The sequence below is a fragment of the Hyaena hyaena genome, unplaced genomic scaffold (genome assembly GCF_003009895.1).
Source record: "Hyaena hyaena isolate Hyena2069 unplaced genomic scaffold, ASM300989v1 scaffold_1694, whole genome shotgun sequence".
Classification (NCBI taxonomy): domain Eukaryota; kingdom Metazoa; phylum Chordata; class Mammalia; order Carnivora; family Hyaenidae; genus Hyaena; species Hyaena hyaena.
Window position 1 is genome coordinate 9,910 of NW_024082330.1, and position 72,089 is coordinate 81,998.

The following is a 72,089-nucleotide window of genomic DNA, read 5'->3' on the forward strand; positions in this document are numbered from 1 at the left end:
CTGATGAGTAAGCTAATTCATGATATACATTTTTTTCAGTTTTAGAATTTACCTGTTAACTTTTCATCATAGAAGACAAGGAACCAGTTCTCGTGGGACCTAACTACACACAAATGCAAACTTCCCATCTCCCTATCAACTCAAGATAGCTGTGGCATGATTTTGTCTACATTAACATTCCATGTTCACTTTTTATGATTATATTAATATTACTCACCACAGAGTTATATGGTATATTATAGTTGCTGTTTTCATTTTTTTTCTTTCTTGCCCAGCATATTGTTTCCCTAGTGTTAGTTTTCTCTTAGTGTTAGGCTGGTTGGTTAGTCTTCTAGTTTTTTATGTATTCAGTCATGAATTAAGCCCTTTACCTCCTCTCTCCCAGTTCTGTAAATCTCTTCTTTTTTTTTTAATGTATTTAAGGGTTATTTATTTTATTTAATTAATTTATTTAATAGTTTACTGTCAAGTTGGTTTCCATATAACATCCAGTGCTCATCCCCACAAGTGCCCTCCTTCATGCCTATCACCCCCTTCCCCTCCCCCGCACACTCATCAGTCCTCAATTAAGCATGTCAGATGTGTGTGTGTGTGTGTGTGTGTGTGTGTGTGTGTGTGTGTGTTTATTTTTTACAATAGCACTCCTGGAGCCTTTTGACCTGCTGTCTGGGCTGATGGCTCTTTAAGCCCAGTGCATGGCTGTTATTCTGGGATTTTTCTTCACTGGCATCCTGGGGATCCCTTTACTTTTCTCAGAGTGGATACCCAGGTTTCCTCTCTCTCCATACACTGCTTTGTTTTGGTAGAGCACCCTCTCAAATAGCTTCCTCATAAGGATGCATGAGAGGTAAACTTGTTGAGACATTATATGACTGAAAATGTTTGTATTCCTCTCTCACAACTGAGAGGTAATACGGCTAGACAATTTTTGGTTAATAATCATTTTTTTGCTCAAAGATATAAAGGAATTACAGGGAGCCTGTGTGGCTCAGTCAGTTAAGCAACTGACTTTGGCTCAGGTCATGATCTCACGTTGAGTTTGAGCTCCACATCGAGCTCTCTGCTGTCAGCACAGACCCTGCTACACAACCTCTGTCTCCCTTTCTCTCTGCCTGTCCCCTGCTTACCCTCTCTCTCAAAAATAAATAAACATTTAAAAAAATATATAAAGGAATTGTTCCATTGTCTTATAAATTCCAGTATTACTATTATGAGCATGGAAGCCATTCTAATCCTTGAAACTTGTGCTATAACTTTCTTTTTACATATTTGGTAATGTTTAAAATCACTCGCAAGCTAATATTCTGAAATTCGACAGTTATGCATTTTGGTATGTCTTTAAAAAGTAATTAGGGGCGCCTGGGTGGCTTAGTCGGTTAAGCGTCTGACTTTCGCTTAGGTCATGATCTCGTGGTTCATGGGTTCGAGCCCCGCGTCGGGCTCTGTGCTGACTGCCAGCTCAGAGCCTGGAGCCTGTTTCAGTCTGTGACTCCCTCTCTCTCTGACCCTCCCCTGCTCACGCTGTCTCTCTCTCTCTCTTCTAGAAATAAATAAAACATTAAAAAAAAATTAAAAAAAAATAAAAAGTAATTAATTTTGTTTTTCTATTATAAGTCAAGGACATCACTTTATTTCTTAAGGATGAGGAGCTCTTAGTCTCTGGATTGTTTTTATTATTTAAAAAAGTTTTTTTTAACGTTTATTTTTATTTTTGAGAGACAGAGAGTGACAGAGCATGAGCAGGTGAGGGACAGGTGGAGAGGGAGGGGGAGACACAGAATCTGAAGCAGGCTTCAGGCTCTGAGCTGTCAGCACAGAGTCTGATGCCGGGCTCAAACTCTCAATCTGTGAGTTCATGACCTGAGCCAAAGTCAGATGCTCAATGGACTGAGGCACCCTGATGCCTGTCCCTGAAATGTTTTAAAATAAAATTTACTGAGGTATAATATACAAACAGTAAATTGCATAATTTAAAATAAACCATTCTATGAGTTTGACAGACATACTGAAAACACTGCAAAAATCAAGGTAAAGAACATTTCTATTACCAATAATTATTTCCTTGAATCCTTTATAGTCCAACCCCTCCTCTACCCAGGCAAGTGTTACACTGATTTCTGTCATTATGAATTAATTTGCATTAAATCTAGATTGATAGCAGGTATAGGTCCTCTGAATTCGTCTTTGTAAAAAATTGACATTCTAGTAATATTTTCCATCTCGTTAATGTGATATGGCTCTCTACTTAAGTCTTTAACTTCTCTCAGCAATGTTTTATGGTTTTCAATATGTAGTTATTGACTGCATTTTATTAATTTAGTATTTTATTAAATTAACTTTAAGTATTTATGCTTTTGGATGCCATTGGAAATAGAATTATACTTCTTATTTCATTTTCCAATTGTTTATTGCTAGTACTTAGAAATGCTACTCTATTTTTGTATATTGATTTTACGTAGGCCTTGCTAAATTTACTTAATGGTTCTAGGAGATTTTTTATGGATTTTTTTGATTTTCTAGTACGCAATCATGTTGTCTGTAAATAGTTTTGCTTCTTCCTGTCTATTCTGTTTGCTTTTCTTTTCTTTTCTTTTTTTTTTCTTTTCTTTCTTTCTGTCTTACTGCATCAGCTGGGGCCCACAGAGGAGTTTGAATAATAGTTGTGAGACTGGACATACTTGCCTTGTTCCTGATGTTAGGAGAAAGATATTCAGTTTTTAATCATTAAATACGGTGATGTCTGTGGGTTCTTCATAGATGTTCTTGACCTGGTTGAAGTGTTTCCTTTCCTTTTATTTTCCTAGTGTTCTGAGACTTGGTAATCATGAATAAATGCTGGTTTTTTTCAAATGCTTTTGCTTCACCTATCAATATATTATATGGGTGTTCTTTATTTTGTTAATATGGTGAATTATATTAACTGATTTGGGGATGTTAAACTAACTTTGCATTTCTGGAATAAACCCCACTTGGTCATGACATATAATCCTTTTTATATGTTACTGGAATTGATTTGCAAATGATTTAATTTGCATACATGTATAATATTTGTATATATGAGGGATATGGGTCTATAGTTATTTCTTAGAATGTCTTAGGTTTTAGGATCAGAGTAATATTATCCTTAAAAAACAAGTTTAGGAAATATTCCTCTTCTTCTGTTTTCAGAAAAAGTTTGATTTAGATTGGTATTATTTCTACCTTATGTGTTTGATAGAATTCAACAGTGAAGCCATTTGATCCTGGATTTTCTTTGTGGAAGCGTTTCCTTAATTATGAATGCAAATTTTATAGTACATATAGGACTACTCATATTATTTCTTCTTGTGTCAGTTTTAACATTTGTCTTCATCTAAGATTGTTGTCCATTTTGTTTAAAGTTATCAAATTTATTATTATAAAATTGTTCATATTATTCCCTTACTATCTTTTGAAATATCTTTCATTTCTATTTAAGTGGACTTTCTTTCAACTCCCAATTTGGTAATTTATGTTTTCTCTTTCTTCTTGATAAACCTAGGTAGAGGGTTAGTAATTTTACTGGTCATTACAAAGATTTACCTTCTGATGTCATTGAATTTTTCTACTGTTCATTTTCAGTTTCATTTTTTACCATTCTAATCTTTACTTTGTGTAATTTGCTCTTTTTCTAGGTTCCTTAAGAGAATGCATAGATCAGTGACCTTTCTCTTTCTTTTCTTTCCCTTTCTTTTTATTTTTTCTTTTCTTTCTGTCTTTCTTTTCTTCTTTCTTCTTTTTGTAATGTAGAAGAAATAGTTAATAATATTCAGATCTTCCACATCTTTACTTATCATTTTTCTTATTTGGATATTCTCTCAGTTACTGAAAGAATTGAAAAAATCTCCAACAATGATTCTGGATATGCATTTTTTTTCCCTTTAGCTGTGACATTTATTCTTCATATACTTTGAGTTTCTGTAATTAGTCACACACATACTTATAATTTATGTAGCTTCTGGTTTTATTGACACTTTTATTATGATATATCTCTCTTTGTGTCTAGAAATATCCCTTGTCATATCTGGAAATATTTCATGATATCTACTTTTGAAAAGGTACATATGTTTATATAATTCATATATTAGTGAGGTTTCTAACATTTGGCTTCTATTGCTTATACTTTAGAGATCTGAGGAAAGTATGCACATAGACACAAGGGTAGGAGCAAGAATGACAGAACTGTCTCAAGACCACGTATGTTTTGATGAGGCTGTGGCACCAGCAAGGAGGGGCAGTGAAGGTTAACATTCGGCTCTTCAGTCTGTGTTTTAGCTCTTGACTACAGCATAATGACTTTATAGAACAGTCTTTGTAGATTTATGGTTCTGGGTTTAACTCCTGTTCATACATTTTTCTTAACTGTGTGACCTTGGGCAAGTTACTTAACCCCAGTTTCTTCATATGTATACATATAATAGTATATGTTTTTAGAAGGATAAAATTATGTATGTACTACACATACACACATTATACCTATACATATATACAGAATGTTTAGTGAAGTATGGACTTAATAAATATCTACTGTCATCATGTTATATTATACAATATATTTGTATTTTATGACATGTATTATTATATTTTTTGTCATATAGTCTCAATTTTCTTTCTGGCCTCAACTTTCCAGAGATTTCGTTATTGTCTTTTCTTTCCCATTTGACTCAATTCTCCCTGTCTCTACTCCCTTACTCTATTTTCTCATTTTCCAAGTTTTTGGCCACTATCCATGCCAAAATTGGATTTAATAAACTCAAGAACTATAAACTATACATGAAGGCAGTTGCTGCTTGCTATCTTTCTCCATTTGAGGCTCACCATTAATCTTTGCAATTTGGTTACGACTTCAATTTCTGCTCTGAAAATATTGCACTCAGAGTTTCCAAGTTATTTGCCACATGGGTAGAAATAACTGAAGGTTATATACCTAGTTCAGAAACCCACTCCTAGTTCTTTCACACACTTGTGATGAAGGTATACTAATACTGTTTGCAGAAGAAAAGTCCTATATGTATTATAAGTATTCTCAGCAAAAATTGTCAGTAGAGCTAAAAAAAGGGGGGGGGTAAGCTTGGTATTGAAAACTCAGTAGTTCAACTCCTCTTTCTTCCATGCTGAGAAACATCCCTTTCAAAAGAATTCCCAACTAGACAGTGTTTGATGTTCATGACCCTGAAGCATGATTAAGAAGAAAGATCAATGATTAGGAAGAAGGATTATGGGTTTTGAAGTCTGATAGCTCAGACGCTTACACTTTTGGTTATTTCTTAGCTTTTCTGAGCATGCCTTCTGGTTTGTAAATTGCATGGGGTATTATCTACCCTCCATAGTTTCCTCTTCAAGGAAGCCTTTCCAAAACCCATATCCATGTTCATTTCCCTTTCGCACATATTTCGTTCATCTGTTAGCTTTCCTTTGAAGGAACTGTCAGTTTCACTTTTCTTTTAGTATATATCTATTAAGTATGTAATTATGTATTAACGTCGGCCTCCTACGGTGAACTGTAAGCTCCATGAGGCCAGGGACCAGTGTTCACCGTACCGCTACACTCCCAGGCTAAACCTATAACCGCGCACCGAGTCTAGCCTAGTGCCTGGCACACAGCGGCCGTCCGCGAACAAATGAACTGCAAAGGTGCAGAGTGCCTTCGTCGCTGGGGCGAGAAAGGAGCCGCCCCCGCCTGCAGGTCCCGCCCTGGAGCTGGGGTAGCTACCCTGAGAGAGGGACCGGCACCGCCCCAAGCCCTGCCCCGCCAACCCTAGCCGCCCCTTCTGGCAGCGCCTCTCCGCATGACGCCGTTTGAAGGCGGGACTTCCGGCCGCCGAAGTTTAACATTCTGGGCGGGAGCCGGAAGCCCAGCGCCGGAGCGGGCCGCGCAGTGGCCCCCGGTGTACCGCGGCTGAGAGGTGAGGTTCCGTAGGGCCCGGGGTCAGCGGGGGTCTCCCCGCCGCGTCCCTGCACACTCCCGAACCCTGCCCGCCCTCCTGCCACGCCGGGGGCGGGGCGGAGGTCCCAGGGCTGCGCACTCCCGGGCCGGGCCGGTGCTCCGGACAGTTGTCGGGCAGGGGCGCGGCAGCGGGTTTGGCGCGGAAGTGTCTGGGAGTCACGGGCCGGGGTTGTGCACTTCAGTCCGCGACCGTCCCTGGCCTGGCCTGAGGTGTGGCCCGGGCAGCTGGGGTAGGTTGGTGGCCGCTCTCAAGGGTATGCTGCCCCCGGAAAGTTTGCCGCTTCAGCAGGCCATCTCCCCGCTTTTGTCAATCTCTCCAGTACGACCCCAATGCATTTTATAAGGTAACCCCAGTTGAGCAAGTTCTCCTGCAAGCAGGATGCACTTGGGGTGAATGAAAGTTGAAGAACTTTTACTTGTCTAAGCTAAGTGTTGTAGTGGATTTTTTTTTCTTCTTCATGTAGCCGCTGTCCCTAAATCCGGGGTTGGCTGCCCTTTACCGCCTTGTGTCTTGACAGCTCGCTTTGATGGGTCACTCTTTGGGAGTCTGATGTAATGCCTCTCCCTTAGAGTTAAGTGCTCAGTTCCCAGAAGACCTAGGTGGGTGGGCAGATGGTCCCCTTCCCCGTTGCACTTGAAGAGAAGGAAACAGACATTAAAAGTGACTCTGCCAAAGTCACTGTCACCTAACTTTGGGACAGATCCTTTGAACCCACTTCTTCAGAACCCTGGCTTATGTAATCTTTCCACACTACATCACTTGGGCTCAATAGGAATAGTGTAAGATTATAGTAAAGGCATTTTCCAGTTGTGTTTCCTGGGTTTAAGAGATTGCCTTTCCAGCACTTAATTGTACCTTGAGTAGGGAACCAACATATGTTACCACATGTCAAGGCGCTAAATCCAAACACTGTGTGTCTACATTCCAACAGATGGCTAAGGGATTTTAGTAGCGCTGTATTTATCTGATGAATGAAGCATAATGAACCACAGAAGTGACTTTTCTAGTTAACAAAAGGTTTAGTCTTTTTATAAACACATTAAAATTTTGTTAATATTTTATCTATTTCTGAGATAGGGAGAGAGAGAGAGAGAGACAGACAGCGTGAGCAGGGGAGGGTCAGAGAGAGAGGGAGACACAGAACCTGAAGTAGGCTCCAGGCTCTGAGCTGGCCATCAGCACAGACCCTGATGAGGGGCTCAAACCCATGAACCGTGAGATCATGACCTGAGCTGAAGTCTGACGCCCAACCTACCGAGCCACCCAGGCGCCCCTATGAACACATTAAAAAAATTTTTTTTGGTCTCTTGAGAACCAAAGGGCCCTGTAATTTATTATACCTTTCACTTGGCCTCTGGAATAGGATATACTGGACATAGACGTGATGCTTTGTTGGGAGCCTGTCTGTGACATCACTAATACAGTGCTGATCTCTTACACTGTCCACGCGAAGGTGTAGAGGGTATATTTCTAGCCCCCCCCCCCCTTTCCCTGTTCTTCATGTATTTTTGAGGATATTTTTCCTGACTTGTTATGCATTACTACTTGCTTTTAAAGTATCTTCCTAAAGCAGCTCCCTTACCTTCTGTCTTTTAGACTGCCTTGGTTTGTGAAATCACTGTGTCCGAGTTATGTATGAATTACATACTGTGAATAAATAATATGAGTGGGGGCATTGTAGACCAAGTATTGATTTAGGGACTTAGACATCTTTTTTGGCTGTATTTGCTAATTTTGGAGTTATTTGGAAAAACTGAAGTCTGGATTTTGACATGCAGGGATGCTACAGTTTATTACACATTTTAAATAGATTTAGGGATTTTCTTTTTGAGAGAGAGATGGAGAAAGAGTGCACATGGGCACACACAAAGGAAGGACAAAAAGGGAGAGAGAATCTTTAATAAGTTTAGTCTTTAAAGAGAATTAAAATTTTTTAAAAAAAAGTATTTATTTCTGAGAGAGACAGAGCAGAGGAGGTGCAGAGAGAGAGAGAGAGAGAGAGGGAGACAGAATCTGAGGCAGGCTCCAGGCTCTGAGCTGTCAGCACAGAACTCGACATAGGGCTCGAAGTCACAAACTGATCATCACCTGAGCTGAAGTCAGATGCTTAACCAACTGAGCCACCAGGCACCCCTGGAGAGAGAGAATCTTAAGTAGATTCCATGCCTAGCACAGATCCCACCTTGGGATCCGGTGTCAAGACTATGAGATTATGACCTGAGGCAAAATCAAGAGTAGGGCACTTAACTTATTGAGCCACCCAGGCACCTCAATTTAGGAAGTTATATCCAGCAGTTATTTATTGAGTCCGTATTGTGTGCCAGGAACATTTCAGGACTGATCGTAAACAAGACAAAATCCCTTTTCAGCGTCTTTGTTCAAGTCGGGAGAGGCAGACATTATTGTGAGAACAAATACGAGTTGCAAATAGCAGAAAATGCCATGGGAAAAAATGAAACTGCATAATGGGCAACTGGTATGGGGCTGCTTCAGCCATGGTGGCCAGGGAAGGCCTTTCTGAGGAGACATTTGAGCTCAGACTACAGTGAGGTGAAGGAGATGACCATGGGAAATCTGGGGAAAGAGAATTCCAGGGAGAGGGGGCAGCAAATGGAAAGACCCAGGCAAGAAAAAAGGCCAGGGAGTTTGGTAGCCCTAGGGAAAAGTGGTAGGAGTGTTACACCAGGGTCAGGTCATATAAGGCATATCAAGGAGGTTGAATTTCCTTATAATTGCTATGGAGAACCATTGCAAGGCTCAACAGAGAGAATGTCATTTTAGAAGGATCGTTCCAGCTACTTGGTGAGCACCCAGTCTGGAACAAAAGTGGACAGGTAGAGCCACTGGGTTTAGAGTAGATCTTCTTCTTTTTAACTTTTTTTTTTTTTTTTACCTGACCTTCATTGTTTTTTAAATATATTGTTTTAAAACTATTTGTAGAGTGCAGTCATGCAGGAAAACCTCAGATTCGCTTCATCTGGAGATGATGTTAAAATATGGGATGCTCCATCTATGACATTGGTGGATAAATTCAACCCACACACATCACCACACGGAATCAGCTCAGTGTGTTGGAGCAGCAATAGTATCCTTTAAAAAAAATAACAAAAATACTTTTTGTTAGACTAAATAACCAGTCTCAATGAAACTTTTGCATGTGATCAATAAAAAAATATATTTTGCATAGCTATGAAAGCTAGATAGATACAGTGAAATAGGAGTTTAATATTGCATCATATGATTGTGTGTGTGTGTGTGTGTGTGTGTGTGTGTATATGTATGCACTACTAGATCCAGACCATAGAATTAGTTTTCTTATCAATAATCTGTCATTGAACCCAAATGGAATAAGGTAGGTAATGGTGGGAAAACTTCTGAAAGGTTTGGAGTGAGTTTTTGCATCTACATTTGGATACTTCTGGATCTAGTCTGCAAATTAAAGACAGAACTCAAAGACAGAAGCAAAATTAAATTTAAAATAAAAATTAAAACTTTCCAACATCCCCATCTTACTGATAATGCTCTTATATTTCTCTTCTGTCTATGTTGAAAATAGCCTGCTTTCTCAGAGAATCTGTCTAGATTGGATTTTCCTAAGCTTTTCTGCATTTCTGATTTACTCCCTCCCTGTCTTAGTAAGCTTCTAAGTGTGGATTAAATAAATGAGGGAATGAAGCTTAGAAGTCAAAATTTCTCAACCTTGCACTTTTGACATTTTGGGCAAGATAATTCTTTGTTTTGGGGGCTGTTGTATGCATTATGGGGTATTTAGAAGCCTTCCTGGCCTTTACCCACCAGATGCCAGTAGCCCTCAGTAGAACCTGAGGGCTGTAAATGAAGTGCTATGAACATGTTCTGTAAACTTGGTATGCTAGAAATTATTATTCTTTTGTGCGACTTATACATATAGACTATTTCTTAAACAATGAACTATATTTTAACATATGTCTGATCTTATCAGTATCAGAGTATTATTAATATTCTATTTCCTGATGAAAGTAAAAATATTAAAATTTTAAAGTATGACTGATTTATGAACAAAGCAAGTTTTCATGTCCAACCTAATTATTCTTGCAAATATATAACAAAAATGATGAATTTTTTTTACTGAATTAAATTTACCTCTATCATTTCTTGATTTTGTATTTAAGTAGGAAAATAAATTACTTTGGTGCTCTGTTAATGAAACTCATGGCAAAGGTAGTATATTTTTGAAGGATTCTCCAGATGTGTAATGGGGAGGAGGAATATTTTATTTTTTAAAATTTTTTTATTAAATTTTTTTTAACATTTATTATTGAGAGACAGAGAGCATGAGCAGGGCAAAGAGAGGGGGAGACACAGAATCTGAAGCAGCTCCAGGCTCTGAGCTGTCAGCACAAACCCCAACATGGGGCTTGAACTCCTAAACCACAATATCATGACCTAAGTCAAAGTCAGATACTTAACTGACTGAGCAACCCAGGCACCCCATGGGGGAGGAATGTTTTAAAGAGAGTGACAAATGTGTGAGGCTGCTTCTATTAGTAGGTTTTTATTATGTGTGGAGCTTAATTTCCCTGTTATTTACTGTATAAGAGAAAAGTAGCAGTTTTTGGTAAGATTTAGTATTTTGAATTTATTTTTATTCCAAGGAGTTTTATTAGGTGTTGGCATCTGCTGATAAACCAGTTAATGTTCCCAATAAAACGGATATGATTGTGAGCTAATGTGGTATGACTTTGGAACCTGGTCTGTATAGTTTTCTTATAACAGGTAGATACGTACAGGAAACTTTTGTATATAGTTTTATTTCTAATGAGGCTTTGATCTTGTCCCTGGAGGTAAGTTACTGAAGAACAGATACTTCTCAGGCTCAGCTACTTGGGGTCCACTTAGCATGGATTCCAGGACCAGGATTAAGGATGAGGTGCCAGGGAAGTTAGTTTTTCAGCCCTCTTAGGTAATGTTCCTCACTTTCTCCTGACTTCAAAAGCTACAAAAGAAATAAAAGGAGTAAGCAGATTAACTATTCTTTTCTTTTTTTCTTTTTCTTTTTTTTTTGAAGTCCATAAAGTGTTTAATTTATTTCAAATCGGAACAACAAAAAATATTTTCCACCTTAGATTATGTTCATATGTTTACCAACATAGTTATAAAACATAATTTGAAATACATTCTATGGAGGAAGGAACCAATAAAAGCAAAAGTACCCAGGGATCATGAAAATCCCAGTGCAGCCTTGGCTCCTCATTCATTCAACCACTGAAAATTAATTAAGCTCCTAGTATTTTTCAGGCACTGAGCAAACAGATACGGTTTCTTCCGTCAGAAACTTTAGTTGCAGAGGGCGCCTGGGTGACTCAGTTGGTTAAGTGTCTGACTTTGGCTCAGGTCATGATCTTGCGAGTAGATTACCCTTTCATATTATTTGTTCAGTCCTTTCTTTTCTGTATTCTAAGGAGAAAAAGTAACAGTAAATAGAGGATGAAGCCAAGGAAAGGGAAATGATTTTTTTCTCAGTGCTGTAATATCTACGTAAGAATGATTTTTTAAAAAATTGTGCATCATAATAAAAATCACAATCCGTGGTCTATTTGTGAAATATATGAATGGTATGCAAACCATCCTAAAATAATGCAGTTAAGACTTTGCTTGTTAAAAGCAGATATTTAAACTTCTGATATTTTAACTTGTTATGACTCTCCAGATTAGATTCTTGTTCTTGAATATATTGCATTTAATCATTGTAGTTTAAAAATGCTTAATTTACATAGTTTTGTGTTTATTGATTGTTCTGCTTATAATTTCTGTAAAATGGGGAAATATAATTTTAAATTAAGTTAAATTGATTTAAAATTTAATTTTAAATTATTTAATTATTTTAAAATTTAACTCTTCTATGGCATACATAGTTGCTACTTAACCACATTTATTTATATTTGCTCTAATTACTGTTATATTTATTAATATATTTAAGATTGAAACATTCTATCATAAAAATTCCAGTTCTAAGAATATATCAGGGTTTATATTTTTAATGGACGAAAAGAAGACTAATGTGGATGTTTGCTTCCTAGATTAAATTGGTACCAAGCACTGTGTTAATAATAAATAACTATCTTGAACGATGTGTATAGATGAAAAGGCTGATTGATATTTGCTGATGTTGCTTTTATCATGATCTCATTCTTGAAGGATAAAATTAGACCTTCTGGCCTATTCTTTAAAATGGAATAGTATTTCACTTGGGTAAAATAGCTTTCAAGTAATAGCAAAGCCAGAAAGGACAGCTCTTCCCTGCGGTAGTGATAAAGAGAATTAGTCTTAGTAATTAGTAACCTGAGCCATTTTTGAAAGCTGGTGTATAAGCTATATTCACTTGCTTGTCTTAGATTAGTGCACTTGCTCTTATTGTAATAATTTTTGCAATAATAGTCTAGTGCTAGAGATGCTCGTGGATTGTTTGATACTCCATAACTCTTCATTTAGATAACTTTCTAGTGACAGCCTCTTCCACTGGTGACAAAATTGTTGTTTCAAGTTGCAAATGTAAACCTGTTCCACTTTTAGAGCTTGGTGAAGGGGTAAGTGATTTTTTTTTTTGTAAAAAAACCTTTTATTAAAAATGTTAATTCTACTTGGGTGGTAACTGCTTCTTACAGTGCTTGCAACTAAATGTAAAGATGTTTAAAAGTATTATTCTTAACCTAAGCTCAAAATTATACAGTAATACTTGAAGAGGAGATAGGTACTGAAACATCTTTAGGTAAAATAATAGTGGATCCAAGGGGAGCAGTCAAGACTTAGATTTTTTTTCAAGCAGTCACTCGCTTTTTCCATCTCACTATGGGAGATTCCTTGGTATTGCTGCCTTTTTGAAGCCCAGCTCCTGGCTGGGTCACCAGGTGGATTTGACCATAAGAATCCAATGATGTATACCTGTCTTAACTGACGTTGAGCTCAGGACCGTCAGCTAAAGTCGCCTATGTGAAGTAGTTTCCGCTATAGGTTCTGTCCTTCTGGGACTGAGGTGCCTCCCTGAGTCTCCCCAAGCTCTCCTAGAACAGAATGGCTTTGTCAAACTGAGCGTTGGTCCCAGTGCATTTAAGTGAAGTTCTCACTGCATGTTGTTTCTTGTTTTATAGATTAATCCCTCTGATCCAGGATAATGATGGCATCTTCATTGTTAGTCACACATATTCCTTGAAAACTTTTTTTTTAATAGGTTTAAATAAAAAGGTGCCTAATTTAAGTTTCAAAATTTTCATAGCAAGCCACAAACCATTATGAATTGTCATAATTTTTCACACTGGAATAAGTAAGGTAGCCCACTTACAAAGAACACAGGAGAACAATGGAATATGAGCTCATCTAATTTAAAAAAGACTTTAGGTTTCTATCTATTCTTTTTCTGGGATTGACCTAAGCATCAAATTGAGCCCACAGATATCGGAGGCTGGGGCATAGAATGTCTGCTAAGGGTAGATATGAAATTTGAGACACATTGCCTATTCAAACTCAATCAAGTAAAATTGAGGCAGAGAACATCCCTGGTCAATAAAAGGCAAACTGGTCTCTTCAAGAGCAGGCAGAACATCTTAGTCATATTTGGATCTTTAGATACTATCAAAGGTGTAAACAAGCATTTGTTGAATCAAATGTCAACACCAAAACAATTTCAGATTCCTCTTCCACCACAGTATATATTGTGCTTCTTCTATGCATTATGCCTTAGAACAGTTTGGCAACTGTGTTGTTGTAGTTGTTGTTATTGTTAAAGTATGAAAATAACAGATGATATTCACAAATCTAACACAGTTGTAAGGATTTTTGTGAATAATCCATATCAGTTGCTATAGTTAGTTCTCTTTCCTACAGTTAAGAAATGACATCAGAATACAGGTGGATGGAAGGTGAGGTTATTTCTTATAATTTGAATTTGCTTTAATTTAATTTGTTTATAAGAATATTTTGCAAACATTAGTTCCTTAATTCTTATTAGTAATTTCTTAAAACATATTAGTGTGCTGATAACCTGCTTTGTAGGACCCAAGTCCTGTTACTTACGTGCCATTTGAGATATTAGACCATTACTACTTGGGAAAATAAGATTCTGTTCTACTTACTTTAACATAAATTTTAGAGCAGAACTTTAAATTTATATTTATTTTCTTTGACTTTATTTTATCTCATTAGAGTAGGCAAATTGGTATTAATAGTATTATAATGAATATGATAGGCTACTATATAACCTAGACATTTGACCAGCTTTTATTTTAGATTTCAAAAACTTCTTCCGTTGCTTGTGTCTTAGGGTACAGGATTCCTATAATAAGTATACAATTTTCATTAATTATTTAAGTTCATTAGCTACATTAATAATATATCAACATAAAAAAAGATCTTCTATCATCAGGGTAAGCCAGTTAAAAACATAGGTTTTGTTCTGAGTCCTTAAGAGTTTGAATTGTTTTTGATGATTAAAATCCTAATATATTGATCTTTGGTGGACACCATTCTTATCTATTTTCTTTAACGGTTATTTGGAAAGCTCTTAGCAACTGTTCTGTTTTGCAGTGATAACCAGATTCTAAATCTTACTAGTCTGTTTAGACCAAAGTCAGTTCCTAGAATGGTGTCTGTAAAGGAATTGATAGCAACTATACAGAAACACTGATGTAAGGTGCTTCTGATATATTTATATGTGTTAGTAATTTTGACTCTTGGTCAGAAATTTCAGAGCTAGAAGAACCCCTGGGGGAGCGGAAAGGTGGGTGTCTGCACCCTTTTAAGAATCCAGTGCTCTCAAAGGGGATTAAAAGTACACTTGATTGTGATGAGTGCTAAGTAATGGGTAGCATTGTTCAATTACTATACTGTACACCTGGAACGAATAGAACACTGTTAATTATACTGGAATTAAAATTTAAAACAAAGAAATGCTCTATTGAGCATGGGGTGTTTTTCAGATGCATGGATTCTCAAGGTAAGAATGATAGATCTTGTCCTCATTTCTCACTTCTCAGATGAAGAAACATAGGCTTAGAAAGGTGAGATGACTTGCCTAAACCTACATAGCTTGACTTTTAATTTTTAATAAAAAAATAATCTCCCTTGGAATTCATTTCTTTAATTTCTTTCCCCAAGGGATGCAACCAGAGGTGAGAACAATTAATGTTACTGCGTAGTATATCTGAAGGTTAAATAGGAAAAATAACATGCAACATTGTTTTATTGATAGCATAGTTACTGATGGCACTACCAGATAGATGATGCCCATAGATATTCATAGTGAGAGAAACTTGATAACCTCTGTATTTTTAGCTGTTTTTGCCATCAGTATTTATTGGGCATGGAAATGGGCTTTGTGCTAATGGAACTGACATTCTGGGGGGAGACGGACCATGAACTACCCAACAATACCCAGACAGTGGTAAGTTGTGTTAAGAAATTGTGTTAAGAAATTGAGATAGCAAGTAACATTAAGAGACCAAGGGAGGTCCTGAAGAGGTGGCATTAAAGTTCCTATCTATTGACCAGAAGAAGTCATTCAGCCAAGGTTTGGGAAACTTAGCTTTCTACCTAAGAATAGTTGTGTAGAAGCGTTGAAGCCAATACAGGACTGTTATGTTTAAGTAATAGAAGAAGGCGTGTGTGGCTGGAGAATTAGTGGGTGAGGAGGGAAATGGTGAGATGAGGTAGGAAAGGATCAGAGGAATAGGGCTTTGAAAGCCAGGTTAATTAGTTTGGAATTTATTCCAGGGCTGATTGGAAGCCATCCAAAATTTTTAAATGGGAGAGTCATGATCTGATTTGCAGTTTTTAAAGGTCATCCTACCTGTGGAGCATAGAATGTAGGGGCCTAGGGTTGGAAGTGGGGCACCGGTTAGGAGGATGCTGCTGTTCTCTGGGGTTCAGATTAGTGTGCTGGCGGCAGCGGTAGATAAAGAGTGAGTCCCTTTGGGGTTTATGTCTACTTCCTGTAGATGACAGGGAAGGAGTAAAGGAACCAAGGGTGGTTGCGGACTTTTGTCTTGAGAAACTTAGTGGATGGTGTCTTTACATATGTGAGGAAGAGTGTAGAGTCAGGTTCTAATGACCTGATGTTTGAGACTTGGGCTCCTTAGTGGAGAGTTTGTTGTGAAACTTTGGGCACATATCTTGACCTCTTTATAAACTTTCCCCATCTGTAAAATGAGAAGTCTAGATGTTCTTTAAAGTTTCTTCTAAGTTTAGTTTTTTTTTTGAGTTGTGAGTTGATCCTAATTCAATATACTCTGTGGAAGTGCAAGAGTAGATTTTACTGAGGGGAAATAGTAAAGGCAAGTAAGCCCTGATGGGAGGCCAGGACCTGCTGATGTTTTCTAAACTTCCTTTGTCCCCTCTGTTCTGTGGAAGAGAACACGAGTCCAGTTGATTTTCTTGAAGCCCTTTTGAACTCCTTGCAAGCTGTTGGATGCATGTAGATGATGAGAGGTGAATCTTTAGGAGAAATCTTAGCTTATTTATTACATTGTATTCAACACGTGTTTATCATATTTAATTTAAAAATGTTTATAAAGTGTTTACTAAGTATTGGATGGGAATTGAAAGTCAGCTCTGGGCTCTGCTAAATTAAGGTAACTGTTTTTTTTTTCTTTAATAGCAAAAGCAGACATGTGTCAGTTTAAATTCCACATCTATGTATTTGGTAAGCGGAGGCCTAAATAACACTGTTAATATTTGGGATTTAAAATCAAAAAGAGTTCATCGATCTCTTAAGGTAAGCAACTTGTTTTTTAAAAATCCTTATAGTAATGAGAATCTTATGATGTGTAAAGTAGTTACCAAACTTCTAATTTTGAACTTTTATGATAAAAATAAGATGCTTCAGAATTGAAGTGAGATTTGTTAGGGAACATAAAGATGCTATTTTGTCTACTTTTATCTCCATATGTCATCAGTGCATATTATTGGTGTTTAAAACTTTTCCTTTAGTTTTCACTTAGTCTACTCTTTTTTGAGTGAACCACTTCCTTCATTTTTTCTTAAGTACGAGTTGTTGTCATCAGAGATCTTTTTTTTAAGTCTGAAAAAAATGAGAGTGGTTTTGGGATGGCAGTAATTGGTCTGGTAATCAAAGCTGGGATTTGGCTTCTTAGTTCTCTTCTGTATATGATTGCTGCTGTTTGTATTACTTTTGTTTTATGGGTTTTCATCTTGGTAATGGAATATTTTCTAAGATAATTTACTATTTATAATTAATGTTTCTTTAAATGGTTAGCTTTTTGCAGTTTCACAAAATAAAAATATCACATGAAAGCTTCTGTGTTATGATTTTTTTGGAATTCTGCTTTTCACTGTTGTGTATTTCTAATATTTGGAAACTCATCTTTTTTTTGTTTAAAAATTTTTTTTAATGTTTATTTACTTTTGAGAGAGAGACAGAGCATGAGCAGAGTAGGGGCAGAGAGAGGAAGACACAGAATGAAGCAGGCTCTAGGCTGTGTCTGAGCTGTCAGCATAGAGCCCGATGTAGGGCTCGAACTCATGGACCATGAGATCATAACTTGAACTGAAGTTAGAATGCTTAACTGACTGAGCCACTCAGGCACCCCTTGGAAACTCATCTTTAAAGTTATTTTTCATTTTTATGTGTTTTTTAAAAACTAATATGAACATTAATATGTATACACACACATGCACACACACACACATTCAACATGAGACTTTGATGACTTGTAGCCAATATTATTTTATCTGTGCCATTATCTTCTCTCTAATTAGGTTATTATATAATATCAACCTCAGATTATTTTGAAGCAAATACTGGACATCATTATCATTTGTTAATGTCAAATGTCATTGAGTTAATTCTTACTAGGGAAGTTATATATAGAAACATGATTTTCTCTTAGAATAATTGAAATATAATCCTGTAATTGCTACTGAAAATATTACCTTTGGAAGTTCATTATTTTAGATATTAGCTAAACTTTGAAGAGAATTAAGGATAATTCAAAAGTTGCCAAAATGAGAATAGTTAACTTTTATTGAGTTCTTTGATATGCTAGCCACTTTGCTTAATATATGTTTATTCTTATGTCTCAAGAATTCTGCAGAACAGGTAGTGCTGTTCCTGGGTACCTGGGGAGGAGCTCAGGCTCAGAGAAGTTAAAGAACTTAATGTCAAACAGCTAGTAATGACAAAGATGAGATGCAAACTCCGATATTATCCATCGTTTAATGTAAATTATGAAAGAATTGAATTAAAACTATTTAGAGGGGGTATACCTACTATGAGCAAAGAATATTTTACAGAATTGAGAAGAGATTAGAGAAGTCTGTGGCTAGTTTTGTCACATATTCTCACTCATTTTAGGAGCATCACTTACACCTCTAACTCCCGCTACATAAAAATCTACTTGTTTTTCCTTCCTCAGTTTTCTCAATTACTCCAGATGGTTTTATCTCTTCTCATTATTTGCAACTCTTAGAATACTTCATTTTTTTATTCATTCAGCTAACAAGTGTTTGACTGATTGTGATAGTAGGAAATCTAATCTTTTACCTTGGGCTCTCTTCTCTGTGGTGCTCTCCCTGGTAACACAATTTTTAGCACTTGGTAGGTGCTTACTAAAGATTTACAGAATGACTTCTATTCCACAGTTAAAATAGGGACGACCCCTGCCTCTTTATAAAGTCATAGAAATTATATTGGGCCCTGTGTTCTTAATTTTCCAAGTGGGAACAAGGCACTAAATATCCACTCTCTTTTTTTCTTATCAAGCATTTTTTTCCTTTGGATAGCAATTTTTTCTTTGATTTAGGAAAGGAATAAAATGTGAAGCATCTCTAGACATGCTTGGGGGACCATTTGAAAAAATTGGTTTATAAGTGGAATATTATAACTACTATTCTTGATATTACATTAATCTAATTATTAGATACAAAAGTTTGTTTATGTTATTAATATAAATGGCAAACTCTTAAAAATTATACTTATGACTTTTCTGTGTGCCTACTAGATATCTTTAATTTGATTTTGGAAAATATAGTGTTTGTGAACTCAGTTTGTTAAAAACCAGTTTTATTTCCTCAAAGTGGAGTCCCCTTTGGATTTTAGAGATGGCCTAGTATACCAAAAAGAAAATAGGCTTTGGGGTTTGACCTGGAATTGAATCCTGGGTCTGCCACTTAGTAGTTATGTGAGCTTGCACAGATTTCCTAACCTTTCTTGCCTCATGTAGGTAACTCATCCATAAAATAAGAAAAGTGACCTTGCCTCTTAGGATTCTTCTAAGGATTAATAATAATGCATAAAGTTCCCAACATTAGTAGGTATTCAGCACATGGAAACAGCTGCTATTGTCTGTCAACCATACCTTGCTCTCCTTCTGTTTTTGCGGTTTTGCATTTTGCGTGTCTGGTTTCTTCACCTTTCCCTGCTTAGGGTTTGTTTTTTCTTTAAGGTGGAACTCAAGCTTTATGTCTTCCACAAAGCTTTCTCTGTCAACTCAGGTCACCGTGATGCCTTTTTCTCTTTCCTAGGACGCTTTGCCTCTACTACTCATTTAGCATTCCTTCTGCCATTTTCATGTTCATTTAAATGTCCTGTCTTCTTGTCTTCTTGATTGAACAGTGATTCTCTCAAGGCTAGAGGCTCTCATAATAGTCAACTTGCTGTAAATGTTACTTGTCAGTGGAAGGGAGACATAATGCTATCTAGAAAATTACCTTCCCTTTTGTCTCCTATTTCATAGTACGTGATCATTATTACAGTTACAAAAGCTAAGTCTCTGTTCCTTGAGAAGACTTGATGTTGATCAGATAGTTTCCTACTTATTTGAGGTTTTTTTAGGTTATTTGAGGAAAATGATGAAGCAAATGTTAGATTCACAAATGCATACTATTTTATTAAAAAAAATGAAATTTACAAGAACATGAAGATGTGCAGTGTGAAGGTTATGTGGCCGTGTACTTAACTTTTATTTCTTTTTTTCAGGATCATAAAGATGAAGTAACTTGTGTTACATATAATTGGAATGATTGCTACATTGCTTCTGGATCTCTCAGTGGTGAAATTATTTTGCACAGTGTAACCACTAATTTATCTAGTACTCCTTTTGGCCATGGTAGTAACCAGGTACAGTATGGGTTTACTCAAAACAGAGTTGAAAAGATAGATTTTGAATTATATTACATAAGACAATGAATTTTCAATTATTTTTTTTCTATGTTTTATTTATTTTTGAGAGAGAGAGAGCGAGAGAGCATGAGCAGGGCAGGGGCAGAGAGAGAGGGGGACAGAGGATCCAAAGCTGGCTCTGCGCTGACAAATGTGAACCCAATGCAAGGGCTCGAACTCACAAACTGTGAGATCGTGACCTTAGCCAAAGTTTGATGCTTAACTGTCTGAGCCACCCACATCCCCTGAATTTTAAGTTTTTAAAATTATTTTAAATTTACATTTAACTTGCTTGAAAAACTTTAGCTGTTTTTTAATGATGTTTAAAAATGTTCAAATAACAAGGTAATTCATACTAGATTATGTTGCTTATGTGTTTTTCAGTTATGCCATTGAATAGTCACACGCTCCTAGAATACAACTACATATATCAAAATACAAATAGTTGTTGGTAGTTAAATCTGAAACATGGATATTTATCTTTCTACAACATCACAGTTATAGAAGTTTGCATATTTCAAACTGTATTAACTGTAAGACCAATACTTGTGTTCATAAATACTATTTGGTGGACATGGATAATTGAGTGTGTTTAGATACAAGGTAAATTGAGCTTTGATTTTTGTGTTAAGTATTTGATAGTTAAAGTGCCAAAACTTATTTAGGTATTTCAAGTTAGTACAAGAGTATTTAGGGAAACTTTATGAAGGAAAATTAGTCAATTAAAATATTTTTCTTTATAAAAATTAGTCTGTAAAATTCATAAAAGAATATAGTTACTCAAAAAATCTAACTCTTGGCTAACCTTCCATGAAATTCTCCACAGAAATTTTTGTGAGGTGCAATCTCTTTTAATACTTACTTTTTATTGTAATCACTTTGGCCCTAACTATTATTAGATAAAATATAGGAGCTCTTAACTTTTAAAATGCATATTTTGAACTCATTATTTAAATAATGAATATATATATGTTTAAAAAATATATTTTTAAATAATATATATATTTAAATATATATTTAGCATTTAAAGAAAAGTTAATGGATATTAAAAATACAGAAAAAAGTTTTTTCTCAAGTTTCTTATGTATTGGGGAATAAAAGAGATAAATATATAAATGATATTATAGGTGATAAAAAAACAATCTTATGGTGATTCAGAACAGTGAGAGAAAATTATCTGGGAATAAAAGAGAGGAAATTGAAGGAGAGAGGATTTCAGCTGGGTCTAATGCTTAAGTGATTTTTATTTTGTTTTTACTACACTATAAATTGACTGCTAATTACTTGATTCTAATTTATGTTAAGATTAGCTCTGTACACTCTCATGTTATAGTTGGAACCATGTCTTGCTTCTTTGTCCTCAACCATCATCCAACTTTGTACTTCATATGGGAAAAGTCGTCAATAAATAAGTGAATGGATTTACAGATAACAAAGATTTTAATAAGCTAATATAGAACTTTAGGAGAAGAATATTTTAGGAATATAAGGAGAAAGTCACATGAACAAAAGGACTAAGGAAGGCATGTAGTTCTTAATAGGGCCAATGTGAGAAGATATCAGAAAGGTAAGTATAGAATAGTGTTGATGTGGAACTTTGAATGCCAGACCAAAGATTCGGCTTTTATTTTGGAAGGCATTTAAGTTGCTAATCAGGGTTTTTGATTAGTTGCATGTCAGAATCCTAGAAACCTTGAACTGAAAGAAAGCCTTAAGAGGTAATTTCACTTTCTGTTTTTTATGGATGCGGATAAGTGATTTGCCACATAGAATGTATTAATATTATCATAAAAGCCGGAAGTAATATTTTGTTTTTGTGATTCTCATTTTGGTTATTTATATTTTGATGATGGAGACAAAAACCTAAGCCCGTAGACATTGGAACTAGTGTGAAAAACATCTTAGTAAATGTCTTGCTTCTTAAGGAAATTAATTTTCTTTCTTTCTCTCCTTTTTTTTGATTTTTAAAAAATTTGTTTAATGTTTCTTATTTATTTCTGAGAGAGAGGGAGACACAGAATCTGAAGCAGGCTCCAGGCTCTGAGCTAGCTGTCAGTACAGCCAGCCCAACATGGGGGGCTCGAACCCACAAACCGTGAGATCATGACCTGAGCCAAAGTCAGATGCTTAACCAACTGAGCCACCCAGGCACCCCCGATTTTTAATGTATTAGAAGCACGACACATTTAGATATATAAATTCTGGGTTGACTTTTTAGTAACATAAAAGGTCAGATACCTACCATGTATATTCTTATATTTCAGTTTGTATTGTATCTTAATAGACCAGTTTTTTTTTTTTTATTAGAACCAGAGATGAAGGAATAGTCCTGAAAACATTAGGTTTAGTTATTGCTCTTGGCTTTATTATGTGTGAATTATTTAAGTTTCTAAAATTGAGATATAACTTATATAGTAAGTGCATACATCTTAAGGATTCAGCTTGATGAATGTTTATATATACATACACCTGTGTACACCTACCAGGATCAAGGATAGAACATTTCTGGCACATCAGAGGACCCCCTCTTGACCCTTTCCAGGTACTATGTCATATTTCTTAAAAGAATTGGATTTGTATGGTTTCTTTTAGTCTTAAAAATGTTTGCTGTGTTGAATGGAATAGTACTTTATACTGTTTTACTGCTGTGTGGTTTTCCATTATGTGGATGTGCTGCAGTTTGTTGATGGACATGTCAGTTTTTTTCAGTTTTTAGCTATTACAGTAAAGCTGCTGTGAATATTATTGTATGTGTCCTTTTTTTTTTTTCCCCTTGGACATATGTTTTCATTTCTCTTGAGTAAATACTCATAAATGGGCTTGTTAAGTCTTAGTGTAGGCATCATGTTTTACTTTATTAAAAAATGCCAAAGGATTTTCTAAAGTGCTTGTGCCATTTTACACTTCTACCAGCACTGTTTGTGAGATTCAGTTGCTCCACATTTTTGCTAATACCAAGTATTGTTTCTTATTAATGTTAGCAATTTTGATGGTTGTGTGATGGTATCTCATTGTGGTTTTAATTTGCATTTCTTTGTGTTGAGTAAGTTGAGTGTAATTTCATAAGCCTTTTTTTGTGAAGTCACTGTTCAAGTCTGTTCCTTCTTTTTGTATTTTGTTACTTCTGTTTTTTTCTGATAGATTTATAGTTTATTATATATTCTGGATGGAGCAATTTTATAGATAAGCATGTTGCATATATCTTCTCTTAGCCTACAGCTGGCCTTTTAACACTAATGCCTTTGTAAAAAATGGAGGGGCGCCTAGGTGGCTCAGTTGGTTAAGCATCCAACCTTTGATTTCGACTCAGGTCATGATCTCATAGTTCGTGGGCGTTAGCCCCACATTGGGCTTCGTGCTGACAGTGTGTAGTCTGCTTGGGATTCTCTCTCTCCTTCTTTCTCTGCCCTTCCCCTACTTGTCCACACTCGCTCTCCTGCTCGCTCTCTCTAAATAAATAAATGAACTTAAAATTTTTTTTTAAATGAGTAGAATTCTTAAATTTAATGAAATGTACTCTAGTATATCACTTTCTTTTTATGGATGCTGCTTTTTGTGTCTTCTTGAAAACATCTTGCTTGCCCCAAGGTCTTAAAGTAGTGTCCTTTGTTTTCTTTTAGAGAAACCTTTATTGTGTTACTTTTCCAATTTGTATCTATTATCGCCCATTTCAAATTAATTTTTGTGTATGGTGTGAGATACAGGATTTCGCTTTCCATACAGATAGGTAATTATATAAATTGTATAAAAAATAATACATACAGCATTATGTGTGGCAAAGCCTGTTCTGTAGCTCTGCGGTGAGTGTCAGTGGTCAGAGGGTTTAGAGAGCATCCAAGCAGAGGTTATCACCTTCATAGAATCCTTACTACAGTTTATTGTGTTTCAGGCACTGTGATTATTGTGATTATATTCCATTTTCTAATTTAATCTTTGCTATTCACTTGTGAAATATATGTACTCTCATTTTACAAATGAGATTTTTAGACTTTTAGTATTTTGAAGATCTACTCTTCAAGAGTGGTAGCCTGTTTTCTTTGGAATCTCTAGCTCAGGAACAGCTGAATATATAAAGATTTGAGAATCCAAAGCTTCTGGAAGCTTTACAGTATTCTCTTTTCACTTTACAGATACTTTAAAATTCTAGGTGATAGATAGGTCGCTGCATTGTTGATTTTCAAAGGATTTTCACTGATTAGTTGCATAGCAAAACTGAATTTAAATTATCTTGTTGAGGAAAACAGTAATGCTTTATTTAGGCTTATCTGTTGTGCAAGGTCACCTGAGATTTTCATGTACCTACTGCCTCTTGCTAGCTACAGGTTGGCACCTTTATTAGATTTTTTGGTATAGTTCTGTATCTCAGGTCCCACATTTATTTGGAGAGCTAGCTGTGTGAACCCTGGGAAGTTACTGAATTCTCAAGCCTCCTTTTCTTTATCTATGCGGTGAAAATGAGAATATACTTTCAGTAGAGTTGTGTTTTTATTTGTTTGTTTATTTTAAGGGCTAAATGAGATGCTCAATGTGTTTAGCATAGTTCCTAATGTTTGGGTAAAGATCAGTGAACTTCAGTGTGAGCTTTTAATGAATAATCATATTAAATCATTAAAATAACTTTTGTGAGTTAGTTTCCCAAATGGGTGTGAATATCTTTAGGTTTAATGGATTCCCTCAAAACACCTGCTAATTTGCCAGTTGTAACTTGCCCTCAGTAATCATGTTTTATGTTTTGGACTGACTTAGAAAAAGGAGAGCTTTAAAGAAAGTGAAGAAATTGAACTGGAGTAATTTATTTTTTCCCCCTTCCCCGGAACAAATGTTTTTGTATTTTTGTATACTATATTACTTCATTTTCCTCAGTGCCTTTAAACTGAGTGTGTGAGCTAGGCAATACCCATCAGTCCCTGTGTATGTAACTGCAGTTCTGGTTTTCTTGGTGAAGAAAGTTAGAGTTTTCATGAGTCTGCATACTTATGTTTCCCTTATACAGGCATCATAATTGGAATCTTTGGAGTGATTTTTTCCCCCTACAACTGATTTTGTTATGGCATGCTTTATCTATTAGTGACTAGAAGAATAGCTTGCTACTTGAGCATTCATTTAAAAGTTTTTTATTAGAGTTCTCAGAATTCATTTAAGATTGCAAATATATTAAATATTCATCTCTTAAATTTAAACAATGTTCATAAAAATTTTAAGTCTGTCAGAAAATTGATATAATTCAACTCATATACTGTTACCCAGTCCAATTTCTGTGTTGGCCAGTACTATGTATAGGCAGAGTCTAGGTTATTGAGAAAAATAGTTGATAGAGCACATCTGGTGATTAAACTTTAAAATTTTTGTTTCTGTGAACATCAAGAATTTGAAATCTCTAAAGATTATCAAATTGATTTCTTAGCAAAAGTGACAACCATTGAGTGTCACTGAATCTGCATTACACTGAATTTCATATCGGAAATGAGATTGCCTATATTTATATCTTAACTTTGAAGTGTCTGAGCCAAATCGAAGCTCTTAGTTTTCTGTGGGCCGCGGTGTGTGGACAGGGGAAGAGGAGCCTTCCTGCCTCTGCAGCACTGCCAGGCTCACGACTGCTCAGGTGCAGTCGTATGTTGCCCTTCGGCAGGTTCAGAGGCTCAGGCTCTACAGTAGGTTAACCTGTGTTGCCTTTCCCAAACGGCAGTACTTTTCAAAGTAGTTACAAAATGGATCTATTTTATTGATTCTTTAGATTCAAAGATGATTTTTTCCCCTAAACATAATTTATTGTCAAGTTAGCTAACAACATACAGTGTACACAATTTGGTTTCTGGAGTAGATTCCCATGATTCATCGCTTACATTAAGCACCCAAGTGCTCATCCCAAAAGTGATCTTTAAATGCAACTGGCTTTTCATGAGATTTTAAATATAATGTATTTCAGTATATGTTAAATTTTATTCAGTGTGATTTTTAATATTTTAGATATAGATTTTTTAAGTTTTTTTGCAAGCCTGTTTGAATATAGTCTGGTAAATGAAAATAATTATTAATTATACTCAAAAGCAATAATTATTTTTGTCAAGAATGAGTTTAATTTTAATTTGGTTAACTTGTTTGTTTATATTTATACCTGAATTTAACCACTCAGAGTTTGCCTGACCACAGAGCTTTCTATCTAGAATAGCGGTCTCCTTGATGTTCTGTAGGAGCATTGATATGCAAAGTTTGCATGACAATATGTCCTCAAAGTATTAGTATTTGTATATTTTTGTCTAGCCCATATAGTATATTCTTTGAGCAGTTTTATAATTGTCATGTTGGCATAAAATAAACTTCTGACCCGTATCTTTAATATAGATACTTTTAAAGTCTATTTTTTCCTTCTATATTTCTCTTCCAAATTTTTCTTGATGGGAAGAAGGTTTTCTTGCAGTGTTACTGTGTATAGCTCTATCTTCCTTCCATAGTTAGAATCATTCTGTTGATCCAATCTTGTTTTCTGTCTTTTTTTTCAGTAGTGTTCTATCCCAAATATATTTATTTTACAAGTCTTCATAACCATAATTTTCAATGGCTCCATAATACTCCATGTTCAAATGCCACAGTTTATCTAAACATTCCCATATTTTAGATATTTTCCAAAATTTTATAATCACTACGAGCAGTATATATTTATTATTTCCATAAGTATGTGTTTTCTGTTTTTGACTTTTTCTCTGAGATAACAAATTCTCTTTCAGTGTAACTTAGTAGCAGGCTCACATTTCTTTTCCTTGAGGAATTTGAGTTTGTTACTCCCATCAATTTTGGTCTCAAATGCCTGATGAAAATTTAAGTTTTTTTTTTTTCCCTTAAAAGTCACTTGTTCTTTTTCCCTAGATGTCCAAATCATTTTTCTTTTTTTTAAAGTCCAGTAATTTTACAGGCGCCTAGGTGGCTCAGTTGGTTAAGCCTCTGACTCCAGCTCAGGTCATGATCTCATGATTTGTGGGTTCGAGTCCTATGTTGGGCTGCTGTCTGCTGTCAGCACTGAGCCGGCTTCCTGTCCTCTGTCCCCCTCTCCCCCACCCCCACCCCCGCCCTTTCCCCACATGCTCTCTCTTTCAAAAATAAATAAGCATTAAAAAAAATAAAGTCCACTAATTTTATTAGACTATATCTTGGTGTTGATCGTTCTGTATTGCTATTCATAGGGACGTGGTGTGCTCATTTAATGTTTCAGATCTTTCAGGAAAGTTTTCTTGAATTATAGCTTTTAGTAATTTGTCGTTTTCATTACATTTGTTTTTTCTTTGTTAGATCTTCTTCAGTGGTTTATTACTTTCAAATCATTTTAACTTTTTCTTTGTTTTTAATTTTTAAAAACTCCTTTTTGTCTGTCTTATAAGGTGTTATCTATTGTGTTTAATTATTCTTATATTCCTTTTAAATTAGCCTTCATTTTTGAAGAGACTTTAAAAATTTTCAATTCTTTCCCAAGTTTTAACATCTCATTTCTAAGTTTTCTAATTCTGATTTATATTGTTGTTGTTGTTGTTTTATCTCTTGTATAATTTTATTTTCCCTTTGGTCATTTCTTGAGATTGCCTCTCTTCTCATTCTCTTTGTTCTCATAATAACTTTGTATGGGCTTTATCTGTAAAGTTAGTTTCCCCAAACTTATGGGGTTCAGGGTATCTTTTCTAGCTTTATGGAGCTCCCTCTTGTTTGCAATTTTTTTTTCTTCTTTTTAACGGCGACTTGTTTTCTGAGGTTGCCTGGCTTTGTTTCACTCACTCACTTGTGTGTGAACTTTTGCTCTCCTTCAGTCCTGTTGACTGCATCCTAGTCAGGTTTGCTTCCACTCCTAATAGTGTCTCCTTGATGTGGTGCCCTGACCTGGGAGGTAGGTGTCTTATCTTGTCAGTTTGGGGAGTTCATTGCAGTTAAACTGCTCTAGCTCTTCAGACTTTTCTGCACACCTCTGTGTAGTCCTACTCATGCACTGGATTTTCCTGGTTTCAACTGATGTTGTCAAGTTTGTCACCATGCTTTTTTTTTGAACTTGGGGCAATTTGAGGCTTTTCCTGTTCTCAGATCTGTTACTTCCTTCTGCTTCCTTTTGCACAGACACTAATACTATGAAGAACTTATGGCTGCTAATTGATTTACCAGCATGTATTTTGGGGCTCATGGGGATACCTGATAGTCTAGTTTTATTGTAAACGTTCATGGGATTTTAGTTTTGCTATCTAGGTTGCTGTCTGTCTGTAACACACACACACACACACACGCACGCACGCACGCACACATACTCTCAGACACTTACATTCACTGTGCTGGGGATCCCCCAAGAACAGATGTGATGATTTACTAGGAGGATCACAGGACTCAACATAGAATCGTACACATGGCTAGGATTTATTACAGTGATGTACAAAGCTAATCAGCGAAGGGGAAAGGTATACTGGGTGAAGTCCCAAGGAAACCAGATATGAGCATCGACGTGTCCTTTTGCGGCAGAGAGAATGTCTTTAATTTCTCTGGCATCAAAAGTGTTACAACGTATATGAAACACTGTCTACTAGGAAGCTCATTAGAGACCATAGCACAGGGTTTTTAGTGAGGCTGGTTATGTAGGCACCTTCTGTGTGCCATATATCACACTTTCAGACTTCAGAAGGAAGCAGGTGTTCAGCCAAGGTTCAGCCACAAACTATATCTTATACACAGTTTAGGTATAGTGAGCCAGTCTTACCATTTAGAGTAGTGGGAACTTCCCCAAATCCTAGTTCCCGTTCCCAGACAACAGCCAAGGGCCAACCCTGAAAAGTAGGACTTGCTTAGTATAGGCAGCCCAGGCCTGCTTGTTAAGTCTTTTCGTGTGCATAATCTCTGTCTCTGTGTCTCTCTCTCTCTCTCACGCGCACACACACACACACACACATACACAATTGGGGGAATCTCTCTTCAGAGAGATTCAGAAACTCAGAGTGGGGAGATAGAATTGAAGGGAATTTGTATATATTTATGTGTGTTTACATATGTGTGTATAGGTACACCTTCATATATAGAATATGTAGTGTATAATGTGTATATGGTGTCTAATATATATGTATATATGGATATTAGAGATTATAAAGCTAAAATAAAATATGAATGTACATTCTTATCTCTGTGAATGTAAGACTTTTCTAAGTATAACAACAAAGTTATAAGTCAGGGGAACAAATTTGATAAATTTAAGTACATAAAAACTTAAAATCTGGTAAAAAGCAAGATTTAAAAATATTAACAAAATTGAAAGGAAAATGGAGAAATATTTATACCTATGAGAGGATTAATGCCTTTATTATAGTAAGATCAAATGCAAAATAGAATTTAAAAAATCTTAATAGCCCAATAGAAAATAAAGTAGATTAATGGGCAATTCACAAAAAAAAAAGGAAAACAGATGGTCACTTAGCATTTTTCAACCAACAACCTTTAAAGCATGAACAACAGTGAAATACAAATTCTTCCATAAACTAGCAGTTTTTAAAAATGATAGTAGTTAGGGTACTTGGAAATTGGAAATAATCTTAATGTCCAACATTAGATTATTTAGGTAAATTGATATACTAATACATTCATGTATTATTTAGCTGTTAAAATGATGTAGTAAAAATATTAGTGACAACACCAACTTTATAATATTAAAGTATGATCCCAGTTTTTCTGTTTATACTTTTCTGAGTTCATACAAACGTACATTCACACAGAAAAATATATAAACAGGTGCTTGGATAGCTCAGTTGGTTAACTATCCGACTTCAGCTCAGGTCATGATCACATGGTTCATGGGTTTGAGCCCCATATCAGGCTCTGTGCTTACAGCTCAGAGACTAGAGCCTGTTTCAGGCTCTCTGTCTCCCTCTCTCTCTCTCTCTGTCCCTCCCCTGCTTGCACTCTGTCTCTCAAAAATAAATAAACATTAAAAATATATTTAAACAATAAAACTAAGACTTCTTTACAACAAAACTAAATGTTAACCAGCTTTTCTGTAGATGGTAGGATTATGGATGGTATTTCTCTTCTTTTTCTTGTGGGTGTTTTTTTTTTTTTCAAACATTTTTAGCAGGGGTCAATAAACTATGACCCAATGTCTGGCCATTATTTTTGTAAATAAAGTTTTATTGTAACACAGCCATGCTCATTCATACTGCTTTTGCGATACAACAGCATAAAATATTTACTACCTGGTCCTTCAAGGAAAAGTTTGTTAACCCTGATCTAGAGTGATGTATTTTTTTATATTTAGAAACATATATTTCTGAACAAACACATACATTCTTACATAATAATAATGTAAGAAAAAATAGCATTGCTGCCTTATAGGGATTTTTTAATTAGGGTTCTTAGCAATATATGTATTTTTTCTTAGAAATAGCTTGAATCTAGAGCCCCATAGGGGCTTAATAAGTGCTGCTGATGCTGATATGTATTAGTACTTATTTTAAATATAATTTAGCAGATATAATAGTTTGGATATCCAGGATTTTGGATACTCTATTAATGATACTCTAAAGACATGATATAGAGAGGTAAGAAATGAATTTACACTGAAATGAAGCTACACTGACTTCTACCCCTCCTCCGATAATAGAGGGGAACCATTAAAGAAGTCAGTATAGCTACTTACAGGTTTCTATAAAAAAGTATGTGTAAAAGATGGTCAGATGGGTGCATAAACAACGAAGAATGAGTCGTGAGAATAGTGGCAACTGCTGCTGCATCCCTGGCTCTGTGCAGAAACTGTATTTAATCCTCAGAACAACCTTGATTGGAAAACAAGAGTGTTTCCTGTTTTGTAGATGAGTACACTGAGGCTCGGAGAGTGTAAGTAATTTACCCCAAACTTGCAGACTTTGGCTGAGACCCTACTTGAACCCATGTTATCTGAGAGGAAGATTTATGGTTTTCTTTAGCCTTTCTTCTTTTCTTAGAGAGTTGCCATATAGGTCCACAGAATATGAAGCAAATTTGGAACTTAGGCTTTGACTCAATCAAGAAATGCAATTTTAACTATATATATATATATATATATATATAACTAGATAGACCGAACAAACAACCTTGAGATTTGACTTTTGTTCTGTGCCAGTTTTATCTGGGACCTATATGTACATAGCTACTATCTGCCTACCAGAGCCTGCTTCATTGCTTTATTCAGTACTGTAACTCAACTCTTTGAAGGAGCATAGCCAGTTTCCTACTCTTGTGGATTCTACTTTTAATTTCTATATTTACATTGCTGTTTCTTTGCAGGGAAAAATTTGTTTAAGTGTAAAATACTTAGTCTTCAACTCAGTAAATGATAATATCAATACAAATTTGAAAGCAACATTTTAGTAAAAGTGGATAAAATTCATCCAGTTTTAATTCAAGACCTGTTTACTCAAACTGAATCTTTATTTATTCTGGTCCAGCAGAAACTAGAAAGAGAGACTATCTCCACTGCCTCTAGGGAGGTGTGTTTAGAGAAAGGCCAGTATTGCCCTGAGGCTGATGCTTTAGAAAGAATGGATATAGTCCATCCCCCGTCTAGAGTGTTGTCAATTATTTCATTGTGGTTTAGTTAATTTTTTATTATGCTTCAGATGTTAAATTGCTAGTACATCAGATGCTCAGATTCAAACAAATATATCCAAATATGTACAATATATAGAGAAAATAAATTTGAAATATTGCTCATTCTCTGTCAGTCTTCTCTTATACTTGTTCATGATTTGGCTGTGATTGACTGCTACTGGGCCTTTTATTTATGGTAGATGTTCCTAATCCTGATGAATTAATGTAGTAATCTCATCATTTTGTATTTTTTTTCTCTGCAAAAGGGAATATTGTGATAGCCCTATTCAAAGACAATAAAACCATGACATGTTTAATTACTAGAATATTGGTATGTATTGGGGTCATCGTATAGCCTACTAAGTGATTTTATGGTTCTCATAATTAAACCCTGTTACTCCATAAACCAGAGAAGTCCTAAATCCTCCATGAATAGTGTGGTTGATGGTTGGCCATTATTTATTTGGTTGTATAAAGTGTTCTTATGAATGCTTACAATTACATAACATTTATTCTTACTTTTATAGTCTGTTCGACACTTGAAGTACTCCTTGTTTAAGAAATCACTACTGGGCAGTGTTTCGGATAACGGAGTAGTAACTCTCTGGGATGTGAATGGTCAGAGTCCATACCATAACTTTGACAGTACACACAAAGCTCCAGCTTCAGGCATCTGTTTTTCTCCTGTCAATGAATTGCTATTTGTGACTATAGGCTTGGATAAAAGAATCATTCTCTATGATACTTCAAGTAAGAAGTAAGTGTGACATGATCATTTCTTAGTTTAGTAACAAATAACTATAATCTCATAAGCAGACATATTTGTGATTTGCATAGACCTCTGATTAATGTTTGGGACATCTAAAATTTGTGTACTTGATACTAAAAGCTGGAATTTTCTTTTTTTCTCACATGCAGAAAAAATTAGATGAGATGTGGATATTCTTTAGAGTACTTCTGGATGATGAATGTTGAGAATAGCATGTTAATGATTGCACATCTTTAGCGCACAGGAATAGTATTCTTTTTAAAAAATACAACTAAATGTATATGTTTTTAAAGCAATATGATTAATTTCCTTTAAGATTGATTCATTATCTGGAGCAGGGGTTCTAAACTATTAACATTTTGGGCTGAATAATTCTTGGATTGGGTGGAGCTATCCTGGGTATTGTAGAATATTCAGCAGTATCCCTGGCCTCTACCCAGTAGATGCTAATAGCATTTTCCAAATTAGCAAAGGTAGTGAAATTGCCTTTGGTTGAGAACCACTGATCTAGAGTTAAAGGGTATGTAATCTTCTAAGTATCTGGGTCAGTTGTTCCTTATTGTCTTTCTTACAGTTATATCTCTGTTTGGTTAGCTGTAAAAAAAAAAACACCCAAAAACAGATAAGAATGCTACAGGTGTATTCAAGACACCTAACCATGTCTAAAGATTGAATGGAAGAAAATGGTAATGTTACTACTAGGGAGGGACCCCCTATCAGCCCTTGTTAAAAGTTTACTATTACTTCACTTTCACTTTCTTCTTTTTAAAATACTTTTCTGCTTTACTCTTTCTTTTTGAACTAATTTACTGAGAACCTGAAGAGTCAGTGAGCATTTCTCTCATACGCAAGACTCTGTGGCAAAAAGCTCAGCTTCAGCAGATCAGTATCCATATTTCTCTGTTGGCTTCATGGAGATCAAGCCACATGGATTGTTAGCTTTTTGGTCAAGAAATGCACAGCTAAGAGCAAAGTAGCAGCTGCTCCCCTGTGAAAGGTCATAATCCTCTTGAGACTTGAGCAAGTCAGTAAATGGAAAGGGGATACTTGAGGCCTTAACTGTGAGACCAGAGCCCTCGTTTGTAGAGTAACACCCAGGAAGTCTGTCACGTTTACTGTCAAAATAGTAGTTACTGAAAGGAATAGGTACTGCTTCTGAAGATGTAGAACTTACCTATTAGAAGTGAATAGAAAAATAGGATGGAGTGTTCAGCAGTTCCTTTATATGCCATTGTATTAGAAATGTCTCTAAGTCTAATTCTGAACTTTTGCTTTACACGAATATTTGGTATGTGTATTCTAAGTAACTTTGGTTTCAGTTAGTAGCCATCTAATGTCACATATGCTCATACACCTGTATATACTCACATACCTACATAGACTTTGTTCCTTTTTCCACAGGCTAGTGAAAACGCTAGTGGCTGATACCCCTCTAACTGCAGTAGATTTCATGCCTGATGGAGCCACTTTGGCTATTGGATCTTCCCGTGGGAAAATATACCAATATGATTTAAGGATGTTGAAATCACCAGTTAAAACCATCACTGCTCATAAGACTTCTGTGCGATGTATAGCATTTCAGTACTCCACTGCTCTTTCTAAGGTAAGGTATTTTCTTTCTTTTCACTAGTTTTGATTTTACTAAGTAAGTTTAGCTCAGAATATGGAAGTTATCTTTTGTCTGTTAAACACAGTGTAGCTTTGCTTTATGATCATTCTCATATGAAAGCATTTTAAATAATTTTGGTACAAAGTCATTTGATACTTGGTTTTAAAACTATATTTTGTGCTTAATTCTCATATTTCTTCAAAAACATTTTAAAAGGCTTTTTGGTTAAGAGAGAGATTCTCAGGTCCATCAGAAGGCTTAAGATTTGTAAGGGAAAATATATTATTTTTAACCTAACAGGGAATTGATAAAATATTAATGTATAATGTGGAGCATTAGAAACCTGAGCTTTTAAATATTCCATTGCATTTCAGTCAAGTTTAAATAAAGGCTGTTCAAATAAGCCCACAGCTGTGAACAAACGACCCATTAATGTGAGCACCACCAGTGGAGGAGTTCAGAATTCTGGAATCATCCGAGAAGCAGCCACCTCTTCCATTGGCACAGCTCTCCCACAGCCCATGACTACAGCAGGGGGGAAAGGAGCAGCTGCTGTTCAAGACAAAGCAGGTAAATGCTGCTTATTCATTTGCAGTATTTGGAGTTTCCACCTGTCACCCCACCCCCATATATATTATTAGCACTTAATTCAAGAGCCTAGAACTCAAATTCACTTGTGTATTTAAGTAAAATTATTAGCAGACTGTAAAAATGGAAGAAGTTACCATTTTAACTTGAGCTATACATTTTTAAAAAGTTAATGAAAGGTACTTTGTTCAGATAAACTTTTTTTTTTAATGTTTATTTATTTATTTTTGAGAGAGAAGAAGAGCACAAGTCGGGGAAGAGCAGAGAGAGAGAAGTTATGCTATAGTATCACCTTACAACATATTTCTAAAAGTTTGCATGATATATATAACACTGTGTTTCCAAACTAGTCTCATTAGAAATGGATGTGTCCATGTCTTTTTAAGATTTCAGGATAAGTACTTAACTTGGACACAAATATTTGTTAGTACCTTCTCAGCATGAGTTTATGATTTTCAAGTGGAAGCAAGACTTTAATTTGTTAGCCTTGATAGTATGGAATAGTTTTTAAAAAATAGTTGTATATTCATTATAAATTTTCTGTTAATATCTACATCACCCTTATATAAAAGTCATTATATATTATATAGAAAAATAGTTCTTATTTAAGAACTCTTGGAAGCAAATATTATTGCTATATACTTGCAGATATTATTGCTATATACTTGGAAGAAGAAATTACTTTTGAAATACAATTTAGAGTAATGTTTGCCAAGATGTTGAATTAACTATATTATGAAAATTGTCACTATTTTCAAAGATAATTTTATTATTATTGATTTTATTCATATTTTCAAAATAAATAAAATAAGGTTTCTCTCATTTACTGTGAGCTTTATGAAATCTCACTGTTATTCATTTAGTTTTTAATAAGGAAGCTCATGTAATGATACAGCATTAATCAGGAAATGCAAGACTTGGGTCTACAGGGTCACTGATTAATGCTAACTCTTGGCTGAATAGCAAAGTTTCTGATGAAATGAATGTTTGCTCTGTACCCACAAAGAGTTAGAAACTTTTGTTTATTAATTTTATGTTTATTAATTTTATTTTGAAATAATTACAAGCTTATAGAAAATTATCAAAAATAGTACAAAGAACTCCTGAGCTCTAGTATACCCTTTCAGCAGATTCACTGTTTTGTAAATATTGCCAAAATTGCTTCATCATTTGCTCTCTCTGACACACACACACCTGTACACTTTTCCCCATCTGAAACACTGAGAGTATGTTAAATATAAGTCTTGGGTCTGTGACTTCCAACAGGATGACTTTGAGAAGTTTTTTTAATCACTTTGAGTCTTATTTTCTTTTCCATAGAGAATATTTAACTTTTAGGGTTGTTATGAAAACCAGAGAAAATTTACCAAAAGTGCCTGACACACGATAGGCACTCATTAAATTGTGGTTTTACTAATACTGGCATCACAATTTTCATCATCACTATTGCTGTTATTTTAAACTCTTTGTAAAATTAGTCTGAGATTTGAAAAAAGTTCATGTTGCTTCTACTAAAGGCACCAACCAGTGCATTCCCGCCAATGGTACCGAGGGTTCCCCTTTCTCCATATCTTCATCAATACCAGTTATTTCTTATGTTGTTGATTTTAACTATTCTGAGCGGTGTGAGGTGTTTCATTGTAGTTTTGATATGTATTTCTCTGATGATCACTGATGTTGAGCCTCTTTTCATGTGTCTGTTTGCCATCTGTATGTCTTCTTTGTAAAAATGTCTGTTCATGTCTTCTACTCATTTTTAATTGGATTATTCATTATTTGAGTGTCAAGTTTTGTAAGTTCTTTACAGATTTTGGATACTAACCTTTTATCAGATATGTCGTTTGCAAGTATCTTCTCCCATTCCATAGGTTGCCTTTTAGTTTTGTTGATTGTTTCCTTTGCTGTGCAGAAGATTTTTATTTTGAGGTTGACTTTTGTTTTTGTTTCCCTTGCCTCAGGTGGCATATCTAGAGAACAGTTGCTATGAGTCATGTCAAAGAGGTTACTGTCTGTGTTCTCCTCTAAGATTTTTCATGTCTCACATTTAGGTCTTTAATCCATTTTGAGTTTATTTTTGTGTATGGTGTAAGAAAGTGATCCACTTTCATTCTTTTGCATGTTGCTGTCCAGTTTTCCCAGCATCATTTGTTGAAGAGACTCTCTTTTTCCCACTGGATATTCTTTCCTGTTTTGTTGAAGGTTAATTGAGCATATCGTTCCTTCGTGGGTTTTCTACTCTGTTTCATTGATCTATGTATCTGTTTTTGTGCCACTAAACACTGGTTTGATCACTACAGCCTTGTAATAGAACTTGAAGTCTCGAGTTGTATTGCATCCAGCTTTGCTTTTCCTTAACTATTGAAAACAAACTGATGGTTACCAGAGGGGCGGTGGGTTGGTGATGGTGAAATAGGTGATGGGGAGTAAGGAGGGCACTTGTGATGAGCACTGGGTGTTATATGGATCACTGTATTGTATACCTGAAACTAATATTACACTATATGATAGCCAACTGGAATTTAAATAAAAACTTAAAAAAATAGAGAACCTCTGCAGATTTATTGCTAGTGCTTATGTTTGATAGAAAACAGCCATTTAAGAAGTAAAAAAGTAAGGCTTTAGCAGTACTTCCCAATGATACCAAACTACTGTTTCCTAAAGTTCCAGAGGCTAGAGTTATGCACTCATACATGTTTAAGGACCTAGAAGAGGAAGAGGAAATTTCTTCTTTATAACAGTTCAGCTCTTGGTTTAAATACTTGAATGACAGTGGTGTACAAATGTTCGGAAATGTTTTAGCTTTCTATCAGGTACTATTATAAAAGTTTATTTCATTTGCCAGACTTGTATATTTTTGGATATGCTGGCTGTTTTCGTTTTTATCCCAGATTTTCAGTTTTCATTTGGGACTAAGTTAGCAAATAAAACACTATTTAATAATAGTGTAATAAATACAGTAACATGCTACCAATTAACATACCAGATTTTCATCACAAGTCTCGAATCTCTAGAACTCAGTCCTCAACCCAGTAATGAGTAAGAAGCTACTGAGCTCGCAGAGTTCCTCTTCTGAAGTCCCTGCCCTAATATTTTGTATTATAACTGTCAGGGAAAACAAAACTGCATGGCTCTTTATTATAGTCAGCTGTGCTATTCCTTGTGAGTTTAGTATTCTGGTTTCTTTCCTCTTAGTAAACGATCCTGAGGCTAGTGAAGTCATTTGAAGTCAATAGTACTGAGAACATGTTAAGCTTCCACTGTTAGTAAAGGAAAAGACAGAAGAGATCTATTTACTGCAAGTTTGAGAAAGGAACTAACATTACTTGAATCCTGCTGTATGTCAGGCATCACGCTAAATGCCCTTTACAGACTTTTTAAATCATTTGTAGATGATCATAAAAGTGAGTTTATTCTAATAGAAGTTGGTTATATCTAGTACAGTCTTTTTAAGAGGGTATCAAAGTATATAAATTATTTTAGAAAAATTTCATCAAAAAGGCTAAAATAAGATGGTATTATATAAATACATTATTTGTTTTTGGGAGCCCTTCAAAATCACATGAAAATTCTGGTTAACTGAGCTGTTATTTTGTTTTCCTGATGCTCATAGTTGTAATATTACCAGTGATATGGGTAATGCATTAATTTTTAGAACCAAGCTTTCGATGATAAATTTATTTGGATGTAGTAACACTTATTTTTATATCTAATTTTCCTATAAGGTTTGCCTCGAAGCATAAACACTGATATTACATGTAAGGAAACGGACAGTGGGAAAAGTCAGGATTTCTTCAGCTTTGATGATACTGGAAAAAGTAGTTTAGGTGACATGTTTTCACCTATCAGAGATGGTAAGTCTGTTCATATCAGAGGATCATGTTCTCTTCCTGGCAGTCATTACATTTTTAGTCTAGCTAAAAGATGTGGGTAATAGCTTCAGTCTGACTCTGTTCATGACAGTTGCTAATTTTCTCAGTCCCTGGGGTGGTATCTTTTCCTTCGCCCTGATATTTCAGATGTTACCATTCTAAAGTATATGCTTGTCATTTTCACATGGGAACTATGCATATAGCTCTCAAATTAGTATTTTAATTTATGCGGAAATGTCTTAAAGGAAATTTTGCCTTCATAGGCAATTTTTTAGTTGTATCTATTTCTAAATAAATCTTAAAATCTTAGATATTTTGATAGGCAAAAAAATCTCTTAACCTAAAAAAGTTTGTTTATTTTTTGATTATTAGTATCTAATTGTTATTTATTAATTGTTTTCATGAAGAAATATGGCTAGGTGATAGATTGACTCACTTTTACACTGTGTATGAAAGTACCACACACACACTCTCTCTTTATCTCCTTGCTTCCCTCCCTCCTTCTCCCCATTGCTATGAGATGTTGCCATTAAAAAGAAAATAAAAACATAAAAAAGTTTGCCATTTTGATATATAGAAACATACATCATTGTTATTCATACTGTGTGAACTGGGCACATTATTTGGCTATGGTTTTTTGGTACTGATGTTCATACTGTTTTCATTAATGGGATAGTCTCACTGTTAACAGCAGTATTATCAACAATATGGGTAAATTTCTAGAGCATAATTTGGCCTGATTAAATATTCATACCCTTTGGCCTGTTAATTCTGTTTCTATAAATTTACCTAATAACATATTCAGAGTATCCTACAAAGATTTGTATGTTTACTGTTTGTTTATGATAGTGAAACTCTGGAGCGAATCTAAATGTCAACAGTAGCAGTATGTTTAAATTGTTACATCCACTCTTGATCTTACAGAGTTGCATTTTTTACTTTAAAATTATCTACTTTCCAAATTTCCTACAATTAATTTCATAATTAGAATAAGGAGGGGCGCCTGGGTGGCTCAGTTGGTTAAATGTCCAACATCAGCTTAGCTTGTGATCTCAGGCTCATGACTGCAAGCCCCACGTCAGGCTCTGTGCTGACAGCTCAGAGCCTGGAGCCCACTTTTGATTCTATCTGTTTGTCTGTCTGTTTCTCTCTCAAAAATAAGTAAACATTAAAACAATTAAAAACATAAATATCTTTAAAAAAAAAAAAAGAAAGAAAAATACATATGTGATGGCACAGAATTATTTAGTGCTCTATGCCTTACCCTGAAAATGACTATTTGCCTTGTCAGAATTCCCTGTCTTCTACCTAATGAAAGAGAAAGGACTCCTTTCTTTCAGGATGAAGAGAGGTCAGACCACATAGTTAGAGAATAAAGAGAGGAAAGATACAGGCAAAGGAGAGTAAAATGGCGTAGGCTGGAGTTGAGAAAGGTTTTGGAGGTTAGTAACCATCTGGGGAGCTTTGGCTTATGAGAACCCCTGGGGTAACTTTTGAACTGAAGAATGTAGGAAGGGGCTTTTTGCAAGTGTTTGAGTTATAAATGAAATTCTCTTTAATGGTTTTTAAGAGAAATGAATAAAGGATAGAAATTCTTCTTTACTTTTTTAAAAATATGATTAGAATTTGAGCCTTATACCCTTCATTTATTAGAGTTTCATATCATTAATAAGAAAAGAAACATGGAAACTAAATATAGTACTGAATTTCATTGTCAGGAGACTTGTGTTTTGATCTCAAGAAGGTAACTCTACTTAGTTAAAAGGCTTATTAACCTGTTTGTGCCTCAATGTCTTCATCTTTTAAATAAGAATATTTCTGCTTTTGTTAAGGGAAAACTAATAGTTTCTAAAAGTATATGTGTAAAATAAAGGGTGGTGGTGGTGCATGGGTGGCTCAGTTGGTTAAGCATCTGACTTTTGATCTCAGGTCTTGATCTCAGGGTCCTGAGTGTTCAGGCCCTGCACTGGGTGTGAAGGCTATGTAAAAAAATAAAAATAAAATGAAGACATTATCTTCATTATATAGATGCAGAAACCAAAGCTTAATCATACAAAAATCTTGTCTAAGGTCATAGAGCTATTGGGTGGTGTAGGCAGAGCTGGATTATAGATTTCTGGAGCCTACTGCAGTGTTTTCTAGTATACCTTGCTATCTCATTAAATGACCCTATACCATAAAATTTATTTTCATATTTGCTGCTATGCATGAAGTTAAAAGAATGAAAAGGGAAGTTTATATGGGTCTCAACTGTAACTTCACTAAGATTTTCTTTCTTGAAATCAAACTCTTTGGGGGAATGAATAGGAAGCTTAATTTGCTATGGCTTTTTTTTCATAATTAAAAAAAATTTATTTTCTAATTTTATTATAGATGCTGCGGTTAACAAGGGAGGTGATGAGTCCATAGGCAAAGATGGTAAGCATTATTGAAAAGTATTTTTATGAAAATTAGAAATTATACTGTTTTATCTATTGATGTGTAACAAATTACCCCAACATTTTGAAGCTTAAAAGAACATTTATCACCCCATAATTGTGGGTTAAGAATCTGAGCATGGCTTAGTTTAATGAGGGTATCAGTAGGGCTGCAATCATCTCCAGGGATGACTGGGCAAGGATCTACTTCCATGACATTCATGTGCCTACTAGCAGAAGATACCAGTTCCTTCCCATGTGGGCCTCTTACAGGGCATCTGACAACATGGCAGCTGGCTTCCCTCAGAGCTGGCAGGCAAGAGGGTGAGAGGGTCCTCAAAATGGAAGGCACAGCATGTTTGTAACCTAATCTTGAAAGTGATATTCTGCCATTTTTGCTGCATTTTCTTCGTCAGAAGGGAGTTGCTAGGTTCAGCCCACATTCAAAGGGAGGGAATTACTGGAGGGCATGGATCCATGCCAGAAGGCAGGGATCATTCAGAGCCATCTTGGAGGCTTCCTACCAAGATATGCTACAGATAGATACTAAATTAACAATTTTAAGTTATCAGAAACCAATAATATTGACTAAAACATTGATTGAGCTTTGTGATTTTCAAAGTATTTTTACATATAATATCTCTTTTAAGCTTTACCACTCAGACAGATGGATATCATTATTCACATTTACTGATTGGGAAACAGTTTTACAATTTTTGCCCAAGATTTTGTGTATATCAAATAAAGGCTACAGCTGACAAATGAACCTGTCTTCTGAATCAGAATCGCATGTCTTTCTACCATTTTAACATGTCTGTTATATTAAGTGCTTTTCTTAAATATTCAAGATTGGAGAAAATCATATGCAAATGGCATCTTTCTTCTCTTTTTCAGGCCTTGACTTTCTACCACAATTGAACTCAGTCTTTCCTCCAAGAAAAAATCCAGGAGTGTCAAGCGCTTCAGTATTGCATTCTAGTCCTCTTAACGTCTTTATGGGATCTCCAGGGAAAGAAGAAAATGAAAATCATGATCTGACAGCTGAATCTAAGAAAATATATCTGGGAAAACAGGAACCTAAGGATTCCTTCAAGCAGGTATCTGCCTGAAAACGAAACTGAACTCGCTGTGTGCGTTTGTCAGTAGCAAGCATCATGCAGCTCATCACTGGAGTGGAAGCCACAGCTCTTAGGGATGTGTCCTAGTTATTGACAGTGCTGTATGCTTACCAGCTAGAAAAAATATTCTTAAGTCTTGATGTCATATGTTAAAAACCAAAGGATACTTTTGAAATCTGTCTTTGAAAAATTTGGATGTAACAGCAGGGGTAAACTTACACTGTTTATTTTTTTTTTCTAAGACAAAATACTTGACTATCTAAGAATAGTTTATACCCGGGTATTTTAGAATGTATTTCCGTTGCCGCAGAAAACACCAGTTGGTGGTCAAGTCATTTACCCTAAGTCTTCGAGCAAAGGGATGGTGCTAAGAATCTAATATATCCTCATTACCTTCTGCTATAATGCAGTATCCAAAATAGAAGTTAATTTGCTATATATAAGGGCTTAAAATGATCAAATGTTACCAGGAAGGTGGAGTCTGTTCTGTAATATGTCTCTGTATTTTCACATTGATTTTTTAGAATGATACTGAAAATACAGTGAAGCACAAAAATGTCTTTTGACTTATTTTTCAGATATCTCTGACTAGTTACCATGTGAGAGTCTGGTTTCTTTTGTTGTTTGTTTGTTTGTATGCCTGTGATTACCATTTTAAAGATAATAGCAGATGATTAGTAAGTGAGCTCTTCCCCATCATATTCTTATTGAAATTGTTAATTGTTTTTGATTAGTGGACTAGATTTATTTTGTCATTAGTTCTAGCAATTTTTTTTCTCCTTCTATATCCTCTTATTCTTCATTTTCCTGGCTCTATCTATTAAGAAAAAGAAAAGTAGGTACAATTACATGTATAATAAGGGTAAAACCAAAATTTATTTATGAATTTTTTATTTTAAATGTGAAGTTTCCAAAGTTGATCCCTGGTGCTGAAACTGGAAATCTGAATACCTCTCCACCATCTAACCAAACAAGAAGTCCTGAGAAATTTGAAAAGCCAGAGAAAGAAATTGAAGCCCAGTTAATATATGAACCCCCAGTCAATGGATCCTCAACTCCAAGTAAGTACCTAAAACACCCTAATGTTTGAAAGTGTGAAGTCGAAAACTCCCACTACTTAACTTGTAAAGGAAAAATTAATAGAGTGATCATAGGTGAAGAAAGGTAGAGTGTAACATTTACAACACTTCTCTACTGTGACTCTTACTAGAGGACAGTGACATATATTATGTATGGTTAAACCCAACACGCTGATTCGATACTCCTTTGGTGTGAATTTTATTTTCAATCTAATATGTAAGGGTCTTGATCTAATACAATACAAATAGGAATATAATGTAGGACCTTTGGAAATGAGTCATTAACTACCTGAAATTGTCTTTCCCCCCTCCGTGTTAAAGCCTTATATAGGGTTCATGCCATAGAAACTAAAAACTTGATCACATTTAATGGGATATTTGTTTCATTTATAAGAGTTATCTATAGAAAACAACTCTTTGTATGGAAGAAACTCATATATATATTTCACTTTAAAGTTTTGTGGATGTATTGTATTAGCGTAAACTCTGGGGCTTTGCTTGTAGCAGTACTTCTATATTCCTTCTGCTTATGTTTAATAGTCTTGGTTTATCTAGTTTGTGGTGCAGCATGTCACATTCATCTTTTGTAAGAGGAAATAGTTCTGAGATTCTTCAAGATTAATCCCTCTGTCATATGTTATTATATTAGACAGTTGGCAGTTTATATAGATAGATAAATGACTATTAGAAATAATGTCGTAGAAAGTTTCTAAGATTTGTGTTCCAGACAGTGAGTTTCTGAATGTCACAGGAACACCGTTCTTTACCTGTTTTTCCAGTCTTCTCATGCCAAATCCTATTTACAAATGTTTGATATCTCTTAGTTTAAGCTGACTATTAATATTTTCTCCATTTTTTATTTTAGATCCAAAGATAGCATCCTCTGTCACTGCTGGAGTTGCCAGTTCACTGTCAGAAAAAATAGCTGACACCATTGGAAATAATCGTCCAAATGCACCATTGACATCCGTTCAAATCCGGTTTATTCAGAATATGATACAGGAGACATTGGATGACTTCAGGTAGTAATTGAGAAATTGCTCTTTCTATCTAGACATTAGCTGGCTTTTTTTTATTAGGTATGAAACCAAAACCGTAAGTAATACTGGTTGTTGCTACTTTTGCCTAGGTTTTAGGGTCCATAAAACCATAAAAAACATGATGAATTTTGTTGATCTTGCTGTACTGAATCTATTGGCTGTCAGCCAGGAGAAGGTATATTTGCCTATGGCAATTATTAGATGACTTGGCAAGGCAGTCTAGCAGGCAGGCTTCCATCGTAGATTTTTTTTTTATCATCAAAGTGTGGACAGGGCCTCCTGTGTGGCTCAGTTGGTTAAGCATCAACTTCAGTCAGGTCATGATCTCATGGTTCATGAGTTTGAGCCCTGCATCAGGCTCTCTGCTGTCACCACAGAGTTGCCTTCAGATCCTCTGTCCTTCCCCTATTTGCACACATGTGCACTTGTGCTCTCTCTCTCTGTCTCTCTCAAAAATAAACACATTAAAAAATGTGGACAGATTCTGGTAAGGTCAGATGGTATTCTTATTTGCAGTATTTATAGATCACCTGTTAAGTATGCTATGTGTACTAATATAGTAGAGAAAGAATTTTTTAAAGGAATCCTGAATTTTTTCTTTTTTTGTTTTAGCTCTATGTATTTTTGAGAGAGAGAGAGAGAGAGAGAGAGAGAGAGAGAAGGAGACTGCATGCATAGGGGAGGGGTAGAGAGAGAGGGAGCTAGAGAATCCTGAGCAGTCTCTGTTCATACATGGGGCTTGAACCCACAAACTGTGAAGTCATGACCTGAGCCAACAAGAATCAGATGCTTGACTGATTGACGGAGGCACCCCATGAACCCCCTGAATATTTTCAGACAGAATGCATCAGAATATAAGAGTGAATTAAAAATGTTTTTGCATGGATCTATCATTATCTTCTCATCCTTTGAACACTATAGAATCTGTTCTACAATGTTACTTCCTTTTACCTGTCATCACAATATACATCAGAAGCTATTTTCAATTATTAGACTCTTGTGTTATTTTCCCCCCTTTCTGAACTGTAGTTACAGTTTTAGCTCTGATTTGGAATATCTTGAGCAAGAATATTAGAGAAGATGTATAATTTTTGATGGTGCATGTTTCTTTTTCATGTTAAAAATGTTTGGAAAACATTAACATTATGTTAACACATAAGCTTTTTAAAGGAAAATCATCATTTTTGACATTTACAGTGTGCCTAGAATATGTACTGGATACTAAGGATACAAAAAGAATGATCTGCCCACAAAGGCCTTGTAGTATAATGGGGGTAGGTACAGTGTGTCCTGTTATGGTATATGTTTCTTTAATGTAAATTAATTCATTTGTGATTGGTAAATAGGACAGTGATGACAATATGATGAGGAAATGTTGTTGGTTCGTGTAAAGGCTACCAAAACCAAGTATATGAACATAACTGAAGGCAGCAAACCACCTGTCAGTGCCTGTCTCTTCCTATACTCTTCCTCTTAACCTGGTTTGGCTCTGTGTTCTGTGTTAGGAAGGACTGACTTTGTGATTATTCCCCATCTTTGGGTGTTTTATCCTTGCCTCCATGTTTGACGGCTCATATCCTTTATTTTTTTTCTTACCCCTTTAATCAAGTGGCCATCACATTTTTTAAGGTAAAGTCTTTGATTATTCAATATTTTAAACTATGCTATTATTTTTACTAGGGTTTAATTGTTTTTGTTATGTTGTTGAATGAATTTTGAGTAATCTGCTCCAATCTTTTTACCTGTAGTCCTGTTATTTTCTTTCTTCTTTCTTTTTCTTTTTTCTTTGTTTTAGTTTCAGTGTGGTAAGAACACTGCAATGTGATCTGCCCTCTTAATAAACTTTAACTGTATAGGGGCGCCTGAGTGGCTCGGTTGGTTAAGCATCAGACTTTGGCTCAGATCATGATCTCACAGTTCAAGAGTTCAAGGTCTGCATCAGGCTCTGCGCTGACAGTGCAGAGCCTGCTTGGGATTCTCTCTCTCTCCGTGTCTCTCTGTTCCTCCCTGTCCCCTCCCCCCCCAAAATAAATAAATAAATAAATAAATAAGCTTTAAAAATTTTTAGCTATAAAATATGGTATTGTAAACTACAGGCACAATGTTGTACAGCAGATCTCCAGAACTTACTCATTTTATATAACTGACTTTTTATATTTGCATTTAGAAACTTCCTGTTTCCCTTTCTTCTCAACCTCTGATACCCACAATTCTGTTCTTTACTTCCATGAATTTGACTATTTTAGAGATCTCGTGTAAGTGGAATCATGCAGTATTTGTCCTCCCATATGTGTACATACACACACACATTTTAAAAAATCTGGTCATGTCATTTTCAATACACAATTTTAAAGAATATGAGGATTTTCAGGAATGTTTTTATGTGGCAGAACAGCAGAGTTGTCTCGGTACTTGAATATAATGTGAGTAAAACAGTGCTGAAAAGGGAGAAAGCTCTTATGCTGGGGCAGACTGAGCAAGAGAGCACTGCCCTGCCGTCAGCTTTCAGCTTGCCTTGCATGCCTGCACCTGGAGAGTCGGGGTGAGGCGGGGCTTCTCTCAACTCTTCTTCCCCTCTGTCAACCATGGCAGCCCTGTCCTGGGACTCAGTGAGGGCCCAGAGTGGCTCAGAGGACTTCTATAAATTCACCTGCTCTGACTTCAGTAAGTCTTGCACAGCGCACCTTACTGTGGAGGGACAGGGCAGGTAAGGTGTGGCGGGAGTCTGTCAACTGTTCTCCCTCACCTTTGGAGGCTGCCTTCTCCGCAGGGGCCTAGAGTGCTTCAGAGGGCCTGCTCTCACTTGTCGCCACCCTTAGTCTCATAGACCTTATGCATCTCTGCCCCTCTGCTCTGCCCCTACTTGTTTACAGAAGCCCTCAGTGAAGGCCTATGCAAAGTTGGTGAATGAACGGGGACTTTCTTTGTGGCTAGGACTGCTTGGGATTCTGAACTGCTGCGCCAGTCCTCACTTGCCTTCAGAAATCTATACAAATTTCAGCTCACTCTCCTTACCCTATCAGCAGCAGCTGTCTCCCCCCACTGCTCTGTGGAGGATGAAAACAGTCGTGGGTCTCTCGTTTTCTGGAGTTTGGTGCATTTAGAGTTCTTTGCATTCTCAAGTTGAATTTAAGCATGTATGGTTTCATAGTTTATTTGGCTTGTCCTAATCATCAGAATTGGAGAGATTACATTCTAAGCTGATGTCTGTGGCTCTATTTGTATTGTCTTTCAGGAAGATTTAAGTTTCTTCCTGTAAGAAGATCACTTTGTTCCGTTTCTTGCTGGCTTTCAGGTTTCATTGGGGCTAGTGTATTTCTGGTTTGCCTTTATTCCTACAGTTTAGTCTGTGCCCTTCTAGGATGTCAGCTGAATGTCTGGAGTACTCAACCGGCCTTTTTACCTTGGTGGGTCCTGCACTTTAGCCTCCCATTTTCCCAGCATCACAAGGTCACCAAAATCTTCCTCTGCTCTAGCTGCTACTTTGTGTTTGATTTCCTGGTTATGCCTAACCCCAGACAGGCTAGCTTAGGGGTCAATAGGTGTCTTGACGGGAGAGTGCAGTTTTAGGCTTACTTCTCTGCAGATACCCCCTTTCCAGGATCTGGGACATTAAAGCCTTGGCTGTCCCGACTGTCCCCAACCTAGCACCTTTCTACCCAGTGAGACTCTCTCAAGCTCCAGGCCACTGTTTTCCCGTCAGCTTCTCTTCCCACAGGGGAGTGTCAGCACCCCCCCCGCCCCCCCGCCAGGGAAAGGCAGCGGTGAAGGTGGGGCTTACCTACTAGACTTCCCTCCTTTATAAGACCATGGTTTCTCAAATCCTGGCAACCTTTGTGGTTCTCTGGTGCTCTTTTTTTTGTTTTTAATACAGCTTTTGTCATAATTGAAAGCAGAGAGAATTTTTAAAAAGTATAGTTGTAACAAAAAAAGGTACTTAGGAATAAATCTAACCAAAGATGGTAAAAAATCTTTGTAGAAAAACATTTAAAAGTTTATTAGAAAGCATTAACACTTACCTAAGTGGAAAGATATTATGAAGATATCAGTTCTTCTAAATTAGTCTATAGATTGAGTAAAATTTCACTCAAATCCTAACTGGGTATTTTGGAAGACAATGATAGGATGATTTCAAAGTTTATGTGAAAGAAGAAAGATCCAGGAATAACCAAGACACTGTAGAGAAGAACGAGGTTGAAGGGGACTTTTTTTGTCAGATGATAAGCTTCATTATTAAGCTGTAATTAAATAGTGTATCATTAGCACAGGGTAGACAAATTGCCCAAAAGAATCATGTAGACCAGAAAAAAACCCATTCATACATAGAAATCCAATATATGACAGAGGAAAAGTATAGGTCCCTATTCCCGGCTATTAAAATGAATCAATTCCACCCAGAGTAAAAGTTGAAAGGGTAAAATTTTAGGCATTGTAAGAGAGTTTATATATGACTTCAAGGTAGGGAAGCTATCAAAACATAAGAGGATACACTACCTATAAAAATAGGCTGGTAAATTTGATTCTGTTAATAGGTCAGTAACTAGAGAATGTTGATTACTGTCCATCACAAGACGCCATTAACAAAATGACAGGACAGAAATCTATCTTCAGTACTCATATAATCAACAAAGAATCAAGGTATGTAAAGAACTCTTAGAAATAAGAAAAAAAGACATTCAATAGAAAAACAACCTGGACAAGCGTTTCTTAGAAGGGGAATGGTCTGTGAACACAAGGTGAGATGTCCAATCCTGTGATGAGTGAGAGAACTGAAAATGCAGTGGGACACTATTGCACACCCATCAAATGGGAGAAAGTTGTACAAAGTCTGGCGAGACCAAGGCTTGGTGTGGATGTAGAGCAAGAAGAATTCTCTCTCATGGATGATGAACATGTCCACAGATATCACCACTTGAGAAAATAATTTGCATTATTTTCTGAAACTAAACAAGTATACATCTGGATCATAACCTTTAACTCAGTGTATCTTCTCTTGGATCTTTCATCTACAGAAATTGGCAAATGTGGATTGAGAGATACATACATGATTGTTTTTTTTATTTTTTTAAATGTTTTTATTTATTTCTGAGAGAGAGAGCGAGAGAGTGTGAGCAGGGGAGGGTCAGAGAGAGAGGAAGACACAGAATCTGAAGCAGGCTCCAGGCTCTGAGCTGGCAGTCAGCACAGAGCTTGACGTGGGACTCGAACCAGGAACTGTGAGATCATGACCTGAGCCGAAGTCGGACACTTAACCGACTAAGCCACCCAGGCGCCCCCATACATGATTGTTCATAACAACATTGTAACAGTAAAATCTTGAAAACAGTCCGAATGTCAGTTGACAGGAGAATATATACACCAATAGAAATCAATGAATTATAGATGTATAGAATACGAATGTTGAATATATATTGACTGTATATTCTATGTTATACAGATGTTTTTCTTGTTGTTTTTAAAAACTGTTTCTTTGCTTAAACAAAATTCATCAGAAGAGTGACTTCTTTCTTGGGCTTCTCCTAAGTTAAGTGATGGAATCAGAGAGGAGGATACAGGAAGCTTCTATAATTTTGGTAATGTTCTAGCTCATAAATTGTGTGGTGGGTGACTCAATGATCCTTTTATTATTATACTTCATAATTTTCATGTATTCTTTTGTAGGCCTGAATTAATTGCATTTTATTGGGTAATCTCTATTATAACCACCCAAATAATCCTTTTCTATTCTACTGGAACTACTTTTTAATAGCTAAAGCATTGATAATAGTTAAAACATTATCACATGCTTGCTCTCTCTCTCTCTCTAATATAAAATAGAAATAAGATGAAGTGCAAGAAACAGTGCCTAGTACCTAGTAAATAAACTTAGGTGCATTAGTATTACTATTTTTATTACTAACATCCAATCATTTGAAACAATGAGAAAAGGTTAGTCAGTTTCTTGAACGATCTAGAATTGGCAAAACCATTATAATTCTAACAATTATTTTACATTCTTCCCTAGAGAAGCATGCCATAGGGACATTGTGAATTTACAAGTGGAGATGATTAAACAGTTTCACATGCAGTTGGTATGTATGATGACATATTTTATTTTAAATAATTGTAGAGTTTTGGGTCTAAAAAAAAGTCCACTAAAGGGTGATATATTTTTACCTTATTATATCTAGTTGCTAGAATAAATAAAGAGGGAATTTTAAAAATTTAATAAGTAAAATAGTCTTTAACTGGTCACTCTTCTTTTTAACCTATAATAGTTAAGGCCACTTTTCCGTAGCTATTTATTTATTTATTTATTTATTTATTTATTTATTTATTTAAATAAGCTAAAAGCTTCCCACATGTACAAATATAAGCCTTCCAAATACATAACTTTCACCAGTGATCTTTCATTTATATTAACAAAGTAGTAAGGATGGTTAAGTACAAGATATATTATTCAGCTAGTTAATTGAACATGACAGAAATGATAGATGAAAGTATGTAAAACAGCTTGCCAAATAAATGAAATACCAATGATTTAAAAAGCATTTCTTCTTTTCTAGAATGAAATGCACTCTTTGCTGGAAAGATACTCAGTGAATGAAGGTTTAGTGGCTGAAATTGAAAGACTACGAGAAGAAAACAAAAGACTGCGGGCCCACTTTTGAAATTTCAGTGAATATCTTAATGTTTGTAATTGGGGAAGCTTCTGGCAACACAACTGCATGGAATCAGTGTTGTTTTTATGGTCTTCAGGAAAAAAGTTTTTTTCAAGTAAAATGGTGATGGGATTTTACACCAACCACTATTTCATCTTCTCTGTCAAAAATATTTATATTTTTATATTAAAAACTGTACATGTCATCTGCCTAATAGGAATGTCAACAGTATCTTTATTTTCTGAAAGCTTTAGCTACACACTAAGTGCCCTTTTTCATGAGAAAAGAAAATTGTGCAAAAAAAATAGGTTATGTGTGTTTCTTAATTACCTTTTTTTAACAGAATATTTTTGATTGACAGTTGCTTTTCAAATTTTTTTGGATGTTTGAAGATTAAAGAGTTGATATGCCTTCTATTTTTATGGTGAAAATAATTTTAAAATGGCAATTGGTGTTTCTAAGCAATTGACTAGTAAAACACAAAATTGGTTAGTAATTATTTTGTTAACTTGATAAAGTCAAGTATGACTATTATTTATTACTTGTACATTTCATAAGAAAATTCTGGGAATTTTGAATTGCACAGATTACATTATATACTTATTGCATCTATGTTAGTGTTTTGTACTTCTGACAAATCTCTACTTCTGTTTGGTAATTTTCACTAATTTCACTTTACCTTTGATAACATTTAGGGGTTTATAAGCCTTAACTAGAGCTGTGTATCTATCTGATTATCTCCTGAATTAATAACATGCAAAGTTATTCTGTAAAGTTTCAAACAACATGATTCAGCTTATAATCAGTGAAGATGTTATATTAGATGCTAAGTGTTACAGTATTAGTCCTATTTTTTCCCCTTCCAAATGTAAAGTGTAGATTGTTTTGTGGTTTACATCATTAACTTTCTCTAATTCTTTGTGTGTTGTGTGTAATGTTTTCTATTATTGTCCTTACCATAAAATTTAGAAAGGTTAATTGTCAAAAGAATTTACACTTCTTTGGAAATGAGTGGATGTGTACATCTACCTGCCATGATCTACAGTGTTAGTCATATAAGATAGGAGGGCTGCAGGCTGGTTTACCTTCTTAAAGTCTTCTCCCAAAGATGTAAGCTATATACCTTGTATACAGCACTCCTGCCCAATTTTGACTTCTGAGATAAAAATATTTACTAAAATAGTAAAGAAATCTAGTTAGCTTACTAACTTTATGGTTTTTCTAAGCAATAGAAATTTTAAGGATATATTTAATAAGTGTAAACATACTAATAATTACTTCAAGAAGTAAAACAGAAATATTACTTTTTCCCAGTGCAACTCAGAGAATACGTTTGTGTTGAAGAATAAAGGGGTGCTAATATGATCTTTCTTTCCTGACAGATTATTGAAAGCATTATGATTTATAACAAGTTTCCTTCTATATCATTATCAAACAGGTTTAGAAAACATAAAAGTGTGTTTTGCCTACATACTGTATTTAAATCCACTAATATTTTCCTATTACCATTTTCTATAAATGCACATAATGTGTATTAAAAGAGGTGGGATAAATAAAACAATTTTAGTAACTTTATGTGTATAGATGAAACATTTTTATCATGGAATTTAAAAGCTAAGTACAAAAAAATAAAATTTTTATATGGTAAAAATGGGAAACGTGAAATTGAACTTTTGTCAAAATGGAATAATAGCAGTTGGATTTACGCATTTGAAAAATTTTAAACACAAAATGTATGAGACAGTTTTCAAATATCAGATATTAGGCAGCACAGAACAGTGTTCACTGGGAGAGGGAAACAAATGAGAACCAAGAAACTCACTCCAAGTACAAGAAATAAAATTATACCAAAACACATCAGAATCAAATTCCTTAAAACTTGTGGCAATGGAAAATTCTCAAGGCTGCTAAAGTTAAGAGACACAGAGAAACAAAGATAAGGCTATCAGAGAGAGTGGAGTAGCATCTTTAAATTACTGAAAGAACAAGACTCAACTTTGAATTCTATACCAGCGAAAATATCTTTCAATAATGAAAATGAAGTAAAAACTGTTTCCGACCTCAAAATGCCAAAAGAATTCATCACAAGCAGACTTGCTCTACAGGAAATGTTAAAGAATGCCTTTAGTCAGAAGGAAAATGGTACCAGTTAAAAACCTATTTCTCTGCAAAGTAACAAAGAAGCCCAAAAATGGTAAATATGTGAACAAATTTAAAGCCTTTTTTTCATTTTAAATTATCCTTAAAGGATAATTAATGACTTAAGACAAAAATAATGACAAGATGTTGTTGTGGTTAACATATGTAAAGTGAAATGTTAGAACAGGATCAAGGATGGGAGGAGGGAAGTGTAAGTATAGTCTATGCTCTAAGGTTCTTACAACTGTGAGATAGTATACTTGAAAATAGATTGATAAATTAAGAATGTATAGTGTAAACCCTAAAGCAACCATAAAAAGAAAAAGCCATAACTAATAAGCCAACAAAGATGATAAAATGTAGCCACAAAAAAATAATCCAAAAGAAGGAAGAAAGGAAGCAATGAATGAGCCAAGAAAATGAAACAGTAAGATGGTAGATTTAAACAGCAATATCAGTAATTACATTAAGTGTAAATTGTCAGTTACCCTGATCAGATTGAGTTTTTTAATCCAACTATATATTGAATCCATGAAATCTTTAAATATGAAGATAAATGGTTTAAATATAAAAAGAAATAAAAAGTTAGAAAGTATATTGAACTTAATGCAAATGAAAACAATCAAAATTTATGGGATTCAGCTAAAGCAGTACTTACAGAGAAATTTATATCATTAAACATCTATATTAGAAAAGGAAAGGATTCAAATCAAGGACTTCAGCTTCCACCTTAACCTACAAAAATAATAGCAAGTGAAACTCAAAATAAGCAAATGAAAGGGAAAAGGAGTAGAGGAGAAATCAATGCAATAGAAAATAAGATCTATTGAGAAAGTCAGTGAAACTGAAAGCTAACTCTCTGAGATCAACAAAGTTGATAAATCTTAGAGTGATGAGAAAAAAAGACATAAATTACCAGTATTAGAAGGGAGAGAAATAATATCACTATAGATTTTACATATATTTCTGACAGAAAATGCCAACTTTAACTATGATGGTGAACGCTTAAAAATATGTAAGGAGGAAAATATCCAATTCTCAACAGATAAGCCCAGGAAATGGAAAAGGGGATAATTCCCAACTCCTTTGAGGCCAGCAACCCTCTGATCCCCAAATCACAAGAAAACCAATAGTCATCACAACAGATACAAATGTTCCAAACAAGATTTAGCCATCTGAATTTAGCATTGTGTCAGAAGGATAATATATGACCTAGTGAAATTTATGTGAATGCAAATTTGGGCTAACATTAGAAAAATGATGTAATTTACTCTATTAACAGACTAAGAGAACTGTATTATCATCTCAGTAAGTGCAAAAAGGATTTGACAAAGTCCAACATTCATTTCCAATAAAAAACTCTTGGTAAAGTAAAATAAAAGAGAACTTCCTCGGCTTGATAAAGCTTAATGGTGAAAAGGCTAAATGCTTAATGGTGAAAGGCTGAATGCTTTTTTCCAAGATAGACAAAGCAAGGATGCCCACGATCTTCTAGTAAACATTGTGTTGGAGTTTCTGACCAAAACAATTAGGCAAGAAGAAGAAAAATGATAAAGGAAGAAGTAAGAGTCTCTTCACACATGACATATTGGGCCCTACAGAAAACCTATTAGAATACACAGAAATTCTAAAAATACATAAGTAACAAGGTTACTGTATACATGGTCAATATACAAAAACCAATTGTGTTTCTATATACTGACAAAAAATTGAAATGAAAAATCAATACTATTTATATTAGCATTAAAAATATGACATACTTAGGTATAAATTTGATAAAGTTATGTAAGATCTATACACTGAATTCTATAAAACATTACTGGGAGAAAACCTAAATAAACAGATGCTATATTCATAGATTGGAGGGCTCAGTGTTGTTAAATGTCAGTTCTTTCCATGTTGATTTACAGATTCAGTACAATCCCAATAAAAATTTTAGCAGAAACCTTTTCAGCTATGTCTAATTCACTGTACACCTAATCTGGTAAGTATTTAATATCATCTTTTCATTTTTCAGTTTAAAATTTCCAATTGTTTTTTTTAGTTTCTAATTCTCTGTGGAAATCTTACAATTTAATTCCTTAAATGTATTCATCTTAGTTATTTTAAAGTCTGTGTCTGACAACTCTTAATATCTGAATATCCTATGGATTTGTTTCCATTTTACTTTATTTCTCTCAGTTTTTGGTCACATTGTGCCTCTGGTCTTCTTGAGTATTTCTTTACTGAGTGATTGACCTTGTTACAAAAAATTGTAGAAATACTCTGAGTCTTTGAACGCTATTATATTTCAGAGGTTTATTTTTCACTGTTGCAGGCAGCTAGGGATGAGGTGATTCCAAGTAGTTTTAAATCCCTGGTTCATTCTTATTTTTATGGTATAATCCTTCAGAGTTTTAACCAAACCCTTGGGGTTCCATTGAGGTCTATCATACTTGGTGAGTCATGACCTCTTAATTTTTGTCTCTCCACCTCTGTAGACCTTTTCAGAGTTCTGCTTCTTACCTTATTGATGTTTAGATATATTATTTTGCAGTTGAAGTTAACAGAATGCCAGTCAAGTTAGCATTGTAGATAATCACGTTTTCTTATCTCAAATATTTCTAGCAAAGAATTATGTATTGAGTTATCAAGCTTCACATTCTTAGTTAAATGGAGCTCTTAAATACTACAGTAATATGAAGATATTGTATGCTAGATTTATGTCATTTGTAGGAAAATCAAGGGTGTGGGTATAGAAACTGTCATGAATCTCTGAGGATAAAAAGGGTGTCTAGACCAAGAATCCTCAAAATGTGGTTTGATGATCCCTGGGAATCTCCAAGATCCTTTTGGGATCCCATGAGATCAAATTATTTTCATAATAGCACTAAGATGTTATCTTTTTTGCTCTTATTTTCTCATGAGCACAGTGGAGTTTTCCAGAGGTTACATGTATCATTGCCCTGATATTTAATGGAATGGGTACTTGTGCATTCTGGTACTTTCTAGAATTTTCTAAGGTAAACTCTTTGGAGTCCTTAATAATTATTTTTAGTATAAAAGAGACTGAGACAGAAAATGGAGAGCCTAGGAGCATACCTTTTCAACTGGAAAAAGGGCATTTATGAATCTTAAGAGCATGGTCCAACGTTAGACAAATTTGCTTGGTAGCAGTAATTAAGAGTGAGAGAAAAGCATCTCTAGAAAAGAATTGTGGGTGTGACTTCTAGCTTTTGGCACAGAGTAGACTGTGGAATCAAATACACAGAAATTCACAAATCGTTTTAGACCATTTAATTAGCAAAAGCACTGCCATCTAGGACTAAAAGATTGGAGTTTTTGAAAAATGTTTTTTAATTTGCTAAGAAAGTCGCTCAGTTATTAAGATGGCTTATCTCCCAAAGCCTTTTTCAGAAGTGGTTGAGGAGGAGGATGAAAAAGGAAAGGCATCTCAAAGAACAGAGTGAAAACCAGTGATGAATTAGGGACGAGGGAGGCACTCCCAGGGAACAGAACCCAAATCTCATCCAGACACATTCTCCCCACAGAGCAACATTTGCCTGGTGGGGTTTCACAACTGCTGAGAGCCTCCCGTTCTTCTTCAAGGAGAGTGTTTATTGCAGTTATCCTTCCCCATCTTCACCACTGTTTTTAAACTCTCTGTGTGTGAGAGAGAGAGGTGGGGTGGGGTAGAGGCAGATAGCTCATTCTTTTGTTTGGTATTCTCTGAACAAAGAGCAACTGTTGTTCTTTTCTAAATGAGATACATCTGGATCTAATGGAGATTACAAGAGCCTAAGCTTGGAATGTGATGCTGTGTTGGATGAGGCTTTTGAGAATCCATTGATGGGTGTGAGCATGAGCATATATTAATTATGTTTGGGAGAAACATGAGTAACTATGGCCCAGAAGGAGAGTGTGATATATTGCGCTTTCAACACCAGCCCTCCTACCCGACCTGTTTTCCTGACTTTTGCCATTTGACCTTGCAGTTCTTACAGTTTTCCCCATCTTGTGACTTGGGGTTTGGCCATGTGGCCAATAAAGCAGAAATGATGGTGTGCCAGTTTCAAGCCTAAGCTTTAAGAGGTCTTGTGTGTTACCACCTTTTACTTCTTGAAGTACACTTCTTGCACTTCCAGTGTGGACATTAAGCACACACACATGCACACACACACATGAAAACAACCCAGCTAACCTTCAGATCTATGAGCATAAATACTACCATTGTATGCCATTCAGAGTTTTTTTGTGATATTTATTACGCAGCAATAGGTAACTGATAAACTTCTTGACTCATCTCTGTTCCAGCTGTTGTGATTTTAGAGCTTCTATATGCCTTGCTGAGATTTTAGTAAGAGCCTCCTAAATAGGTTTTTTGTCTTCCTCTTTTCCTTCTTGTATGCTGTGTTTACCTCTATTACATTTTTTTCTACCCCAAAGGCAAATCTAACTGTCTATAGGAAAAAAAGCCACGGTCTTTGGTGTGACATCCTGGTCCTTCCTTGAAGATTTGTCTCTTGCCGTTCCACACACCCTGCCTCTGATTTTCCAGTCTCTGTTTCCAGAGAGAGCCCACTGTTCCTTTTGCCTGACAAGCTACTATGGATCCTTCAGGACACTTCTCACATGTTATCTCTTTTGAGACATTTTCCCATGACCTAAAAGCAATCATGTTCTCTTCTCTCCACCTGAAAGTTCATTTCCTACCACTATTATATATCTTATGTAGAATGGGCATGATTTTGTCTCCAGGTTTCTCTCCTCAGTGGACAGAATTCATTTCTTAATCCTCTTTGTGGATACAACATCTAGAATGATGCCTTGGCCTCTGTAGAGGTTCAGTATCATTTCTAATTTTATCATTGAACAATGGAATCCATGTAGGGATTGTTATAAATTATAAATGTCTGTACGGTGTTTGTTATATTTGTAACAAACTGGAAATATGATTAACCATAATTCTTCCTTTCTCACACATGTCAAATAATAGCATTTATAGTAGTGGAATAAATTTATGAACATATAAAAATAACAATAGTGGCTGAAGATAGTTGATGTGTCCTTGATGTAGATATTGTGGGTCCTTTTCGAGTGAAATCTGACAACCAATTCACTTGAAATTAAAATGTCAAAAATCAATTATGCTTCATTTTCCATTCAGACAAATTGAACTTTTCAAAATTTACTTGAAGCACATCTTATGTCAAAAGACACCTACTCTATTATTTGAATACTAGTGAAATGAGAAAACATTTTGTTTCTCATTTTTAAAATCATCACACTAAATCTTTATCCGCCAAAATGAGACTGCAAATTATCTGGATGTCTAAATATTTCTATAGTTATTGAACTCTCTTTAAATTACAAAGTTACTGACTTTGTCAAAGAAAAAAGTTGTCTAAAGGAGGAGCTGCTGTACCTTGAGCCACAGCAGGAGATGGTACAAAGTGGAGAGGTGAGTGGGACAGATCAGGAAAGGTTTGTAAGATGTGGCTAAGAGTTTAGAGTTCATCCAGGAAACAAAGCGACATCAGCCTATAGATCATGGAATGAGAGGAGTGACTTTCTCAGTTTGTACCCTTCTTGTTGGACTGTGTGCAACACATGTGAATGTGGCCACCATCTTCGGGTTTGTTAGGTGAATGTAGCTGGCATTTCTTTTTGTACTTAGGCTTGTTTTTTTTAAGTTAAAAAAGGGAATAACACATCCTTTGAGTGTAAATATAAGGTGATTTGGGTAGGTCTATAGGATATTTCAGATCTGAAAGTTTGACTTTTCAGCAATTTCTTTTAGGATTGGTGGTAGATAAAAGCCTCAGGCATTTTCACCTAGTCTGGGCAACTAATTCCCACAGAAGATTCCATTTCAACCTGTGTTTCAGTAGAAGTGTTCTAGCCAACACAGTTCACTTTTGCCTCTTTGTCTCAATTTTTAATTCATTTATTCTTTCTTTCAGTGAGGAGTAGTAACATATGTGCTGAGCACTGGGCATTATATTGAGGGGCACAGTCATCAAGTAGAAAAGAAAAGTATCTAAATTGGATAGTCATGTGGTAAGAATGGGGAATGGATATATGCACAGGGCATTAGCTGTAACAGAAGAGGTACTTCTCAGTGGTATCTGAGAAAGCTTCTTAGAGATGATCAGAGGTATATCAAGAGATAAAAGACCTGAGCTGAGGATTAAAGTTGAGTAGAAATACCCCTGGTGAAGACAGAGGAGGAAGTGCCTCCCAGTCAGGAGGCTGGAAAGAGTGAGCACAGGACCTGTAAGGACCAGTCAGAGAGACAGGAGGTAGGTTGCAGGTATTAGCACAGTCAGATCACCAAGAGCCTTCAGTGCATGCCAATGCACTAGGATTTTCTTTTGAGGAGGAAGAGAAACCAATAAAGGGTTTTAATCAGGGATATGACATGATCACATTTAGAAAGATGATTCTGACCACAGTGAGGGGAATATTTTCAGAGGAATTAGACCAAAGACAGTGATGTTGTCTTACTCTAGGCTGCTGTAACAGAATGCCATGACAAGTGGCTTGGAAACAACTGAAATGTATTTTCACAGTTCTGGAGGTTGAGAAGTCTCAGATAAAGGTGCTGGCAGATCTGATGTCTGGTGGGGTGCCTCTGTCTCATAGATAGCTATCTGTGAGGACTCTCTATGTGCTCTCATGGCTGGAGGAGCGAGGGATTTCTTTGGGGCCTTTTATTTAAGGACATTAATCCCATTCATGAGGGCACTGCCCTCAAGACCTGCTATTGTCAAGGGCTCTACTTTCTAATATCATTACCTTGGAGTTTAGGATTTCAAAGCATATAGATTTGGGGAGGACACGAACATTCAGACCATAGCAGATGTCATTTAGGAGACTACTAAGTCATTCAGGTAAGAAATATGGAAGGCCTGAAACATTGAAAGATGGAAGGTAAAATAAATCACAATCAAAGATAGTGTATTTAAACTGGAATGCATCTAGGAGCTAGCTACCTGTTAAACATTAGATGGACTATTGGTTTGAGAAGAAGGCTTTTTATATTTAATAATTATCCCATTAGTTCTAGTTTTTAAAGAATTTTAAACATTAAAGGTATGAAGAGAAATTTAATAGTTTCCAACATCTAATGACTGAGCTTTCTCCTTTGTTAACTTGTGAGATGCTATGATTTATTTTTGAATACTAACCCCCCCTTTTTTTATTTGGGGGTAAATTCTACATGGTTAGGGAGGATTACTTGTTTTAACTACTGTTGCATCTATTTCCCTGGCATTTTATTTCAGAGTTTCCATTCTATTTTCATAAACGATATAGGTTTCTAATTATCTTTGCTAGGTTTTTGTATAGGGAATATGTTAGCTTCTAAACAAAATAGTGCAAAATTAAATGATATATATTTATCAAGTCTAGTGTATTCATTATATTTCTAAAATGATGCTATAAAGTTATATTTTATATTACAATGTTTATTATGCTACTTGTGAATTTATTTTATAAGATGAACAGGATTTTGTGCCATTTTATATAACTTGAAGCATAATATTTTCATTTTAAATTATTATAGAGACTCTGAATCCCTTCTTTGCTCTTATTATATAAAAATTGACCATATCAGTCATAGTAATGACTCATTTGATGCTGGGTCATCAACTCCCTCTTTTATAATTATTCCTATGGGAAGATACTGACTCAAATAGCAGAGGCAATGGAGGGACTGAGGCAAAATGGGCTGTGGACTATTTATGTGCTGCTCTGTGTTGTATTGTAAGTATGTTTTCCCATGTGTTTCCTTGTGGTGGTGTGTTGATCCTCCAAGCTGCTATGTTTCTGCATTTGTTTTGTCCTTCATCTGAGAGCAACTGGTTCATTAGAAGCCAAAGAAACTGATAAGAATGAAAGACTGAGCAGCCGAGTTGCATTATCTTGTTGTAAAGTATAGCAAGTCAGACTGAGGCTTCACTTGTCACTTCACTTTATTGGGGAGTAGGCTAGAAATACGTTTCAATTTTTTTTCTCACCGGTGTACTCTTTAAATTGTCCCTTTATTTATTTATTTTTTAAATATTTTTATTTATTTCTAGGAGAGAGAGAGACAGCGAGAGCAAGGGAGGGTCAGAGAGAGAGGGAATCACAGACTCTGAAATAGGCTCCAGGCTCTGAGCTGGCAGTCAGCACAGAGCCCGACGCGAGGCTCGAACCCACGAACTGCGAGATCATGACCTAAGCGAAAGTCGGACGCTTAACCGACTAAGCCACCCAGGTGCCCCTAAATTGTCCCTTTAGATATTTAAGTTGTTTTGGCAAAAGTGTAAAAACATGGGACAGCAACAACAAAAACATCTTTGCTAAGTTAAAGTTTATATTAGTTTTCTATTTCTGTGTAAGTAATTACCACAATTTAACAGCTTCAAACAACCACATTTGTTATCACACAGTTTCTCTGGGTCAGGAGTCAGGCATGGAACAAATGGGTCCTCTGCTCCCTGTCCCATAGGGCTGCAGTCAAGGTGTAGTCCAGGGCCGCATTCTTATCCAAAGGCTCAAATGGGGAGGAACTCATTTCCCAAATCTTTAAGGTGGTTGGTAGAATTTATTTCCTTGTGGCTGCACAACAGGCCCTAGCTTTTTGCTGACCATCAACTGCAGGCTACCAAAAATTCCTTTTTGGCTTTGCCAACATGGCTGGTTACTTCATCTCCTTACCAGTGAAGTTTCTTGTTTTAGGGAGCATCCAGTCTCTCTTTTGTGGGATTTCACCTGAATAAGTCAGCCACTTCCTCCTTCAACCTGAATATCTCCCTTTTAGCTAGTTAAAATGAACAGATTAAGCATCTTAATTACATTGACAAAATTTTTTCACTTTTGCCATAGTGTTTTGGCTCAAGTAGCTCACAAGTTCAACCCACACTCAAGGGCAAGGGATTATACAAGATTATACACCAGAGAGTAGAATTCACTGGGACTGCCCTAAAATCTTTCCACCAGAGAGTTTTCTCTTGCAATACAGTTCTCATGTTAATGTTTTATTAGGAAGTTACACTTTCTAACAAAGTGAGGGAAAGGGACAGTCTGTCAAGAACTATGTCAGCTATAGACTTGTCAGCTATGTCTGCAGTATAAAAGCATGGGCTTTTAGTTTGGACACCTTACCTTTTGGCCTCACCCTCTGCCCAAGCCCTGCATACTAGACAATCTGGCCACTTGCTGCTTTCAAACATGACACCCTCTTTCATAATGACTTACCATTGTATAAACGTTGGTCCCTAAAAACCTCATCTTTCATCTTTCAAAACCTAGCTATAATTGTACATTCTGTAGTGAAGCTTTGATAACTTTTGGGAAAAAAAACCTTCTGTTCCCATGATCATTTTAATTTTTTTATTTTAATTTGTTAAATTTATTTTATTTTTTTACAAATAGTTTATTGTCAAGTTGGTATCCATATAACACCCAGTGCTCATCCCCACAAGTGCCCTCCTCCATGCCCATCTCCCCCCTTCCTCCCCCCCCATGCCCATCAGTCCTCAGTTTGTTCTCAGCATTCAAGAGTCTCCTGTGGTTTGTCCCTCTCCCTCTCCCCCACTGTTTCCTCCCTTCTTTGCCCTCATGGTCCTCCATTAAGTTCCTCCTAATCCACCGATATGTGCAAACATATGGTATTTGTCCTTCTCTGCCTGACTTATTTCGCTCAGCATAACACCCTCAAGGTCCATCCATGTTGCTACACATGGCCTGATATCATTCTTTCTCATTGCCATGTAGTATTCCATGGTAGAGATAAACCACATCTGCTTGATCCATTCGTCCGTTGATGGACACTTAGGCTCTTTCCATGTTTTAGCTATTGTTGAGAGTGCTGCTATGAACATTGGAGTACATGTGCTCCTATGCATCAGCACTCCTATATCCCTTAGGTAAATTCCTAGCAGTGCTATTGCTGGGTCACAGGGAAGTTCTATTGTTAGTTTCCTGAGGAACCTCCACACTGTTTTCCAGAGGGGCTGTACCAGTTTACATCCCCACCAACAGTGTAGGAGGGTGCCCGTTTCTCCACATCCTAGACAGCATCTAGAGTACTCTGATTAACTCATTTTAGCCACTCTGACTGGAGTGAGGTGGTATCTCAGTGTGGTTTTGATTTGTATTTCCCTGATGAGGAGAGATGCTGAGCATCATTTCATGTGTCTGTTGGCCATCTGGATGTCCTCTGTGGAGAAGTGTGTCCCATGATCATTTTTAGAAGTACTTTTCACATAAACTTTTATCTGGGGTTCTAGCTATTTGTTTATAGGGCTGTCTCCTTGCTTTCTTTGTGTCAGGAGTCATGACTTTCTCTGTTCTGTATCTTTATTCTTGCATCTCCAGTGCAGGACTTGACACATAATAGGAACTTCACAAATTGAATGAATGAGTGAAGGATGAAGATGGGCTATGGTAATAGCCCAGTGTGAACAGAATACAGTGACAGAATTTTTACAGGGTTTTAATTAGAATATGAGGATGGGAATGTAAAGGAGAATAGTTGTGAATAAGTCTACAAGGGTCAGATGTTGGAGGGTCTTGATATTTCCAGGCTGAAAAATATGGACTTCATGGAGCTTTAAATCTAGCAAGGAACAGTCGTAAATAGTCTCACAGATGCATACTTTCAAATTATGAAAAGCTCTACAAAGGAAATGTATAGTATTCTATAGTAACAATTAGCAAGGAGACTTGATTTAGGAGAGGTCACTTAAATATGTAGCATTTGAGGTGAGACCTGAAGTTCAAGTAGGACTTCTTATTTGAAATTTCAGGAGTGGTATATAATCAGACTGGAGAGGAAATTCAGAATCAGGTCTTGCAGAACCTTGCAGGCCACATTACCATTTTGGTCTTTATCCCATAAACTGAAGGAAGAAATAAAAAAATTTTTGAATAAGGTGGGCTTGGAATGGGGGTAGGAGAGTGAGACAGACATGATTTCATTTGGTTTATTTAAAAAAGATCCCTAATAATAGACTAAAAGGATACAAGAATGGATGCAGAGGTATGCATCTAGTTAGGAGACCTTCTTCTTCTTTTTTTTTAAATTTATTTATTTTTATTTTTATTTTTTTACAAATAGTTTATTGTCAAATTGTTTTCCACATAACACTCAGTGCTCATCCCCACAAGTGTCCTCCTCCATGCCCATCCCTCCTCCCCCCCACATCCATCAGTCCTCAGTTTTTGTCAGCATTCAAGAGTCTCTCATGGTTTGCCTCTCTCCCTTTCCCCCACCATTTCCGCCCTTCTTCTCCCCCTTGTTCCTCCATCAAGTTCCTTAGTTAGGAGACCTTCTAATGGTGCAGGGATTAGGCCATAATAACGGCTTCTGGGGAATGGCAGAAGAGGTTGAAAGGACTGGACAGATTCCAGATTTTTTGTGGAGGTGCAGTTGATAGGAATTGAGTATGGAGAGTGAAGGGGAGGGAAATGTTTCTAGCTTCCATGGCTTGACAAATGGTGGTTCCCAGAAAGACCAGGGGAATATGAACAAACTTGGGGAGGTTGCAAACCATCAGGTCTGCTTTGGAAATGTGAGGGTAGATATGTTGAATGGCCTAATGGACACATATGGGTCTTGAGCTTAGAGGAGAAATTTGTGTAAAAGATAGGAAGGATTCCCACGTATCTACGGTCAACTTATTTTTGACAAAGGTGCCAAGACCATTCAATGGGGGAAAGAACAATCTCTTCAACAAATGGTGGTGGGACAACTGTATATCTACCTGCAAAAGAATGAAATTGAACTATTACCTCACATCACTAACAAAAGTTAACTCAAAATGGAAACTCAAACAACCTAAATTTAAGAGTTAAAACTTTAATTTTTAAAAATATTTGTTTATTTTTGGGGCGCCTGGGTGGCTTAGTCGGTTAAGCGTCCGACTTTCGCTTAGGTCATGATCTCGCGGTTCGTGGGTTCGAGCCCCGCGTCGGGCTCTGTGCTGACTGCCAGCTCGGAGCCTGGAGCCTGTTTCAGTCTGTGACTCCCTCTCTCTCTGACCTCCCCTGCTCATGCTGTCTCTCTCTCTCTCTCCTAGAAATAAATAAAAAACATAAAAAAAATATTTGTTTATTTTTGAGAGAAAGACAGAGTACAAGCAGGAGAGGGGCAGAGAGAGGGGTGACACAGAATCAAAAGCAGGCTCCAGGCTTTGAGCTGTCAGCACAGAACCTGATGTGGGCCTCAAACTTATGGACTACTAGATAATGACCTGAGCCGAAGTCAGATGCTTAACTGAATGAGTCACCCAATTGCCCCAAGAGCTAAAACTTTAAAGCTCTAAAGGAAAACACAGGGACAAATATTCATGGCTTTGGATTCAGTAATAATTTCTTTTTTTGAAAAATTATTTCTTAAACATGACACCAAAGCAAAAGCAAACACAGAAAAGAATAATCTGGACTTAAGGAGAGTTAAAAATGTTTTTGTATCAACACTATCAAGAGAGTAGAAAGTCAACCTACAGAACAGGAGAAACTATTTGCAAGTTATATAGCTATTAAGTATTCAGAATATATAGAGAACTCCTACAACTCAACAACAAAAAAGACAACCTGATTTAAAAATGGGCAAAGGATTGGAGTAGACACGTTTTTCCCAAAGAAGATACATAAACAGCTAAAAAGTACATGAAAAGGTGCTCAACATCATTAGTCATTAGGCAAAAGCAAATCAAAACCATAGAGAGGATGGCCATAAATTAAAAAAAATAAGTGTCAACAAGTATTTAAAGAAATTAGAACCCTCATATATTGCTGGTGGGAATAGAACATGGTATAGCCATTATAGAGAGTACTTCAGCACTTCCCTGGTAAGTGACACATAGAAACTGTGAAATTTAAGAAACAAAACAGATGAACATAGGGGAAAGGAAGGAAAAGTAAGATAAAAACACAGAGAAATAAAATAAATACAGAGAAAAAAGACAGGGTTTTTTGTGGGGTATTGGTTGGAGGGATGGGCTAAATGAATGATGGGCATTAAGGAGGGCAGTTGTTGAGATGAGCACTGGGTGTTATATGTAAGTGATGAATCACTAAATTTTACTCCTGAAACTGTTACTTAAGTTAAGTAACTTGGATTTAAACAATATTTAAAAAATAATTTAAAAATGCAACACAAATAAACCCCCCCAAAAAAGAAAAAAAAAAAGAAATAACATATAACCTAGCAATTCCACCCTATATATATATCCAAAAGAAATGAAAAAAAAAGTATTGAAATATGAAAAACATGTACCCTAATGTTCATAACAACATTATTCATAATAGCTAAAAGATGACAACAACCTGAATGTTCATCAGTAGATGAACAGGTAAATAAAATGTGGTATATCCATATAGTGGAATATTTTCAGTCATAAAGAAGAATGAAGAACTGACACATGATACAACATGGACGAATCTTGAAAACATAATGGTAAGTGAAAAAAGCCAGACACAAAAGACCACATGTTGTTAAGATTCCATTTACATGGAATATGCAGAATAAGCAAGTCCATGAAGACAGAAAGCAGATCAGTGGTTGCCAGGGGTGAGGGGGTGGGGAAAGTGGGGAGTGACTACCTAACGGGTTGGGTAATCATGGTGATGGCTGTGCAACGTTGTGAACGTACCGCATGCCATTGAATTGTACACTTTAAGGTAGTAAAAATGGCACATATATATTTTACTTCAGTTCAACAAATAAATAATGATACTTGTTGGCATCTAGATGTTAATGAAGGCCGTGTAAGGATGGGGGTCATCTAAGAAGATATGGAATGAGAGATGGCACTCTTGCCAATATTTAAGGAGTTCTAACACTTAGAACAGGGATAGGAGAAAGCTTCAGTACTGGAGACGGAAAAGCCACAGCTAGAGCTGGGAGAGGAAATAGGACAGTGTAGTGTCCCCTCCACTTGGCTTTTCTACAACTGACGTGAGGCCTGGATAGTCTCCCTCTTTGTATTAGTCATGTCACCATGCTCAGGGGCTTTTCTCCTTTTCTAAGTTTCCCCTCCTTCTGTCTGTTGTTCTACTAACAAGTTGTCAGCGTTGTTAGACAGCAGAAGTGTCAGAATGTAGCACATGTTTATTAATAAAGTACATCTTAAGCACCTAATATGTGAGAGTTACTATTTTAGGTTGTAGAAAAGAAGAATAAAATAGAGGAGTTATGACCCCCAAATTTTCTACTTTGAGGATAGCGTTTAATTAGTTTCCAATACTCTTTCTGATATCACCATGGCATGATTGTTTTCTTGGCTGCAGTCAAATAAAAAGTAAATAACATTACTTTTATACACATGTATATACACATATGTACACATAAACATATACATATAAAACTCAGAGGTTTGTGGACTTTGGAATCTCAGGTAAAGGAATATTTGCTTGTTTATAAACAAGATGAACAATGGGGCGCCCAGGTGGCTTAGTTGGTTAAGCATCTGACTTCGGCTCAGATCATGATCTCACAGCTTGGGTTCGAGCCCCACATCAGGTTCTGTGCTGACAGCTCGAGCCTGGAGCCCACTTCGGATCCTGTGTCTCCACCTCTCTTTGCCCCTCCTCCGTCTCTCTCAAAAATTAATAAACATGAAAAAACAAACAAACAAGATGAACAAGATGTAGTGTCTCTCTCAAAGGACACAGATGCTTCTTGTTTTCTCCCTTAGGCCTTTTTCTGTTTGTTGTAAGCCCACACAAATGTGTTTAGATTCAGGAAAAGGGGGAGGGGGCAGGATGGAAGTGCCTTATTGATTGAATAATTGAGAAGTCTAACAGACAGAGTTTGGACAGTGGTATATATATATGTATGTATGTATATATATACATATATATATATATATATATATGGCTCAGGGAGAAGGGCTTAGAATAAAGCCCCCATGGAAATAGACTATGCACTTCAATATTTAGTCACATCTCAGAGTTACTGTTTATAGTACATACAGTACAGTATAACTTGGTGTGGAGTCAGGCAACAGGTTCTATTCTTCCAAGTCCAGTACTCTCTTCTTAGGGCTATTGACACTATTCTCTGAGACACCTAGTTGCTTCTGCTGTTGTTCTGAACTTACGAATTTTCATTTTGTCCTGGTGTTTATCAATCTGATATTTGATTTGATGTCTGTCTATTGTGTGCCATGCAAGCATACTTTTACCTTCAATAACACTTTGAAATGATGGATGCTTTCATCTTGTGGTTCTCAACAACATCTATGGCTAACTCAGAGCCTATCTTATTCAGAGATTAAGCACTTACTTATTCGATAAATGTATTCATTCAATTTATCCCGTTACTAGAAGTCCATGGTCTATCATCTGAAATTGTTGGGGTTTAATAATTTATGATTTTTTAATTAATAAAGAATTTATACACCTTATATAGTCTGATGCTTCTGGCAGAGTCTGCACCAGCACCCTGTGATCACACATATTAGCTGTTCTTTAGCAGAACAGAGGAATATTCACATTAAGTGCAAGGAGTAAGGACTATGAGTAGTCTCTTGCCCATGCAGGTCATGTCTGTTTTGTCACCGAATGAGCTACAGAAGGAATTTTGGTTTTCAGGGGTTTGTGGATCTTCTGAATCTTAGATAAGGGAATGTTTGCTTGTTTATGAACAAGAGGAACAAGGTATAATGTCCACCCTCAAAGGACACAGGTGCTTCATGTTTTGCCCATTAGGTCTTTTTATGTTTTTGTGGCGTTTTTTGTTTTCTGTTTTTGTAAGTCAGCTCAAAGGTGTTTAGATTTTTTACGAAAGGGTGGAAGGGGGCACCTGGGTGGCTCAGTCAGTTTGACGTCCAAATTCAGCTCAGGTCATGATCTTCTGGTCCTTGAGTTCGAACCCTGCGTGGGCCTGCCTCTGTGCTGACAACTGAGCCTGGAGCCTGTTTCAGATTCTGTGTCTCCCTTTCTTTCTGCTCTTCGCCTCTTGGTCTGTTTCTCTCTCTCTCAAAAATAAATAAACATTAGAGGGAAAAAAAATGAGTGGAAGGGTAAGACTGCCTTGAAAAGTCTACGAGACAAATTTTGGACAGTATTCTATTCACAGGTCAAATGATGCCATTTGGCTGGGTTTTTCTTAATCTTTCCCATGCCTTTTGTTCCGAAAGTTTCAGTGTCTCTGCTTAGTGGTCCCTATACACTATAGACCAGTGCTTTTGTGGTGGCAAAGACGGTTAGAGCAGTTCATTCCACACTTCGGTGTTTCAGGGAAGAAAAACAGGCCTTCTTCCTGTTTGAGCATTCCCAACAAAAATCTTTGGGCATTTCTTTGATTTTGATCTGGTCACATATGGATCTTTTCACCAATCACTGAGGTCAGGGAGCTCTGATGTGCTGATTGGGTTAGGCCTGGGCCACGTGATCCATTTTGGCTGCAGGAGGATCAAGTAGGTTAATTAAGCAGGTGCAGCTTTCTCAAAGGAAAACCTGGAGGTGTTTCTAGAGAGGAGAGAAAATATTGGGTGGCAAAGAATAAATTTTTCCCCACAGGTTGATACTGGGTTTTCTTTATAATAAAATTCTGATGGGATGCAGTAGAGTTAATGTCAGCTGTTTATACATTTGCTGCTAATCACATAGTGAAACATTATTGCTTCTTTATTTATTTATTATCTATCTTAGGAGAGAGAGATAGAGTGGGAGCAGGGGAAGGGGCAGAGGGAGAGAGAGAGAATCTTTTTATAATGTTTATTTATATATTAATTAAATGTTTATTTTGAGACAGAGAGTGAGAGAGAGAGAGAGAGAGAGAGCGTGAAAGAGAGGGAGACACAGAATCCGAAGCAGGCTCCAGGCTCTGAGCTGTCAGCACAGAGCCCGTCCCAGGGCTCAAACCCACAAGCTCTGAGATCATGACCTGAGCTGATGACCTGAGCTGAAATCAAGAGTCAGCTACTCAACTGACTGAGCCACCCAGGCGTTCCATTACTCTTTCATATGTAACAAAATTTGTAAGAGCCGGAAAATGCAAATCAAATTGAACTATAAACTGAACTCATGGTCCAACTGTAATAATTTGAACTCATTGTATATTTAACGACAATGTGGTGAGCCTTAACAAGGCTTTGCTTTGAGTAATGACAGAGAGACGGTACTGCAAGTGGATGCCTGGATTGTCTTTTTACTTAACTTTTTACTTAAACTCAAAGCTCTCTATCTGGATATGTTGTTAAATATTACTTTACTTTTTCATACAGAAGCAGTTTTGCATGATAGTTAAGAATACAGACTCTGGAGCCCAATTGACTTGGTTTGAATCGGCTTCTATCCCATGTACTTGGATGAGTTACTTAACCTCCTTGGGCTTCAGTTTTTTTGTGCGTAAAAAAGTATAATGATTGAGGATCACATGAATTAATACATGGAAAGTACTTAGAATGGGTCCTGACACATAGTAAATGAGCTTTAAATGTTAGCTATTATTATTGTTATTCCGTGGGGGTAGCACTAACTCTGAAATTCCCCATAGTGAAGTAAGGATTTTTACAGCATGAGTTTAACATTTCTGTGCCTTTAACTAATATTGCTGTTGCTGCGTGTACATTATAATGGATAATACTATTTGTCTTATTGTCAGGTTAAAGTTAAAAAAAATAAGCCAACCATAATTTTTTCAAAAAGCATTTATTTTGACACAAGAGACTCCAGTCAGCCTTACAAACTTAGAAAGTGGAAATCCTTCCTGAACTGATGGAAAATGAATCCGATTTCAATTCCCAAAACAGACTCCTGTTTTTGTTGCCATTCTTCTCCTAAAAGACAAAACCTGATGCTTTCACAGTGTATATAAAACAAATTTTAAAATCCATATATAGCACAGTGTTTACCACCCACCCTTGTCCCTGGTCATGAATATCACAAATTCTTTAAATTTCCCAAACATGAGATAAATGTCAGACCATTCTATAAATTGACTTTATGAAGCATTTCTGAGCCGAGCTTTCTGACATTCACACCAATGTTTCCATAGTAACTAATGTGTTCAGAAAGGGAAAAGCAGGAGGAGATAAAAAACAAAGGAGATGATCCAAATAAAAGGGATGCATAAGTAAGGGAGAGTAGAACGTTCTATAAACTTTGAACCATTGCTTCTTATAGGAGACACACATTCCTATTCACACAGGTGACTTCCCCAGCTGGCTGACTGATTTTGGGGGTCCTTAGTGGAAAACCCCCCAAAACTTGACCACTTGACACTGGGTTACACTGAGACGATGGCTCATTAATACCGATTTGGACTATGCCTTCCTTCTTTTATTTTAATCTTACTTTTTTCTTTATTTGGAGGTCCCTTAGTTACTATGGTAACAGTGAAGTAATTTGTGCCTGTCACTGACCTGTCAAAAAAAGTGCAGTATCAAGTGTGTTTAAAGAATAGTTAGAAACAGGGTAGGGGGAGCCTAGGTGCTAGTGATCATCATCACAGTTTGCAAAATTTGAAGTGAAGAATGCTAGAATGATTCTAAAATATAGGTTCTGTTTTCATGTCTTATTAAATGTGCCCTATCAATTGCATTTAAATGCAGATTTTAATGAATCATTCTCTTGTGATGCTGAGAGTGCAGTATCTTTTTCTCACTAAACTTCAACAAATTTACATCTATGAAAATGTGCTTCATCCCCAAGTTGCTTGTAGGTTAGATCAGGTAAATGGTTAGAGTCTTTTTTTTTTTTTTTTTTTGTGAGTCATTTGGAGAGGGGGGAGGTAGGAAGCATGCAGGCATTTGTCTCAGCAGAATAGGTACCTGTGGTGAGCAAAATAATGGTCCCTTAAAATCTCCACATCTCAGTTCCCCTAAATCTGTGATTACATTAACTAACCTGGCCAAGGGGGCTTTGCAACAGTGATTGAATTAAGGATCTGGAGACAGGAAGAGCAGTCTTGGATTATCCAGGGGGCACCAGTGTAATCACAAAGGTCCTTATAAGAGGGAGGCAAGAAAGTGTCAGAAGGAGATGTGAGTGGGGGAAGCAGAGGTTGGAGTGATGAGGACCCAGGAGCCAAACAATGCGGGCAGCCTTTAAATGCTGGCAGAAACAAAGAAAGGGATTCTTCCCAAAGCTCACAGAAGAACTGTAGTCCTGTGGACACCACAATTTTGGCCCAGGGAAACTGAT

General features: G+C 36.1%; 1 protein-coding gene across 6 annotated transcripts; it reads left to right on the top strand.

The window, feature by feature from the left end:
* The first annotated feature begins 5,846 nt into the window (after positions 1 to 5,846).
* On the top strand, positions 5,847 to 52,397 carry NEDD1 (NEDD1 gamma-tubulin ring complex targeting factor). Of its 6 annotated transcripts, none has more exons than XM_039224646.1 (15): positions 5,847 to 5,924; positions 8,907 to 9,051; positions 12,438 to 12,532; positions 16,594 to 16,710; positions 19,933 to 20,073; positions 32,220 to 32,449; positions 33,863 to 34,064; positions 34,445 to 34,640; positions 38,381 to 38,509; positions 40,901 to 40,945; positions 41,839 to 42,041; positions 42,970 to 43,123; positions 44,007 to 44,163; positions 50,186 to 50,252; positions 50,727 to 52,397. In XM_039224646.1, exons 2-15 carry the CDS (start codon positions 8,916 to 8,918, stop codon positions 50,829 to 50,831), a joined length of 1,977 nt encoding a protein of 658 aa, XP_039080577.1. In that variant the 5' UTR covers positions 5,847 to 5,924; positions 8,907 to 8,915; the 3' UTR covers positions 50,832 to 52,397. The 6 variants fall into 6 exon arrangements, with proteins under 6 accessions (XP_039080577.1, XP_039080579.1, XP_039080580.1 ...); XM_039224648.1 differs by having other exon boundaries at positions 34,475 to 34,640; XM_039224647.1 differs by lacking the exon at positions 5,847 to 5,924 and adding an exon at positions 6,186 to 6,195.
* The last annotated feature ends 19,692 nt before the right edge of the window (positions 52,398 to 72,089 follow it).

Excerpts from the sequence above, each read along its gene's own strand:
- NEDD1 (XM_039224646.1), top strand. The coding sequence starts at position 8,916 with ATGCAGGAAAACCTCAGATTCGCTTCATCTGGAGATGATGTTAAAATA. Across the intron at positions 34,065-34,444 it reads ACTCCACTGCTCTTTCTAAG|TCAAGTTTAAATAAAGGCTG; the intron begins GTAAGGTATTTT and ends ATTGCATTTCAG. Across the intron at positions 43,124-44,006 it reads CAATGGATCCTCAACTCCAA|ATCCAAAGATAGCATCCTCT; the intron begins GTAAGTACCTAA and ends TTTTTATTTTAG.